Genomic DNA, 72,089 nt, shown 5'->3' on the forward strand with positions numbered 1-72,089 from the left:
ATGAGCTTTGTACTTCATTTTTGGAGGGTAAAAGGCAAAATTGCACCCATATTTTTAGACATGTGCCATGCAAAGCCTTTGTAAATGCATTTTGGAGAACATGAGCAGCTTTCTGTTGGTTACAGTGTCACAGCATGAGCCCTGTGCGCCCACCCTCAACCACAGTAGCTTCTCCAAGGCCAGGTTTCCCCTAGGCAAACATACATAGGACTGTTTCTGACCTCAGACCCTAAAGATCTTAAAAATTTATTTCACCTTTACAGATGAGGGCCACAGTCCCATACAGGTTCTGCAGCTGTGCCAAGAACCGATCTGACATCTTCAAAAGCTTTAGCCTGGTCATTCTTTTCCTCCACAGCTGCCTTCTTCATTTGCTTTCCACCTTGCTTTTCCCAGCCCTACCTTCAAATTTTGATGACCAATAATCTCATCCAGATTTTTGTTAAGGAGCTGTTGTCACTAAATACCAGAGGACTTTGTTTCCTCTGTTTTACTAGGTTCTGTTGTTATTTCAACAACAGAAAACAAGACCAGTGTCTTTTTTTTTCTTTTTAAAATTCTGTTTGTTTTTTAAAAAGCATGCCAGATTTTGTGTACCAAGTTCCAGTGATGAGCAAACACTTAGAGGAGTTGTAAAGACAGCTTGTTTCCAAAACATCTTTTGTGATGGGTGCAGTCCTACAGCTGCATTGAAAGCAGTCTGAATGCCACTGCCTTCTCTGCTTGTCCAACAATGTGCCAATTCTCTTCCTGGCTGAGCAGCCCATTTCACCTCACTGCTGGGTTTTACACCAACTTAAAATCACTATAACAGAATCACTCTTGACTTGCCACCTTTTTTTTCTTCTCAAGAAAGTAACTTGAATTGAAAATTGTCCATGAGAAATTCGGTTCCAAGGGTAAGGAAGGTGAGGTGATAAAGATTTCTGTAAAAGCTCAAATCCATCATACTCTGAAACTTTTGGAGTGTATGGTAGCTGTGCCCTTTGCTCTGGCAGAGTTAAGGAAGAGCACTCATTCATCACTCGCTGAGAGCAATTTCATGCTGGGAAATAGCCAGGGGAGTGGTGAATCAGCCAGAACACAAAAGTGTCACTCAGGCAACAAAGAGATGGAAAAAAAGGGCAGGTTTGAAAAATGAAGGAGGTTTTGTACATCACAAGTCTATGGTCATCACTGTTTTCAAGGAAAGACCAGAAATAAAATTGCTTCATGCATGTTTTCCAATTGGCAATGTTGTGTCTGAACTTGGGGGTCCCTTCAGAGTCAAGAGTAAGAAGAGGACACCAGTTAAGTGCAATTCACTTCCCTAATGTTAGAGGTGTTCTCCAGTTAGGTGTAACCCATACACAGAAATGCCTGTTTCTCTCCCTTGACTCTAGCTCATTTGTTGAATACCTATATCATATATATCTAAGGGCTAGTGAATAAATTGCAACAGGTTTTGCTGAAGAAGAACACCAACTACCAAGTCACGTAAGGTCTGTGCAGGTGTTACTTGGTGGCATCCTTTAAAGGCAGTGGTACCATCCCCTTCCTTTGAAACATGGGATAACAATGTATATGTATTTGAACATATAACAACTATGTTTTTTTAAAATTCATTTTGGTGAATGCACCACATGTCTCTCGTGACCCAATAAGCCACTGCTTTCTATTGAGTCGAGCATGCACGCAAGAAGAGGTGCTGGTGGGTTTGTCTCAACTATATACAAACATTCACTAGTTCAAGCTTCTTGTGTAATGAGGAGGCAGAAATATATCCCCCAGGCTGGGCCAGCAGTCATCAGCAAATAACACAGCTTACCTCTTAATAAAGAGACAACAGACACTTTGCCTGTATGTTTGCCCTTGTGTCTTTCCCAGCAGCATCCCTGCACCATGGCCCCTACCCACCTCCCACCAAAGGCAGATTTTGTCCCTGTCCACAGTGGGATTGAGCTCAGGCCCTGAGCAACCTGTGTTACTGCAAATGCTTGGTGGATTAATTTATGCCTGTGGCATAAATAGCTCCTTCTCTCCTCATGATACATAACACCTCTGGAATTCAGTGAGAGGAGATGCAGGCACAGGCGCAGGCAGACTCCGGCACAGCCAGGCACTCCTGTGCAGGTACACACGTGCTGCTGGCAAAAAAAAAAGGGGATTTGGTTAGAAAAAAAGAGAACGGTATAGGCTGCCAGATTGTGAATCTGCATGCTGTCAACATTAGTAGGGAACAATTGTCATTCCACGTGGGCAAAAGAGACTTCTGCAAGAAGGATGTCATGAGAGAAGTCAGAAGTCACTTTGACCAAATTGTGTTACACTTCATTTTTGTGCCTGTGTCTTCACTGTTTTGTTTCACACACCTGGCCTCTGTAGCCACTGAATCCATGGGAAACAGAGCATCCAAAAGAAAGCAGCAACAGGAAAAATAGATGCCAAATGTATGAGTGACCCAGAGGAAAACTGAGGATTTGGATATGCCATTGCCCAGAGAGGAATGATACAAAGGCTGTGTTGTCTGAGTGTAAACAAGTGGACTTGGAGGGTACCTGCCCTGGTGTGGAGAAAGCATAAATCCTGCCCTTCAACTTCTGCACAGCTGAGGGCTCCCAAAGCCCCTGCACCAGAAATGTACACTGAACACAGAAGTAAAAGGGCTCTATGAATTTTATGTAGGCAAAGTAAACTTCCTTGGGAGCTGACATGCCAAGTGGTGGCCCTCAGAATGGTCAGAACTGGCACAGGATTTCTTTTTGCTCTCCCTGCCCAGTGAACCTGATGCTGCAGGGATCCTGCTCTGGATCAATTCAGGAGGAGCAGGAAGGTGGTGCAGGTCCTGCCAGCAGTGCCAGTGCTGAGCTCTGCAGACCTGGCCCCTGGTCCTGCTGCCCAGGCAGCCAGTGGGAGCCGTGCCTCCAACCACCTTGGGTCTGCTGGGAAAGCTGAGCTCTTGGCAAGCCACCTTGCACGCCTAGCTGAAAATAGCGCTGTTTTTGCCAAAACATACACTCAGGGCTTGGATTCAACAATGCTGCATCAGCAGCTCGTAATCAAGTTGACACGGGATGATTGTTTATTGTAAGAGAAGAGAGAAATCATGATTTGACCGGATTCAGTAAAAACCAAATAAGCCAGAGGAGAGGAGCTGGATTTATTTACACATGACAGGAAACCTTTTCAGTGGACTTGTGGCAACTCAGACCTTGACCTGCTGCCTCTTCTGCATGCAGCCAGGATGGTGGGGTGGTCTGTGAACTTGGAAAGAACTGGCGTGAAGTCTGAGCAGGATGTGAGGGAGGAGCAGAGCACTTATTTGTGCAGCGCAAGGCGTGTGTATGAGCTGTCAGCAGAGAAGTGGGGAGAAAGAAAATACGGAGGGAGGAGAAGAGGAATGCTATAAAATATAATATGCAAACTGCCAATCATGGCTGTGGTAGTTTGTGCTTGTGATATATGGCTTTCATCTTTGTTCTTTATTTTATATTCATTTCTTTCCTCTTTGGCTCAAACAAAGTAATTTCCCCCAGGGTAGAACATATTGGCTTTCCTGCCTCCTCTGTTTACTGTCCTGGGTTCCTGGCTGAAGCCAAAGCAACGTTTTCTTATTTGCTTGTTTTCTTTTAGTTTGATTCTTGAGATCTGAACTTCTGCCTCCCAGACATTGATGCCCATTCATTCTCTTGCCCATGGCAGGATGCTCTGCAGGAGTCCCTCCACTCCTGAAGGGCAGATGCCAGCATTGGTGATGTGGGACCTGTTTTTTCAGAGCAGCTGAGCTATCAACCCTTCTTGGTCCTCAGCACTTGAGCACCATGACTGAAAATCTCATGGCCTGTGACATCTGAAGGGGACACAGGGGAAGGGCTGCTCCCCTCAAGCTTTCCACCCACAAGAATGTCCTATAGTAGATAAGACCTCCTGGAGAAGAGTAGCACTTACTCCGATAAGCAGTGGAAAGAGGCATCTGGTAATCTTTATGGAAGAAGGGTGGAAGAGGGGAGCTATATGCAGACCATGGCCCAAACCAGGAACCAAGACCAGCAGTCTGGGCTTCAGGGCAGGACCGGGAGGCATTCACAGCCTTCCCCAGAGCAAGGGTGCCTCAGTTTGTGGCAATGGCTCCCTCAGCAGTCCCAGCATGGTCCTGTGTTTTCTTCCCCCAAGATTTCTACAGCTGTTTGCTCCTAACATAAACATGAGGTTGCCCCAGGGCAGGGAGTGTCAGCAGAGCAGAGTCCAGACCCTGGGGATGCTGTACTCCATCTCAGTGTTGTGCCATTTCCAGCATGGGCTCTGTGACACCTAGCCGAAGGTGACTGAGGGCTTTTCATCTACCACAGTGGAATGTGTTCTTCACCTTATGGCTGAGCCTCAGGGGTTCCTCCCCTACCATAATTAGCTTAATAATGCATGCTGGCAGGCTGCATCTCAAAGTGCCTCCTGCATGATGTCACCCTTCACAGGTTGAACTTTGAGCCATGATAGACCCTGCCTCTTGCTAGAATGAGAGAGGCTGACCCTCCCAGAATGACAGCATCATGTGCAAGCAACCTCCCAGCTCCCACTCGAGAATGGGGCACAGGGGCTGTCATTGCAGGGCTGCCTCACTCCACAAGTGCACTGAGAAGCGACTGGTGGTGATTCACAGACCGAAGAACATTTCTATGTGGTGGCTTTCAGCTCCTCTTGTCTCACAGCAAAGGGGACAATGCACCTGGCTTCAGCCAGGAAAGCTTGATCAGACCCCTAAGGAAGGAATATTGCTTCTAAGCCATCTTTCAGCCTCTGTCTGTCCTCATGAGGGCAGAGAAAGGAGCAGGAACCTGCACAGGACTTGCCTTCAGCAGGCAAGACTGCCTTGAGGGTCACCATGTTGATACCAATCAAGCCAGTGGGTGTTTCTAGTGACAAGATCAGTGTGAATCAAAGATTATTCCTCCCACTGCCATGGCAATATGAATTAAGTCATGTAGCAGAGGTCTGAGACAACTTAAAACCTAAGCTGGTACCTATGTGACAGGCACCACTGAGCTGCAGTACTGAGGTCACAGCCAGCCACGCCACAAGCTCTCAGTGGCAGCTGGGTGGCAATGGTCCACCCCAAGAGCTGAGGCTCAACACCTGCAGTCTGAGGCACCACTGGATTTTGCTCAGATATGGATCTCCAGGAGCCTGAGCAGCCACCTGAGGAGGTGATAAACTGTTCACAAAATGGCAACATGCCATGTAGGTCTCAAACTTGTTATTCTTAGGTTCATCCCTGTTTTTCTCAGCTTAGTTTAAAAATTGGAAAAGCTCAAAACTGTTTGCAAATTCTGGGAGTAGCACAGTGTTGGTGCTGAGCTCCAGAAAGTGCTTTTTGGTTTGCTATTAATAGAACTTCTCCTCATTAAATTCATGCAAAATATCACTGAAAATGAAATAGCTTCATTTTCATCACATAATCCTGGGAGGGAAACCAGCTTAGGTGCTAATGGCATTCGACACCTCTTGTTTTATACAGCTACCAAAACACTGCAAAACAACCTTTCCCAAGGATATCACCTGGCACAGGCCTTCAAGGCCTTGGCATCTGGATCTCAGTTCTGAAATCAGACTCCCCTCTGTGATTTTTTGGGACACTTCTGCCACTGCCTTCCAGATGCCAGCTAAAGCCTGCATGCTGCAAAGAAGGAGATGAACCTTTCTGGAACTTTTGTCCAAGTCTGTCAACTTAGTCACTTCTGGATCTACCATTTTATGCCAGTGAGAAACATGCCTGTCCCTGGTAGGACCAACCCAAGCCCAATGATGCAGGCAGGCAGCACACAATCAAATAAAAGAGTACTTTGCACTTATAAAAGAGGATCAGATGTTTTAAGGTGTGATACCTACCCAAAAAGCCAGCTTTTGGAAGAGTTAGTGATCCAAAGGCCAAGTTAAACAGGATGCAATCAAAGCTGAGTGGCTGCCCAAGGACAGGCTGGGTTTATGAATGACACTGGAGGTGGAGCCTCCCTGAGTCACCAGCTTGTCTTGTTTAACTTGGCCACATCTATGGATAACCCCTTGTACCTTGGCTCTCTTCAGAAGTTTGACACCTTTAAACAACTGCCTTTCTTCCATTAACTCGTTCTCTTAACTTTGCTCCAGATTAAATGGTTTTGGTATGCTAAATTTTCTTTTCTTTCAATTTCAGTCAAACCCATACATTGACAAGACTTTACTCACCAGCTTTCTATCTTATGGTGATTAAAGCCAGTAAAGCATCCTGGCACAGTGCAAGTAGGAAACATGTTTGCACTGAGAGCAGACACCTCATCCACTATTGTACCTTTGCTTTACAGCATACATACCAGAATTTGCAGACATCTGGAAACCTCTGTTTTCCCAAATCGATTGCCAATAGGCCTCAGCACACCACAGGCATGTCCATTTTCATCTGCACCACTTATGAGTAAGTGAAATCTCACACATCCCTTGGAATGGCGAAGCACACCACTCGTCTTCCCCTTCACAGCTCCCTCTTAGCAGAAAGACAGCATGTGCAGCAGGGAAGTATAGGATGAATAATCGTTTCTGGGCGAGCAGATCTGCAGCAGTGCACAGAAAGAAAGCACATTCCTTACATCTACTGTGTCTGGAGCAGCCAGGCTGGCTAAGCCACCTCTCACCATAGGTACCTAGCTGAAACTCATCAGTTGCACAGCTGCTCTACACCTTGCCCACCTCCCAGTCCAGATGTCTGGGGCAATGGACACTTGGAGCATCCTATAATAATATGTGTTGCTGCTACACGGTCAGGATACAGCCCTCAAAAGCCTTTGGATGGAAGATGTTTTAGGAAAATGGATAGAAATGGCAAATAATTTTATTTGGTTGGTAGCCTTTGAGAATTTCTGAGAGGAACAAGATCTTGCTGTGCTAGGTGATGCACTTGAATAACAAACCAGGAATTTACATTTTGCCCTTTCTCAGGAATGACAATTAGAGCAGGTCTTCCACAGTGATTTCCCTGTCTTATTTGAAATACAGATATGCTGGTTTCTCTTTGCACTTAGCTTGGAAAATATTGTTTGTGTCTATTTTGATGATGATTTTGTCCATTTCTTCCTCTACTTAGTATTCAATATAGAAAGAGAAAAAAATCAATAATTCTTTCTACCTATCAGACTGACTGCACTAAGATAAAATGTTGCACAAGATATTAAAAATTATTTAACTTACTACAGGAAAATAATTGCAGAATTCAACTGAGATTAATGGAACAATATCCATTAGTTAGGAAAAATAAGCTTATCTGGGATTTCTTTTGCATTTTGTAGGAAAAGTAACTTATTATTTATGATATATGTGCTGTGATCTCAACAAACCATTTTCTGTGTATGGCGTCCCATTTTTTTTGCAGCTAAGCAGTGTGTTGCTTGGCATACTTGGCCAAGAACACCTCTGCAGACATGAATTGGAATGGCCTTTTTGTACAGCTTGATGGATGCTTCTGGTATTTTAATCAGAACAGTAAATACAGTAAATCATGTCAACAACACAGCCAGGATCCAAACCCCCAAATGAACTGAAACCCTAGGCCCAAATATTAATCACCCATTGAGAGTACTGCTGTGACCTTATTTTGCTTTAAAGAACCATGGGTGAGAAGAACTAGTTGATGGCGGGCATGGCCTAAGCATCAAAAGACTTAAAACACTCTGTCTTTTTTTACTGACAAAGAAATAGGAGAAATAAGGCTGTTGCACACAGTATTTCATGCAATTGATGTCAAAGCTCACTATTTTCTGTCTCTCTGTTTTTCTGCCTGAATCACCAAACCCACGGGCACACTTGAGCCCAGCTAGTCTCAGGTCACAGAGTTTTTAATTTCCTATGGTTTTTGTGGCATCAAGTGACTGTATGGAAAGGACTCAAAGTGCTGCCTGGCTAGGGGGTAAAGGCCACCAAATCAGGTGGACACTGATTTGCTCTTTGCTATTTGCAGCTGAAAGATTTAAAGGGCCACTCCTTACCCTTGAGAAGAGGAATTTAGATGGAAAGAGTATAACCTGTTAAACCACTGTATTTTTAAAGTGTCTGCCATATGGGAGGTGCAGAGAGTCAACGTGTGCTCTTGCATTGGAGAGAGTAGTATCAAGCTAGTCTCATTATTATACACTGCTCCTGTCAGATGCATTAACCCAGTATTTATGTGTAAGCACTGATTTGCACAGCAGAGTCACTACAATGCCTTTGCTGAAGCTGCTGCTCTGCTGCACCAAGTTATGCCCTCTCCAGGACATGCCAAAATGTTTCTCAAGTACCTTCCAGTCCTACCCCAGATACATGTCCAGTCACACTTCAGAGAATATGAGTCATATCTGCAGGATTTTCAATCCATAGTTCATGTTTCCTTTACTAAGTGTTAGAAGCAATATTTTAAAAGCACTGAATGGCCTCATGAAATGGAGGTCTGAGTTTTCAAGAAGACACTAGAGCTATCACAGCCTTAACTATAATTGTATTAATAGCAATTGGATGCTTAGATCTGCTGTAGTTCACTAATTGCAAACTTTGTTTCCCTTTTAAAGAAAGTTGTGGGATTTTAAGGCTTCCTGAAGGGCTGTCAGTTCAACTCAACATCTGCATTTATTTCCTTAATTCCAAAAAAGCAAGTTGACTTTACTAATATCTCAGCTGAGGGAACAGGGTGTTCATGCAGTGATGGGGGAACATGGGCTGTCTCAAATCTCTCTGAATCTCAGCAAGAGGCACAATGAGATGCAATGTTGCCTACTCCTTTGTCTTCTTCTTCCTTTCTTTTTCTCATTTGCTTGGTCCCTCCTGAAGCCAGCTGGCTCTCACAGGGATGCTGGGACACCCTCTGTATTCATATATAAATATCCATACATATATTTGTATACATATGTGTGTGTGTGTGTGCATATGCACATATCTCTTCCTGCCATAGTTCTGCTGCTGCAGTAGAACCAGAGTGTCAAACTCCCCCTTATTGTGAGGTGAGTGAAATTTACTGAAAACAATGGACATTGCATTAGAAATTTTTGTCTGCATGCTAAAAATTTTTTGTGCCCAATGTTGTAAAGTTGTACCCTCTTACTATCATCACCTATGACAATTCCCTTATTCCCCCCCCACCCTGCAACAAATCCCATGGAATGATGCTTCAGAGCATGAAGTTCATCTATACCAAGTATCTTCCTTCAAGAACCTCTCCCCAGAACTGTGTTTTTTAGGGTGCCCAGGATTACATTTCTGAGGTTTTCAGAAGAATTGCCCTCTAATGCAACAACGCAGATAAAAGGGAATAGTGGTGTGATACAGATCTTCCTTATTGAAGACAGATCCAGTCTTCAGATTCTTTAATGCATTTCAGCATTATTTACTCTAACATGACACAACCTGCCAAGGTAAGATAGTTTCAGTGAGCTGAGATATGCATTACCTCCAGAGGACTTTGCACCTCCCTGGAATTTATCTTTTCTGACATTTTAAAACATCCAGATAACATTATTTTTTTCATACCTTCACTTTTTGAGCTCTGGTTGGGGCTAGAACTACAATTCTGAAATGCATCAGAAAAATTCAGTCACTTTATTGATATGAGATTCACAGTCCATATTTTCAGACCAAAGGAGGGCATGTGTTTTCGCTACACTGTTTTCCTGAAGAAAATTAAATATCCATAGGGAGTCAGAATCAGTTTTGAGAGCAAAAATAAAAACAACAAAATATTAAGAAGTAGACAATAAGTCTCAGTGGGAGCTCGGGATCCACTTATTTTCTGAAACCTTCTGTACAAACTTCATAAAATGGCAGCTGTCCTGCAGCCAAGTCAGTCACCTTGAAAATTTCTAGGTTCAGCGCATAAGGATTGAACTGTTGTATTTGCTGTCAGCTCTCATAAACAACTGATGGTTTTCAGGTCCCCTAACAACAGGCCTGATCCTCAACTGATTAAAATTAAATTCTGGGCAGTGAAACCTAGTCAGTGTATAACATCTGAAGGTCTATCTCACTGCCCTCATGCCAGTTACTGCATAAATGTGCCTTCAATTAAGTAGAATGTTTTGTTAAATATATAACTGATGAGATAGAAATAAATTGCCAATATTTTAATACTAATATACTATTTTATTTCAGTAAATACTATTGGGGGAAATGAGGCTGCATTTGCTGAAGTGACTATCTTTGTATGAGACTTTTCTTTATTGCATCAGTAACACTGAACATTTCTTTGTAATCATGGAATCAAACAGTTTGATTAATGATGAACCAATTGCTTCAGTCAAAACCTATAATCTGGACATGGGTCTCAGCAGTTCTTGCAAGAGTTCTGCTGCTTAGTAGGTAGTAGCTCTACTGCTCCATTCAGCCTGTACTTGAAGACCAGTCCTACTGGCTAAATTATCTCCTTTTTGTCCAGATACAGAGGTTAAAAATGACCCCTTTGATTTCCTAAGGCTTCTTCTGATTTTTTTCTTCAAGGTTTTTTCTTTGTTTGAGAGGGAAGGAGGAAGAAAAAGGGAATAGAGAATAAAAAGCTGGAGGAATGCAGATATATAATATTGCAACCATTTTCTTGCTAGGAGGCTTTTTAAAATCTCCCTGACTCCTCCAAATGAGCAATTCATCTCTACTCCTGTTGGGAAGAGCAGCTGAATTTTGAATTCACAAAAACCAGGCATGGTTTGTCCAAGCTGTTTCTTCCCTATCTCAGTAGAAGAGGCACCAGCATCCTTGCGCCCAGAGAGGCTGTCCCTGCCACCAGGTGCCACCTGCCAGGCAACAGCTCTTTGTCCCCCTGCAACCATCTCACTGTGTGAGCTCAGAACACACATGCAAAGTTTCAATTTATGGATTTATAGGCTGGAGACAGAAGGTGCTGCCTATTGAGCCACTCTAAGCACCAGAGAGAGATTGAATTAAAAAAAAAAAAAAAAAAAAAAAGGGAAGAAAGAAATACACATTACATTCCTGCTTGCTTCAATCTCACCCCATACTGTGCTACTTTTGAATTAACCACTTCTCTGAGAGGCAACTGTCCTATTAGCATAACACATAGCATTAAAATATGGGGCTCTTCCCAGGGAATGCTTTACTGTGTGCATGCTTCATTTTTAATATTCATGGTCTGCTCTGTTTAGAACATCCTTTTGACAGAGGAGAGGCGCCGAGATAAGCCGTTGGGATAGTGGTTGTCCTGGAAACAGCAAGATCCACTTATTTTTAGCACTGAAGTCATCCAGTTAAACAAACTACATTATGGGGACATTGTGATTATGACACAAGAGTAAAAAGATGTGTGGTGTATTTACAGTCCCTGCGACGATGTGACGCCTCGCCTTCAGCTGCCGGTCCTGGCTGCCAGCAGCCTGGCCCCTGTGCTGGCAGAGCACATCGTGCCCTTTCCTTCTGGGCCATGGCAGAAGCCCAGGAACCACCCAAGTGGGGTGGAGGGGAAAGCACAGCGTGTGTCTCCCCTCTGCCAGGCTGCAGACACTGCTGCCCTGTGAGGAAGGAGGATCCTCCTCAAAAGTACAGCACAAAACAAATGAAGGTATGTCTACCTTTTCAGAGAGGTATGCTACCAGGAGTGAACAGATCAACTGGAGATAGGCCATGAAATATGGGCAAACCAGGGCAGAAACAGGGAGTTGGAGATTCTCTCTTCACCCTCACTAGTGCTGATGGTCTCCAGTTACTGGTGTGCACCACTTTAGCAACCCCAAAAGTCTAGGAGCTCCAACCAGAAGGTCACACCCAAGCCCAAAGGCTAAACCACAGGCACAAGAACTACACCAAAAATGTGTTTCTATCAAAAAGTTTCCTTCCCACCTTTGTTGGGGCAAGCCTGAATAGTAACAAGCAGCACCCTGCTGCTGATAGTTTGATCCTTATCCTTCAGGATACACAGCAAAACCACAGGTATATGAAACCAGAAAAAGCAATAAAAGTTAACAGCAGCTTTTCCAAAGCTAATTAGGAAAAACTCTTTGGGCCACAACAAAGCTTCAGTTTAAAAGCAGTTCTTGCTTTATCTAAGCCAGTTTCCATTTCTTAAAGCACATGACAAGAAGGCCTGACATGAGATGAGACCTCCTAGTTCCAGCAAAAGCAGTGGGATTTTTACTACCATAAAGATCTACTTGTCAGAGTTTGCAAACTATTCTGCCCAGTTAGGCAGTACTCTTTGAGTATTAAAGCACAGCTTTGACTTATTTTTACACACTGCTTCCAAAGTTTCAGGGGCTCCCCACTCCCTGCAGAGGTTTTGGTGACATTTAGCAAAGTCCAGAGGATGTAACAGAAACATAAGAGCAAACAGGGACAGCCACCTCCAAAGCTATCAGGTGGTAGTGGTCCACACCTCCAAGACAATAATCAACAAATCAAGCGTTGACTGAAACTTTGTGTGTGTCTCAGAAAGAGAAAGAAAATAGGAGGGGTAGAACAATAAAAAGTAAGGTTCAAAAAGCAAAGGGAAGAAAAAGAAATTAGGGTGCACCTTGAGACAAGTTTCTCCTTGAAATGGAGAAAAGCTGAGCTGAAGGAAATACATGGGAAAAGGCATAAAGACAGGAGAAGACCTGGAGCCACAGAGTGCACCTGTATGGGGGAATTTCCAGGTAGAAAAAAGGATTGCGAGAAGATTTTGATACATGGTCACTACGCTCTGTAGCATCCACAGCTCTGCAGGTTCCAACCCCTTGAAGCTGTCCAGTATCCCTACTCCTTGTAAAAGAAAAGGCTTTTTCTTAGACCAGGGTGAAATTTGGGTGTGAAGGTGTTGAGAGACACAAAACCTAAACACAGTGCTCTTCCAGATAACATCTCTTAGCCTTTCTTGTGCAGAATACAGAAAATTTTAAGTGAAACCACCCAAGGAAGATGGGCATAGCCACTCCCTGTGGGTAAACCTGGAGGGATTCAAAGCCTTGCTGTGGTTGTTATATCACAAAAAACTAAGTACATACCTGAAGTTCATCCTAACCTATTCATGGCTGTGGAAAAATGACTCACTGGAAGTTCAGTGTCTTCCTGGCACCAGTTAAAGTGACTATTATAAATTCATCCAGGCAGAGTTACTGTTCTTGGAGCAGCTATTCTAACACGAGCTTCTCTCTCTGCTTCCAAGTAACAGCTCACTCCCAAAATAATTTTGAAGAAAAATCTTTGCTTGCATCTTCAGCATGTGCCTGTCATTGTACTGTTGGTCCTTCACTGGTGGGAAATGAGGTGGCCTCCTGTAAGCAGAGACAGCTGGTGAGGAGGGGGAAAGAGACAAGGTTTTCTGATCACTGCATACAATTCCTGAGGGATTCTGACAACACCTCTTGACACACAGCACTGTCCTCTTTGGTATTGATGATGCCAGCAGGGATTAGATTTCACATTCATCATAGTGTTAATGCTGTAGAAAATGAGATCCTAATGCTTTAATTTATTTGGCTCTGGCTTTTGTGAGACGTTAGTGATGCAGTAATGAACTGACCATTGTGTAGCTCGGCTATCAGCAGGATGGGTTGCCAGTGGCTCGGTGGCGTGCTGTGACAGTGAGACTCAGCAGTAGCTCTTGGGTGGAAGGAGGTTATCTGTCATTCTGCCCGGAGGAGGTCACCAAATCCTCTCCATCCTCCAAGTGGATGCAGGCATTTAGCACTGCTTGATTATCTCCCAGGAGAGGGGTCGCAGACCTACCCCCCCATTCACGTGCAAATGACGCCTGAAAATGAGTGTTATATTATGACACTGCGTGAAGAAGGGCATCCCATGAGTTCCTGCGGTCTTGCTGAGTGCATGCCTGAAGCCCTTGGTGCAGGTATGAAAGACTCAGCACTGACAACTTCATGTGAATCCAGCAACTATTCCCTCACCAGCTCTGACTTCCTCAGGTACCTTCAAATGCCTCCAGGCCAAGAATTCCTCCTTGTCACCCCCAGGAATGTGCTTTCGGGCATAGAAGGTATTAAGCGAAGCCAAACCACAGCTCTGCTATCTCATTTTGTGGCTACAACTGTTTGATATGAGTGAGGTTTTTTTATTTTCTTTTTTTGCCCCATTAAAAATGTGTCTTATTTTAAAATAAGAAGTTCTGTGTAAATCTTCTCTCCCCAGTTTTTAGGTGCTTTCTCCAAATAAAAAAAAAATCTTATTTTCCATACGTTGTGCCTTCTTTTTCTCCTTGTGTCATTTACCTATTTTTTCACTCTGCCAGACAGAGCTGGGGAAATGAAAAAGAGGGAAATAAACACAAAAGTGAGGGGGAAAGAAAAACACCCCATCCAGTATTTTTATTTATTTAAACTCACCCAATATATTTAATTATTTTTCTTAATCAAACCCCTGGTATGATGCATTTAAAGCTGTTTCATTTTTAAAATATATTTCCCACATGCTACTCCCTTCCTATTTTCACTGCTTTAGCTCAAACAACTGACTGCCCTGGCAGAGATCTTTGCTGGGCTCTGCCTGTGGCTTATCAGTCAGGGGCAGCAGCTCTGAGCCCAGCAGGCTGCCCTGTGTTCAACACCATGCCCAGCTGCTGCCTGGTTCAGCAGGGCTTTTTCAGCTCCCAAAATTTATGTCAGAGGGTGGTAACTGCTGGCCATGAGTAGCCACAGCTGGAAGTTCAGTGCCTGACCTCTAAGTCACTGGTCAATCCATTAAGCCGTGCTTTCTTCCTACAATCATTTTTTTAAATATATCAGCTTTTGAGTCAAGATGACTGTGTTAGCACTAACATGCAAATAGAAGGATGAGCAAAGAGCTAAATTTACCTTTTTTGTGCACTTGGGCAAAGGGAGGGGACACCGTGGAGCGCAGTGGCCTCTGTTACCAGGTTACCCCTAACCCTAACCTAACCCCATTCACATAGAAACAAACAAGCAAACAGCACATGGAAATAAGGAAGGATTCTTTCCGATGGTATCTAGCATTTTCATGTGGTGAGTCAGAGATAAAATCATCTGGAGGGGAGCACACAAGTTCTTTCAACTTTTGAGGAGCTGTCTCCAGAAGCCTTGATTTTATTCTGGTATTTCCACCAGGAGTGCACAGTACAATCATGTCCTGCTTGCTTTGATAACTGGAGGTGAGGTGAGGTGAGGTGAGAAAGGTACACCACGTGCCCATATGGACCCTTTGATGCCTGTGATATTGCCACATTGCCTTGGGAAGGCAGCCTCCTTGCTGATGAGAATCTGCCCTGCTTCAAAGGACCTTTGCTGTTTTCCACTACCCAAGAGCACAGGCCAGCCAGATTAGGGTGAGGAGAAAAACCTGATATCCACAACTGCAAGAGCATCCCACTCAGGCACACACAATTTGCCAACCCAAGGCACAGAAACCTTGTGGGAAGCGAGGATGCCTGCCTTGCACCGTGCAAGCAGCCACTTGGATGCCCTTCCAATCTACAGTTTAGGTGGCAACAGGAGGGTTACTGGCACCAGCCACATGCTCCAGCCCCCAAGTAACAGTGCTGTGGTGAGCTGCCTTCAGGTGCAGGGCAATTTGCCATCCCACAAGAAAACAAACATAATGAATGTGAGCCACCATTTCAGCAGTCCTTGCACAATGGAGTTACCCCAACCATATGGAAGAAATTATTTTTTCCTGCCAAGAACAGTCCAAAAGACATGGATCTTTTAGTGGGTCGCAATGCAAACTTTTGTCTGATTTTTGTTATGTTTTAATAATAGACTTCAAAAAATGCAAGGCACTTCCCTCCTTGCTAATGTTTCCTTTACATTTAAGTAGAACTAAAGACTGCTGATGCTAAGTGTATGTAGGAAGAAAAATGTATCCTCCCTTCCCCAAAAACAGCTCCTATTCATTTTGTAGGCCAAAAACTCTACTCTGAAAAATTCAGGTTAACTTCCCTTAATCCTCACATTCCAGAGTGAGTTTCCAATTAGAGTAAGATGGGAGTAAAACAAATAAAAAAGCCAGCTAAAAGCTATCAAATACATACGTGTGCATATGTGAGGGTGTGTCTATAGCTATATAAATCTCTGTAAAAGATACCATTTTTCAGATTACCCAGAAACTGGTCAAATGCCTGGAAAATATTCTTTCCAAGTTTTCAGACTGGCCTCTGAAACTGCACAAACAAATTTTGTCCCATTGGAGTTGGTGGAATAATTTGTGTTTGGCTTGGAATCGGTCTGCTGTATACACATGGACTCGTACGTGCAGATACTTGTCTGGGTCTGTGAGCCAGGTAGATATCTGTGTACATTTCTTATTTGTGCAGCCCTGTCCAGCTGGCCCATAGCATTTGTGTAGGCTGTACAGGCAGACATAATTGCTGCATGTGCTTTTGCCTTTCCTGCCCCATTTAGCCAAAAAATTCACTCTTTCAGGCATGCTGGACTCTACTCCTCTCACAAGATTAAAGCATGCAGTCACATCATCTAAATTCTTCTCAGGAGGGTGACAGTGGCCAAGTGTTTGCCCCTAAGGGCCCAGTCCTATTCCAAATTATGCTTAGGGCTGGTTTCAGGGATAAACTCTCAGAGCAATTACATGGGGCCTTAGGACTTGCAGGGTCTCACTAGAATAAGGCAGGGAGCAGCCACACAGTCAAAATGAGGGCTAGCCAATGGCCTGGACACTGCCCGGGGTCACCCAAGACACTGTTTTCACCTTGTTGACCTCCCTATTAATTGCTCAGGGTCAAACAGCCTGCAATATCAGGCAGTGATTGAGGGAAGAACTTGACCTGCAAGTGGGTCTGGGGCTTTGTTGCCCCCCAAAGCTCAGGCGGGTACCAATACATCTCAGGAGGCTTCACTGTGTGACCTGGAGCATCTCCAGGGGCACCCACCTGCCAGAGCTACTTCAGGGGTGCTGCTGTTCGACTGCATGTTAAACAGCATGGAAATGGGAGGGTTTGCAGGGAAGAAAGAGATAATAAAATGTACAGGCATAAACAAAGTCCTTTCAGGGAAACTGTGAGGGCCGAGCTGCTGATAGGATAAAAGAGCATCAGGCAAACATTATCACATACTAAGCAGGGGAGGATATAAAGGAAGGAAACCCTGTAAAATTATAACACACTCAAAAGAGATGTTTTTTTTAACTTCCATTTTAAGTGGCTAATTTTTACCTACTGTCTCTTTCTGGCTTCTTGTTAACTCCTGTGACACCGATTGATGGAGACACAGAGGATTAACTTGGAGACAGCCCATTGCAAATTTCAGCCTTTCTGTAACCATTTAAGCAGATAACTGTTTTTATGTGGGGCAACTGGTGGGGAAAATGTGTCACCATTTTCTTTCCTGCTTCCTTTGAGTGGTAAAATGAGAAGCAAGAACACTTCAGACCCTGAGAGTTCAGTTCCCCTTCCCCCTGCACCAGCTTTTCCTGGGTCACCCCCACAAATGCCAAAAGCTCTTGCCAGGGAGCAGCAGGAAACCAGAGGCATCTTCCAGAGTCACAAAAGCTGATTCTTACCTGCCTCAGGGCAAAAAGAGAAGAGAAGAGAATTAAAGCAATTTGATCCCCTCTGCTGTCCAAAATAGGCAGCTGAGATTTATATAGTATGCATAGTGAGAAAATATGCTTGTCCCATTTGCTTTACTGGGCTTTGCCATGCTGTGATTGTGGCTACCTGGCAACAAGTAAATCTCCCCAGCTCCCTTACAAAATGAAACATAAGCTCTGGCATACAGTCTGGACCATGTTTGGAGAGCAGGGCAAAGATCAATGATCTTAAATCTAAAATGCAACTCAGCAACCTAGAAAGCTTTTCCCTGTGTCATCAGGGGCAAACTCACTTGCTCCTTTCACACTCCTGCAGGAAGCAGCAGATTGTCTTAACACAGATTTTGTCAGGAGCCTGGCTGTGCCACCAAGCATGGCAGCCAACAGAGCCTGGTCCCTGCACATGCAGGAGGACAGCCAGGGATGGGACATCCTTTCTGGCAGCTCAGAGCTCTGCAGCTCCCAGGCATGGCAGCCCTGAGGAGCTCAGGGCAGGCAGGGCACACACCAGAGAAAAGCTGGGCGTGCAGACACCGACAACAGCTCTTGGGCCACTCCAGCCTGGTAGTTCCCAACAGCTTCAGTGCTGCAGCAACCAAAGGAGTCAAAAGAGTCCCCTGAGAATTGTTTTGTCAGGGAGAGGGAGGGGTGGTTGTGGTTTCCCACACCCCATCTGGTGGCCAGAGCAGTTGTCACTAACCCTGCTTATATTCCCCATGCAATGGAGCAGGGTGAGAAGGTGAAAAGGTCCAGTTCAACTGATGTGAGAAGTCAGTCTGGAAAGGCAGCACAAAATTGCAACAAAAGGGGGTCAAAAACCTTATTGGAACCATCTCAACAGCCCTTTTTACATTTAAAGCAACAAAATGGAGCAACTTCACCCACCATGTGTCCAGCCTGCTGCCCTGTTGGCTCATGGTTTGGCAAATCTGGTCACACGGTAATCTGTTTGTCATGCATTCTTTTTTAACCAGGAACATAATTTAATTCCCTTTAAGGAGATCAAAACCAGGAAACATTTAAGTAGGACTTCCTGCTCAGTGTGAAATACAAATTCTTTTCATCATGGAAAGCAAACTGAGCTTAAACAATAGTAAATTAAGCTGGTTATGCAATGAAGTTGTAGGTAGATCAAAGCTGATTTTGGCTTTTAATTAAGATAACAAGGTACCTGGATTAAGGAAGCCAGTAGTAACCCACCTCCTAGCTACTTAAAGAAACACAAACACTTCCCCATTAATTTGGTGCATGTACACACACTCAAAAAAAAGAGGCAGCAGAAGAATTTGCCTGTACTTACAGTCAGGAACTGAAATTGAGGAAAATCCTCTTTCAATTTATTTATATCAGATACCATTTCTTCAAGAAGGAAGAGGATCTCATGAATTCTATTATTGTATTCTATTATCCCCCGCCCCTGCCATCGGTGTCTTCTGTTCACTTCTGCTACATAGCCCTTAAATACATGTCCTTAATGTATTGCTGGGTTGTCTGTCTACACAAAACTCTGCTGTTCCTTTTCCACTCCTAGGGCTGTCTAAAATCTCCAGTCCTGTAGGTAGTTCCAGTCAGGAAGAAAAGTCAGTGCGGGGCTCAGGTAGTTTATTGGGAGCAGCTTTGTTTATTTGCAAAGGAGAAACAAAGTCCTGTGTTACACAGTAGGAGTCAAGTCACAGGACTTGCTTTGGCCAAGCCCCTCACCCAAAGGTTCCCTCTCTCTGGGCTCTTCCCAGGGCCACACACTGTGCTTGCTCCTCCATCTGCCTGTGTCTGGTCCTGCTTCTCCTCCTGAGCTGCCTGGCTTCACAACCACATTCACCTCTTCCCAAAACAGATCCCCACCAGAGTTTCCCTTCCCAGAGCCTTTCCATGTTCCTGAGGAAGACAAACGAGCCCATGGCTTGGGCACAGACCTCTGTGCAGTGTGGAGGTTTTGTGATAGCCATTCTTTTGCTGCCTGTCTTCCCAAGCTGATTGCAGGGGCTTTTTAAAGGAAAAATCTGAGAATGGGGGTTAATCTGGGGTTTACCTTATTAGTAAAACCATAAAGCCTTTCAGGAAAACCCTACAGAGCAGGCTGGGGCTGAAGCCAGTAGGTTTCTGTAGAGGCTCAGAATATTTATAGGAACATGTCAGGAGTGAGTATTGGTGTGTGGTTGTTGGAGATGGAACATAGTTTAGCTTGGCTAACATCACAGGACTGCTGCAGGGTTTTATCTCCCCATGCAAAGCTGCATGCACCATCCATATATTTCAGTAGTAGATGTACCACTCCTAAGAGCCTTGAAGTGATGGTTCATTAAGCTGGCAGGAATGTTATCATTTTCCATAAAATTTGATAGGATTTTCCAGAACCTGTGATCCCTCAGTGTAATACATTCTTGGCTATCAGCAGGCATCTTGGGCCCCATGAGAATACTCTGCAGAAACTATGGAAAGGTTTTTAACATGCATTTTTATTTATGGCAATGTCAAGTTCCTCCCACAGTGTGATTGGGGTGGGGATTCAGGAAATATTTCTGGGCTTCATTCAATTTCCATGCTCTTTTTCCCAATTGCTTTTGAAATCATATTGTTTACTCAGTTTTAAGTGTAGTTTAGCCCATACTTATACTTCCACATGACACAGACTCACAGGGAGGGGACTGTTGTCAGAGAAAAACTGCTTCAGAGCTTGAATGTCTGTGTCTTCTTTTTGATTAAATAAGCTACATTATTAGTTGAAAAGTGAAGTTTGTCCCTCTTAAAGCAACTTGCAGCTATTTAATAGAAAGACAGGATTGTCACATCCCTACAGCTTGGTCTGCAACAGTACTCTAACCTCTGTCATTACATATAGGTACTCCTGTGTGTTTGCTTTGCCCATCCTTGGTGCAAATACAGAACCTTATTTTAGTGCAGGACTTTGCTGTGAAGGAATCCAGGCTGTCTGTTCCTGCCCTGTCCTGGGAAGAGCTCTTATCTCCCATCTTTCAAATTCCATTCGGTCTATTTGAGAGAACACGGTGCCTATTCACAGCTTGATTTGTAGTCTGCCTAAGTTAGTGAGAGCCTTGCAGTGAGCTTGGGATCTGGTACTTACAGACCCAACAGCAGCAACTGGTGTTTGAAGTCTCCTATTTGATCCCAGACAGTCAGCAGAGGCAGGCCAACCTTCCCTATGCTTCATTGTTCACCTGTGAACACCTCCTTTCACCTTGAGAAGACACATCACTCTACAAACTCTCTGGGACTTCAGCCCTTGTGCTGAGTCTCAGTAAAAAGTGGATACAGTTTATAAAATGTTGGTTTATAATCTCAAGTTAGGTATGGAGACCTCCTGTAATACCTTTCTCAGCCCTGTCTATCTCAAGATGCAGACCCTTTCCTCACATCCTGAAGGGAGTCTTTGGGAAGTTATCCAGTGCCATAGCTTAGAAACAGAAAGCAGTTTGATGCCCTTTCACTGAAAAGAACATTTTTCCCTCTGTTTATTGAGCTTGGCAATGAACCCATTTCCAGCACTACCAACAGGCAGGTCCACTCCAGCCTCTGCATTGGGTCATATGATATAATCACCTGCACCCAAAAGGGGCATGTGTCCCTTAGCTCATAGTCAGCAGGCACTGACTTTGAAACACTGGCCCAATCATCTAAGCATGTTTTTTCTGTCTCTTACTAATGAAGTTTCGCATTTTATTACTACAAAGCATTCATATTGAAAAAAAAAAATCCTCAAAATAAAGAGATCCAAGCTGAGAACATCACAGTCAAAAAAGAGAGGTGTTTTTAAACATCCCCAGAGCAACATCTTTGTGTTGGAGAATAACAGGACTTCCAGCAATGCGGGTGTTTTTGTGCAGAGCCTCGTGAATAACCAAATCATAGATCAATACAGGCCACAGTGTGCATTACTCATTAGCATGCTGGGAGCTCAGAGATGATATCAAACAGCAGCCCCCACATCCCCTGAACAGAGCCTACTGATAGGGCAGTGTGTGCTGCCAAGTGTGAGTCATTCATCACTGGGTCCTGGTTTCACAACAGCATGATTCAGTGTTTGTAAAGGAAAGTCCTGACTGCAAACATTGCCCTCATTCATCCCGTGTTAGCTTCCTTGCAACATACAGCATAGTTTGTGCTCCACTTGATATTTGCCAAGACAGTAAAGTAGCAGAGGCTGAGCATCCTCTGGTCATTCTGAGATATGTAGAAAACCAGAGTAATCCAGGGGGATTGTGCAGTAAAACCATTGCCCTTGGTCTGCTGGACGCTCATCCCCTCCACGCTGCCTCCAAGTCAGCCGCAGTAGAGAGCTACAGTTGAGTGCTGCGCTTACTAAAGCCTGGCATGAAACTGAAGCAAATGTTTTAAGCCATAAGATGAATTTTCTAACTGCCACTCCTACAGTTTCAGCCTATGGATAGGGAAGAAATTAGGCAATGCCATGCCCTTCCTGTCTTCAGTTTCCATCAGCTGCCACGCTGTGACTGCAGACTGACAGGTTTGCTGATAAGGCAGAAAACAGAGTGAACTCACCTTCCTTTTCCCTAACCATATTAGCTTCCTCTTGCCAGCAAGACCAAAAAACTAGTTTTTGTCAGTCAGTGCAATGCACTCAGAGTCTCTCAGAGTACAGATATGCTGATCAAAAAGAGACCTCTATAAGAGAGGAAGGTCAGCTCTACAGGATCAGCACAATTGGTGTGGCTAGGCTGTGCTTCAACTAACATGAGATGTAGGAAACCAAAAAGGGATAGGGAGATGAAGGCAGTCTTTCCCTCATGCATGGTTCATTAGGCTGAGGGAAAATTTAGCCCCTAATCAGTTTTCTGATCCTCAAGACCATCCACTGCTCTACTTACCGTTTCTGTAATTTTCCTGTTTGCTTTCCTACAGACACCAGTGTCGGGCAGCAAAGCAATTAAAGTAAGTATGGCATCATCTCATCCAGTCTTCTTCTCATCCAGGCTATGTCCAAATCCTAGATTTGGTTTGAACAGTAATTTGAAAATCCAAGTAAAATATTTTTAATAAGTCAGTATAATTAATGAAGGTACTTTATATTTTTCTTCTTTTCCCTTTTTTAAAATATTTTTTATTTCAAGCAAGTAAAAGTAATTAATGGCCTTCTGGTTTAGAGATATGTCCAAAGCACACATAAATCAGCAGAGTCCCACTGACATCTATGGTACTTTGTCAATCTACAAGCTACAGACAAAGCCTTTAATGTTTCCACAAAGCAGAGTTATCAGGCTGCTTGTGGGCTTGCATGAGTTAACACAGTGAGCTTTCTAGCAAAGTCATCCATCATTTGGCTATCTGCAATCACCAGAGTGCAGGTAAATCACCAGGGTTCTGCTACCAGATGTTAAAAAGGCAGTTGACCTTCTTGTATATTCTACACATGAAAAGAGCTCAGTAAATTATTTGACTTTTAAACAACAATATTCAACAATTTACTACACATCCCACTAACTGAATGAGGTGTTAACCTGGATATCCTGACCAAATTCCAGCTGGGTTAATTATACATTGCTTGAGTGTTCCACTCTGTTTCAATTGTGACAATATTTGATGTTATTTTTTGCTTTTCCCCTAAAGATTCCACTGGAATCCTGCTGTTGCTATGCTGAACATCAAAAGTGCATGTGCAACAATTTTAGATGAAGCACTCATAAAAGCACTCATAAATGCATTCTTTATGAGCATAGGAGCTCTAATGTGTGGATATGATTGGTTTTATTGCTTTTATTGATGTTGTTATTGTTCCTGTGTTTTTAAGCTACTATTTACTGCTACTGTTTTTTTCTTGTCAAGTCCAGAAATACAGATTTGGATTCGCATTAAAATCAAAACCTGGTCTTAATGCAGTAATATGGCATTCAAATTTTGGGTTCCAGTTCAGATTCATTTCAAGGCAAGACCACCAATGGTAATTCCATATTGAGATTACAGAGTGAACTTCCCAAAATCTTGTGGGCAGGAATTGCTGCCAGAGCTGTGAATAAGGCTCACTTCCAGTCACGATTAGATCAGAAGCAAATCAAAACAAAAACGGGGAAAGAAAAACAGTCTAACAACTACTGTACTGGAAAATCAAGTCCCCATTATTTGGGGACTTGTCATATAAGATGTAACCAGTAAAGTATTGAGTATTAATTCTACACATGGTTGTCTTAGCTGCCAACTTTTACGTATAGTTTCCTCGGACTACCTCCCCCATTTCTGTGTGTGTACCAAAGAGTTCCTATTCTTGGCCCAGGGTAAGAAACATCAAAAGGCAGAAGCAAAATGAGGAGCAAAGTTCCCTTTGCTATCAGCACATGCCATGGCTGCAAGGCTGGGCTCTGGGCAAGACTCATGAGGGAAGGAAATTCCAGCTCTGGTGAATTACCAAGTAAGCAAACTGTCTTGCCAAGGAGAAATGCCCGTGATCTCTCAATCGTACTTCTAGGCTGATTCAAGGGACCAAAACTGTTGAAGACTTTTCACCCATTTTAAAGCACATTCTGTATGTTTCAGTGCAAAGACAGTGCATTTGAAAGAACAAGAAGAGCTAAAGTTTTTATCAAAATCAGTAATCTATGGTAAGTTTGCAAAGAGGAATAATAAGGAGCACAGGTGAAACTTCTGCCTTGCAGAGTGAAGTATAGACATCCTGAGAATACTCTGCTGGCATTTACCAGGACTATCCTACTTATCAATACAAGCTTTTCAAGGTTGGTTTTTACCTCAGAGCATCTACCTAAAAAATTAAATGCATATAACTTGGCTAATTATACATAGCTACTCACTACCTGTCAACATGGATAGTTAGCCAAAAAATGGCATTAGTTTATTAGATATTCTCCACTTCCAGACCTAGTCTGATCCAGAGAGGGATAAAGTGGTGCTGGATGACTACTGACGCCTGTTAGGTCTTTGCCAAACTTGTGATGCACTGCAATCCCTGCTGGCAGGGGGCAGCAGGACAATTTGCCCCAGATTTTTCCCCTGAGAGGGCACACAGGGCTTTGGTTCCTTATGATACACTTAATTTGCCATAGGACTAAATTCTGTATTAGGATTTTTTTTGTAAATCAGTTTTAAGTCAGGTGCAGGAGAGGCTGAATGCCAGATACCTGTCCCATTCCAAGGGGATGCAAGTCATCATTTTTTCTACATAAGCCACAGCCAGCCATCAGCCTGAACATCCTTCAAGGTGTGTGAGACTAAACAAGAATATTTGTTGGCACAGAACTCATGGGGTTTTTTTTGCTTGCACCTCACCAGAAAGCCCTGTTCCCATAACTCTAACAATGATTCAGACCACTAGAGCCACTAGTGAGGTGGCTAGTACCAGCCATCAATCACCATTCTTTGTCCTCTCTCCAGCTCAGTTTATTTCCTAAACTCTAATAAGAGGCCAGCTGTTTCAAAGTGTACATGGCACATACCTGGCAGAAAAGGGTCTACATTCTTCTCTGTGTGCACCACAAAAAGCTGTCTCAGCACTTTAAAGAAGCTTGTAGTTATGAAGATAAATTTTTCATTGCTGTTGTTCCCTGAGTTGCTTATGTTGGTCGTGACATTGAATGTGTCCTTTGCTACAGTGAAAGCGAGTTTGTACTCAGCTGCTAGTTCTGTTGTACCTTCACTTTTATTTAATTATAGCCTATAAATTGCATTATTTGTCACAAATTTGCATAATCTCCCCAATTCTCTCTCTTCCTCTATGTACAGCAGCCCCAGCTGCTCTGTCATTTGGTCACACAGGCCCCAGTTTGATAATCTAGTTTCATGGTCTGATAGACCTGGACAGTGATCAGTTTGCTTCCAAGGCATTTGTGCAAGAGGAAAGAGAGCTTTGATCCCTATTGGCAATTCAAGCTAATAGGATTGCTCTTCTTAAACCTCAACTAGATTGTCACAGTATCCTCATGTGATAGTCTGCAGATAATCTCATTCCCAGAAATTTAAGCCTGTGGCCTGAAGATCCAAGCCATTAACTTTGTGACAATTAATTGGTTGACAACAAAGTCCCTGTCCATGCAAAATTCAAAACAAATGAAGGATGAGAAGAAATAACCTCACTCTGCAACTAGCAGACCCTTTATGTAAGTACCCTGAACTGGCTGAGCTCTGAGGAGAGGGAACATCTGAAAGACCTGCTGCAAAGAGACAGATTTGGGGTGTTTTATCTAAATGCTCTATTCTCAATCCATAGGATACAAGATGAAGGGTCACTGAGAGAGGAGGGGAGCAGGGACTGGGGCAAGACCATGATTTAAAAGCCCCCATTTCAAAATTTTCTGTCTTGCCTGAAGGGAACAGAAGTATCCTAAAAAGGCCAGCTCCACCATTCCCTTGGTGGCCTGAGGGAGGTCTCTGACAGCTCCATGTCTGTCCTGCCAGCAAAATTCCCTTTCTTCTGTCCCATGGGCTTCTTTCTCCCTGTGCTCTACTAACAGCAAGGGTTGCTGCACAATGAATTGCAGGGCCCTTTAGAGATCATGTGAAGGAAAGGACACAGAACATCTCATTGCTCAGCAGCACTAAGCCACTCAAAGCAGACTATTGCATGGGACATAATGGAGGCAGGCTGGGAGGGACTTCAGTAAAGAGACTTAAAAAGCCATGTGTCCTGTCCCCTGGACATTTTGCCAGGCAACTCTAGGTGGACATCACAGCCTCTTGGAAAAGTGTGGCACCCAAAGTCCAAATGAGAACTTCGTCTACACCACATTATTTGTCCGGCTCCTGACAGTCCTCCATCCTGTGTGTCAGGCTTTGACAAAGATTGGTCTTCCTGAGCCACACAAAAGAAAGTGTATTTTCATGTCAGCCTGTTCCTCTAAACATTCAATTACCCTGTCAAATACCAAACACTTCTTCTTTATGGGAAATTCCTCCTGCCAAGTGCTCTTTGCTTTGTCCTTTTAAAGTAGGGCTAAAGGCAACTGTTTCTGCCCTTACTTGTTAGTGAAGGCAATTATGACCACCTTCTGCGAGTAATTACCCGTTTCTATCTGGTTTCTACAAAAAACTAAATTTTATACAATTGCAGGCTACCTGGCAAATCTCATGCTGCTGGGATGCACAGCAGAGCACTCAACATGAGCCATGTTTAAGCCAGTTAAGTGCTGTGTGCATTACTTTTGTTGTCTCTCAGACAAGTGGTGTGATCCACAGCGTATAGCAATAGCTTAAGGGCTCCAAGGGCTGCCTTTATCCTCCCCTCCCTCCCTCCAACGCTCTCAGGAAGGTGACACCACGTTCCCCAGCAGGAGGTATGGCTACACCAGTGCAGACCTGCACCTGGACCAGAACACTCCTGTAGCAAAGCAAGGTACAACAAACTGGGAGACCCCTGGGGCACCCTGCTCATGGGACCCTGACTGCTGTACTGCACTGTGCTGTGCACATGGACTAGCTAGCCTTTCTCTAAGTCCCCCTGTGTTACATAACTGGGGTGCATCCTAAATCCAGCTCAGTTCTCCCTTTTCAGGCAAGAAATAAGTATTCATATGTAGATTTTGCAGTGGAAGCAACTAAAATATCCTGTCTTTAAGCTTGCATGTTCAACCTCTTTGCAATTTCCAAGAAGCAGCAGAGTCCTAGTGAGCTGTGACTTCTCAAGTACCTGCCTACCAAGGCCTCCAAGTTGGTTGTTCACTTAACTCAGTTATGCACATATCCCAGTGAGACTAATGATCCTGAAGCACTTCTAGGAATACCCACTGTGCCCTTACCCAAGACAGCAACAAATAACTCGGTGACTGAGTTCCAACAGATAGCTGATCAAAGGTTTTGGATACTCAATGCACATTTCTTGTTCTTGGTATGTGTGTGCCTTGTGATGCCTCCTGTATGTGTGTGCTTTGTGTGATGCCTCCTGTAAAACAGCAATCATGTACTTAGTAAAGATATCAGATTTCTGATTTCTGCCTGCCATGACCTGTTATTTGCATCTACCTATGGTGAACACAAAATGCTCCCTACTCAGAAAGTTAAGGTCTCCTCCCTACTTTGTGTGTAGGCAACAACCACTGACCTGAGGCAAGAGTCCACACACTCAGTGGAATTTATACATGGTTTCTACTGAGATGAGTTTAAAGTGAATGCTCTAAATACTGTACCTGAGTTCCTAGTGTAAAAATTGGATAATTTTACTGAATTGATGTATTATAGAGGGGAAACGTCTTTAAAACCAGAATTAAACTGTACAACAAAAGGGCACTTGAACAGGTGAAGTAACTGTAATTGAAATTACCAGTGAGCTGAAATGGTGTCCCATTCATTCCACACACCTGCCCTCTATATCAGGTCTTTGTGATTAAATACAATGCTGCAAAGAGCAAAGATTATGGCGCTCATATGAATTCCCTTTAGGTATAAAGAGTTATATACATTTCAGGAAACAAATCACCCTGTACAGGAAACATTTTTGCGAGTTGTGTTATCCAGAAAACAAAGCAAGTCACTCTGAGCAGTGACATAATCCAGTTTCCCACAGGTTAATGCCTTGTGGCCATACTTTTTCACTGCAGCAACCCCTCTTCAACCTTTCTTTGATCTCTCCCACATCCAAAATGCTTTGACTTCCTCCTCCACACTCATGCACCTGAGCTCAAGCTCCTGTGCAGCATCTTGTGTGTACACTAACTACTGAGAGGCGCTGGGGCAATGGGGCCCTGCTCAATCCCACCCTGGGTGTGGGCCAGGTGCACCCTGACCACAGTCAGTCAGCAGGCAGAGCTGCACAGGTAGCACTGAAATCACACTGCAAATTTTTCTTCACCATAGGCACTGATTGGAAGTATGCCATAGGACACCCTCTGCCTTCTGAGCAAACATCATTTTCCATTAAAATGATGGGAATGTAATTGATCTCTACCCTGTGTAAACTTTGGACACTTTAGGCAGTGGACTCAAAGTTTCTTGTGGGAAGGGAACAAGTCTGCGAGACAAATGCATGGAAAGAAATGCAACCACATAAGCCTTGCTTTTCAATTTAGATATTTAGTTGCATCTTTAGCTGATACCACCTAAAATATGAGGACATTCATTGTCAGGGGGTTTGAGCCAGTAGGATTAGTTGCAATGTGTCATGAAAATCTCTATCAGAACACAAAAAGGATCAGAAATTGGCCTGCTCTCTTTTTGGCTCTGGAAACTAAAGCCCTCCAGATTTTGACCAGATGCATTGTACAAAGCTATAAAATGACAATTTTGCAGTGCCTCTCATTCCCAGAGATTTGCTGAATACTTAGGGAAAGACAACCTCCCAAATTACCTGTCTGGTCACTCAGCGCCATGCTTGAAAGGCAATTCCTCCCTGTTCCCTGCTGGGTCTTGCTTTCCTCTCTGAGTTTTTGTTACTGACTGTCTCATTTGTTGCACTGCTGTCCTTGAAAAAAACATCTCTCTGCAAGAGCCTCCCGCAGCCCTGAATTCCAAGGGTTACAATGACACTGCTGCCTGAAGCAGTATTTCCTTTTCCACGTTCTGCATTCACCAGCTGTTAACTTCATCAAGATCCTCTATTGTGAGACTCTTAAAAAAGGGGGCAGCTCAGTTTTCTCCATAGCCTTTGTGTGAAGGCTGCCAGGTCAGATTTGACCCTGGAAACCAATTAATTCAATGGAGTGCCTTGACATGGCACACAGGGCAGAGAAGAATTCAGCTGTAATTTTGAAAAACTGTTCCCAGTTCAGGAAAAATTCCCAGTTGCCTCTGGCTTTTTAATGCAACCTTTCCTGATAAACAGAGGGTGTAGGTATCACCTCCTCTTTTCTGAAATAATGATCATTTGTCTTAAATATCAACAGCACTGAAAAAGCTGCATCGGGTGAGGTTACTGGCCTGGATTTCACTGCTCTTCCGAGACAATAGTGGATCTATGGGACACCCTGTGCCTGTGGGATGACTCAACTCACAACTATCCCTCCTACCCAGTCACAGAAGTGATAGCTTTGACCTTTTGCTCATGGAAGAAATGACAGGCAAGGAAGGTACTCCACATCTTTAGTACAAACTACAGTGTCATTTTACCAGGGGATAGCAAGGCTCTGGAACAATTTGGGATAGGAAGTGAGGAGGGCCTGTGCATTGACTGAGATGGCAGGTGACATTTCAAAAAGGCAGGACAGGATTAAGCAAACTGGAAGAGGGACAGGATGCAGGCATGAAGTGATCTTTAATGTCAAACACACACTTAGAACATTTTGTTTGCAGCATATCATAAAACTGGAGCATCCGTCTTATGTCCCCTTCCTGGAGCGGTGGCTATCTCGGGAGCACCCCAAGTCCTCTGCTGTTTCCTAGGTTTCTCCTGTCTGTGTGTGCTCCAAAACTGACTTTGCTTCATGTAGGCAACCAGATAGAACCTGTGCAGCTGTAGATATTGCATGAGTTGCATTGGAATCCAAGATCCACTGCATTTCCCCATCATACCTGCTAAAGGCTTTCAGGAGGTAGATAAGTTCTCGGAAGGCTTTTGCTCTGCTTGAAAGTGCCAGTACAACTCCTGACTACCCTTGGTGAGAGCACAGTTAGGGCAAGGCTGAGCACTTTTGAAAATCCTGCCCCAAAACCATGAAAGGATCTTAATTTAATTAACAAGCCTAGTGTCATTTTGTTGTTGCTAATCCTTTTCCTGGGAGCACAGCCAGCACACAGCAATTGCTCAGAGCTGTCAGGGTCGCCAAGCTACCCCTATTACACAGTCTCCCAAACTGGGGGATCCACAAGTACTGGTTCCACCCCTGTGCATTCCTAGCTCTCCTGATTTTGGTGTGGATCACATGAGCCCATACAGGAGTGATTCTATTGAATTAACCAGAGAACACATTGAGTATTTATGTCTAGGTGCACTGTGTGTAGGTTTATTGCCTGCCATTCTGCCTTCCACTCCAATTCCCAGTGACTGCTTTGTGGGAATCCTGTAGGCAGCTCCTCAAAGAGAGCATCTCTTTGTTTTTCAGCATCTGCAACCACTCCAGAAAAAAAATCAGCAAAAGTATGGTGTGACACTAGGATATTATTTTGGCAGTACAAGGGGTTACATGCCTCCATGTATCACCATTTTCTGGAGGGCTTTTTCCAGGCTGTGGTCCTGTGAGAGGCAGTGCACATGCCTTCAAAAGGAACAAGATTTCCTGATTACCAGAGGCCACATACATGGAGATGGAGCCCAGGTGGAACCAGAGGCAGCAGGTACATTGGCCACATGGCTAGCTGTCCTTTCTGCTGATGCAGGTGTGAGGGTGTAAGGTCCATGGAGCACCCACATGCCTGTAGAAACAACACAGTGCTGGCAAGGAGCCATCTCCAAAGTGTCTTTTGTAACACTTTTTCAGTGGTCTGGTAAGTTCGAAGAGCCATTGGTCTCCACAAATCTTGCCTGAGCAAAGCTGTGTAGATAAGCCAGAGAGGCCTTGGTTCTCAGCCTGTGTCTGTAGCACTGATATCTCTAACTCTGACGGGGATGGCAGAAACCACTATGAGAAAGAGGAGAACAGATCACCTACCTCCAGCACCTTTCCTGAAGGGAGCAACAGTGAAATTATCTGTTCACAGAAAAGCAGATATGTGGAGTAACACACTGATTCCCAAAAATTCTTGGGTTTATTTGGAACAGAACTTGATTCTGCAGAATAAAGTCTCATCTTTAAGTCTATCTAAGTACAGATTTTTCAACCATCTGGGCTTTTTTATTGTTTAACTGGACAATGGCAAGGTTTTACCAGCCTTTATTTAGGCTATTTCAGACAATGTTCAATCATATAAGTTTTTCTCATAAAAACACGCCTAACAATCACACAAAACAATTGGAGTCACACAAAGACACGTGTAAAAAAAAAAAAAGTATTTAGCTTTTCTCTTCCTTGTCTATTTTTTCTCTCAATTCTTACCTATCTTCTGTTCACACAACAGTGGGGAAATATTCCTATCCCCTCATTCAGTCAGCAGGTTCCAGATCATGTAGCAGCACCTTCAAGGGAGAGGTAAAATCAGAACTGCAGATGCCTAATTCTGAATTCCCCTGCATTTTGTTGTTGCCAGTTGCTGTCTGAGCACCATAATGTGCTGCTCCTTTACACTTCTGCTGCCCACAGGGGAAAGCCCTCAGCAGGAGGATGTCAGATCCTGTCAGTACATGAGAGAGGGCTGCAGGGATGAACTGTGTGGGATGGCAGTTGCATAACCTCCACATCTTCACAGTGAGCAGGAACTGGAGAGCAGAGGAGGAAGGATGGCTAGGGGGACATAGTGAGGCATTAAATAGCACTTGCTGGATCTCTGCTTGGCAGGGATTCACATGTCCCTCTTTCTAAGTCGTCTGTTCCTGGGGAAGGCTAGAAATGAGGAAGCAGGAGGAAGCACAGATGAACTGGTGGGTGCAAAATATGCCACACCTACCACAGGCTCCTGTGCCTCATGCAGATGAGGGATTCTACAGAGCTCCCAGCAGGAAGGAAAACTGGGTGTCAGCACCTGGTCCAAATTCCTAGAAGACATGCATGCAATGATGGCATAAATATCCTGTCCAGGATGCCACCTACAACATTTGGGACCAGCTATACTGAACAACCCCACCAATCCCTTGGCACAGGGCAGCCCTCTCCCCTTGCCCAAGAGTGCTTTGCTTCTACCTTGCTTTCCTCTAAGCAGTGGGAGAAAGATTTCCATCACCCTGCACTTCTCATCTTCTTAATGAATAAGGGAAGAAGCAAAAATGCATGGTGCAAGAGAGCACTCACTTGAAGTCCTTATGCCAGGATTGTTGCTAGAGCAAAGAGTAATTCCTTTTGCTGGGAATTACTGGCTGAAATGCTGTGGTCTGCATTATACCAGGAGCCATGCCGGACAGCAAAGTTGGAATTCGAAAGGTCCCAAGACAAGCTCAGTCTACCACAACCACAAGAAGATGGTTGGGTCTGACTGGTCTCCAGAGCACCCACCCTGCATCCTGTGGCCACAAAAGGCTCCCCAGGGCTCTGTAACAAGCTCGAGACCAACAGCAGAGAACAAAAGCCACAGCTTTTGTGTGCCACAGGAAGAGAGCAGCAGCAATCACTGAGGCCCAGCCTCCTCAGTGCCTGCTGTAAAACTCCCAGATGAGCTTTGGAAATTGGCCAGGCCTCACATTACAAAGAGTAAAGGGAAAAACCCAGTGTTCAGTGGTACCTCTCCATTTGACCTAAAGGGGCAATTGCAGAGGTCAGCTTGACCCCAGGAGCATAAACAAGATGCACAAGACAGGACAATGTAAAGACCATCCTGCCATTTCTCCTTTGCTTTAGCCACCGTTCGGACTTCTGCTGCTGAGGAAAGGAGACCTGGGGGACAAATTGTCCTGTAAGTTAGGGGAAAAAAACTTTTCCTTTGCCTTTCTTTCTGGCCTTAGAAAGAGTACATGTCTGACAGGGGCCTGTTTATTTGCCAAGGAATTAGGGAGTTTTGTGCCTCCCTTAATTCTTATGAAAAGATAATGACCTTCTGGTGGGAAGATCCAAGCAGTGCCAAGAAATATGTTTTGGAAGCTTTTCAGAGTCAATGTGTTAGAGGCAAACAGATTCCCTGGAGAATAAAAGGGATGGAGCTATACAACACCGGACTTAAGTTTAGGCTTGACAAATTATTTGGATCTATGAATCTGTGAGGTAATCAAGGGAATTTACCTCCTGTTTTACCCCAGAGGAGAAATTAGTAGCATGGGCACTGCAGCACCCAGCCATGTAGTGGGGTGTGTCCAAAAGGCATCACTGTATTTTGTACACACATCCTCAGGTGGAGTTGTTGCCTTGTTCCCAACCTGGAAATGAAACTCAAGATAATTTTTGTAAGGAGATAATATAAAAAGAGATCTTTATTTGAAGGCCTTCAGAGGCAGTTATGGAAAGATGTCCACAAAAGCCCACCACTCCCAGGGGTGAGTTCATTTTTATAGGATTTAGGAAATTAGCATAATTGATAAAAAGCACTGATTAGGAAGACAAGTGGTGATGCAATTCCCCATCAGGTCAAGCCCCTTCTCTGGATCCCCCACTTAAGCACAAGCTGTACTTTGTCCATGACATGCATCTCCAAGAGTTCTTCTCGGCCTTGGTTCCCAGGAAGAGCCAAGATAGTACAGGGAGGCCTTGTACTTCCCAAGCTTGGAGCTCTGGGATTTGTTTTGTTTTTCTGCTTATGGAAAGGCCATGGAAAAGTACTGGGAAAACTAGCTACTATTACAATAGGTGAGAGAGTTACAAATATATGTGTGAAGAATACAGAGAACATATAAAAGAAAAAAAAGGCCAAACCCAAATGTCATCAGAGTGAAATTAGGTAGGTCAGGAATTCCCATACCTGGCAACAAGGCTCCAAGCCAGCTGCAAAACCCATGCAGAAGTTCATTGGTGCTTGGCTATCACTGAACTCTGCCTTGCTGTGACTCCCAGGAAGTTCAAACACAGCTGTGGGCACACCTTTCCACTGTTGCACAGGCACAGCTTGCCAGCACTATACAGTCAGTCATCCTGGACTGGGAAGTTCACAGAGTGCCTAACCCTGAGACTGGCTGTGCTTTCTGCTGCTCCTCTCCATCCTCAGGAGGTCCCACTCAGATCCTAGTTCAAGGTCCGTCTCTGGATGCAAGTGTTGCTGAGAGATTCATTGTTCTCCCATAGGGACCATGAACTTATATTTAAATGGCTAGAGGCATCTGTTTCCCCATCAGCACTCATGGTTGACATTTTCACCCCTGCCAGTTTCCAAAGTGCAGCTGAGAGCGTAGGTAATCACAATGGACAATGGTTCTCTCTTTAACAGACCATGACCTGGGCCACTTCCTGGAGAGGCACATGGCGCAGCACGCTTTTGCTTCCAGGGATCCCCAGAGATCGCAGAGAGCTGCTGGAAATGTCAGTCATTCTCTGAAATTCAGCCTGCAGGCTTCACCACAGGAAGTGAAGTGATTTTGCTCAGCCCTGCAGCTCCTCATGCATCTTTATCCAGCAATTTCATATGGAAGTACAGGACAGTTGGCGATGGATTTACCCCCTGCCTTCGGTCAAAGAACAAAGGCCAAGCAAATAATACCAGGTTACTGCAGTGAGTGACACATAATCAACTGTAAAGAGGTGTAGGGATTATATCCTGAGAGACCTGGATTGCCTCAGCTCTTCACCAATTTCTTTCACTCACAGCCCATTTTAAAAGCTTTACAAGCTCTCAGCAGTCACAGATCAGTTAGCTAAACTCTGTTTTCTGAACTTTTCCTGTTATCTTTGGACACCTGGGTCTGTGAAATTGACTATTAACAGAGCGATTTAGCTAATCTCAGAAGAGTACATGTGAATCTAATGGTCAGATATTATGCCTTGACAGATCAATAAGGCACATTCCAACTCCACAGAGTCTAGACTTCCTGGAGCTGGGTGGAGGGATTTTTATAGTTGCCAAAAAGTTCTGCCTGTGTTTGTGAAAGAGGGAAAGGAGAGAAGCAGAGAAAGGGTGATGTATTCAGCCACAAAATATTTTGAAAAGCCTGAAGAAGTTTTGAGTTGGATTGAGACATCCTAGAGGGCCCACTGTAATTGCTTCTCCTCTCTAATTTCAGAGGAACTATACTTCTGTGGAGCCAAAAGGCTTTCTAGATCCAGGCTGAGTGGGTACAGGAATCTGCACGTGCATGTGCATAAACCTGTGTTGCAAGCACCTAGGCATGCATGCCACACTGTGGGGGGCTCGCTGCATGCACGTGTAACAACATTTGGACTCACTGGGACAAAAGGGGTTTGTGTGATTCTGAGCACAGCATGCAGAGGTACCTGGCGATTCAGAGAGGAGTGATGGACACCTGCACCACCCGTGTGAACTTCAGCAGGGAGGAGAGGCTGTAGTACACCGACTGGCACATCCTCTGTCACTCTGCTGCCTGTCCCAGCAATGTGACTGCTCTCAAAGATCATGCCCATTTCTGTAAATAAACTCTGACAAGGGCCTAGCCCACAGCTGGTGTAACAGAAGACCATGCAGCGGTGCTAATTTGCAGCAGCTGAGAATTCGCCTCAGTGTCTCCCAGCCCAAAACAAAACTCTATTAAAAGATGGTTTCTCAAGTTCAAGTGCAGTGCAAAAAGCCCTGTTCCTATGAGAGGTGACTAACTGGGTGACTTGCAGCAGTAATACTCCTGCTAATGTGCCCAAGAGATGGTATCAGGCCTACACTCCAGCCTTCTCCCCCCTCTCTTCTCCCACAGTCCAGGTGCAGCTGACCATGACATGCTGATGGTAATTCTGGCAGCATTTTGACCCAACGGATTTGCTCTGGCCGACCCTAAAAAAAATGAGTCTGAGAAATTCTCTGCGTACACAGAAAGCTCTCCCTGCAGATATCTGAAAGCTTTGTCTTCCTTGTAATATCTTCTGTTTTCCTCTCCTCCCTCTGTTGTTCCCGTCATATTTGCCCAGAGGTTAGCCACAATGTACATCAGAAGATGATATGCCACTTTGTGGCAGAAAATGCTGGCAGCTCCACTGCCTATAGAAAGCTTGGTTTGGTCTGTCTCTGCCTTGGCACAAATCACTTATTTGCTCTGCTTCTGCAGACCCTGCAAAACTTTGTGTTTTACCCTCCAAGTCACTCAGTGTACACTTAGCAGCAGGGATGAAAGAGGCTTCAGGAAATAGCATGCTGAGAAGTGAGGCCTCCCAGGACTCCAATCAACTCCCCCAAAGGGGAAAAGCCTAGGGCTAGAGAACAAATTCTAATTATAACAACAGACCTGCAGTCATTCCCAATTATGTCAAGCTCTTCAATGAGAATTAAACAAGTTATAAAATGTGTGCACTGTCTTATTCTTCCCTCTAGCATTAGTAGTGGTATGTTGTAAAAAAATGGCCATATCTAAACAACACATGAAGGGACCATTAACATGGCATATGACTGACAGAAGAAAACAATATTAGTGTGATAGACACATCCTTTCTTGCTCCACAGGCATGATTTACTACAGAATTAGAAGTAGGTTTAGGCTACAATAACACCTCAGACTGAAGTGGGGATAATTCTTACGTGAAGCCAACAAAAGCCTGACAAAATCTGATTACCAGAATCTGGAAAACTGCAAACATCACAATGTGAAGTAAAAGAAGAATTTGTGCTAAAGAGCAAGAATCACTGATTATGTTACCAGCAAGCAAGTAGGTCAGTTTGCATCTTTGATTCAAGGCTGAGGAACTTTCCAGGATGCAGAACTTGAATGTGTACCTCAAACATAATTTTCATGCTCAGAATCAAAACTGCTGGGAAAAAAATATGACTGTTAAATTATAATAAAATCATAGTTGTCCATTGCAGGCTGAGAATTCATTAAACCAGTAAAGAATTAGTACCACAGACGTGGAATGGGACAGGTCATAATTGCATGAGCACGGACTGAGTCCTGCAGTCTCAACAACTTTCTCCAGAAGCCTTTGCTAGCACAGCACATCTGCACATCTCAGTATGAAGGTCTTTAGGTTAACTATACAGGGGTGATACCTCCCTCCCGGTAGCCTGATTCCTTCACTGCCTTCCCCATTATATGCAGTAATTTCCACCCATGCAAAGTGGGTGGTATTTTATACTTACTTAACTTTCTCTTCAGCCAGGTGTAAATGACTGCAAGAGGTGCAAAACAGAGTAGAGCTGGGTGATGACTAAGAAAAAAGGGCTGTGAGATGATTACATCTCTCCATGAAATCTGCATCTTGCCTCTAGCATTGTAGTTGGAATATGGATGAAAAAGTGAATATCCCTAGAATTCTGTAAGACTATCTCTAGTAGTTCAATATGCTTTCGTACAGTATCTAGCACAGTAGAATGATAATAAACAATATTTGTAACACTGTACCCAGAAGAATCTCTGGATTTGGTATGTAAAGTTGATACTAAAGAGATTGAAAAAGGCATAGAATTCAGGCTGAGGAAAATGTTTCACATGGGAGCAAAAAACAGAGCATGTGATTACAATGGGAAAAAATTGCAGTACTTTGACTGCAGTAGCAACAGCAAGCTGCGAAGGATGGAGCACTTTGCTTAACATACATAAAATCTTTTTGCAATTAACCTCTTTTACCAAGATTGGAGGAATTTGTCACCTCTGCTCACATATTCATTTTGCATAATCTTCCCTCTCAGGCACTTTTTACCACACAAAATACTTCACAGAGCTGTGCAACTGACAACATACAAGTTTGCAGTGAAACTTTTTTCTTTTATGACAACTTAGAACGTCTCAAAAGGCTAGTAAAGCATTTCTTTTTAGTCTCTCAAGTGGGAGCAGACAGGCCTTGACAACACACTATGTGTTGTAGCAACAGGAAGGACACTGGGCATTATTTTACCTGCAAGCCTGAGTGACTGTGATATCCAGGGGGCTGCATGGGCATATTGTGCCTTCTGCAGCTTCCTCCAGACCACAGAATGCCTGAGTCAGAATGTGGCCCACTGGGTCTTTACTGTCTTTCACCATCATCTGCTCTCCCCCTGCCTGGTTCTGGATGCATGCGTGGGAGTCATTGTTCCTTCTCCTTTTTCTATCGTCAAATGAAATGTCTAATGGATGTCCACAGGCATCAAGGTGTTTGAGATGTTTTGGGTTTGATATTGGGGCAGATTCTTATGCTGCAGAGAAACTTGTAGGGTGTTTTTAAAACATTTATTATCCAGACAAGATGTTGCAATGAACAAGGAGATACTTGAGGGTGAAAGAGTCTGCTAAGATAGCTTAATCAAACAGAAACCTGTACCTAGCTGTCTTTCCTTCCCAGGAGACCCACAGGGATTAATGGGGTGGATATTCAATGTTTTATCCATGAATTACTCCCTGAAGACAGTTTAGGGCAGCTTCTATGTAGAGTCAGGCCTCCTGTGCCTGCAGGAGCTCGACCCCTGCCCGTGGGCTGTGTGTGTGATGGGTCACACTGAGCAGGGTGCCTCGGCACACACCTTCCTGCCTCCAGGGCTCACCCAGCCCTCCAGGAGCACCACGTGCCCCTGCTGCCTTTATTTGCACAGGAAATAAAAAAGAAAAAATATAAATATGTTTCTATTTTTATAAACCACTACAAGACCAGATTTTTCTCTCAGGTTTGCATGACCTACAGATTAAGGCCAGAAGAGGCTATCATACAGACCATTCGGTCTGGCACCTTGTGTGTGTATCACAGGTCATTTCATTTTAACCACTTTTCCCTGCACTGAACCCAAGAGCTTGTGTATTTAAAAGACAGTTTAGCCTTGATCAGGAGCCACCAAAACATGGAGAATCCATCACATCCATCAGTAACCCTCTCTGTTAAAAATATGTGCCTTCTGTCAGATGCATTGCTCTGGCTTTGATTCCCAGCCATTTCTTCTCATTTTGTTTTGAACTGCCAGGATAAGTAAGCCTTTAGAGTCTGACACTTTAGCCCTGTGAACTTACTTATAAATTTAAATTCAGGCACTATTCCATCTCTTTTCTGACAAGCTAACCTCTGAGTTTCTTCCTGCAAGGCCTTTCCTCCAACCTGTGAAACAGTTTCTAGCTGCTTTTTCCACACTCCAATTTTTAAAACATGGACACTAAAAGTATACAGTTTTCTGTTTGAGTTTCCCACATGTTAAGAGGTATGAATTACAGTCCCCTGCTTCCTCTGGTCTTATCACCTAAGTCACATATCAGCTTTTCCAGTCTTTCACTCCAGCCAAATGTCAGGCTAAGCAGCAACTGAGAAACACAACTCATCCATTCCTCTTTTTGGGGCTACTGGCATAAAGGTAGGCTTTGCCTCATTTCACAGGGGACTTCCAGGTACTGGAAATTGGTCAGCATTGATACTGATGGGCCCTGTGACCTCTTCAGCTAGGTCCTTTACAGTCTTGGCCTGTACCTTCCCTGAAGGTATGAATATATATTTTTTTTTTCTCTCTTAAAAGTTTTTCAACAGTCTCTCTGCTCACTAATGGAAACTATTTTCTCACTTAAAACAAGGATGTAAATTACTTGTTTCCAACTGCAAAGCAGAAGTGTTTATCCAACACATACATCTTTTCCCATCACTGATGTTTTCTTCATCCCACCAAATAACATCCCATCACAAGAGGCTGTCTTCTTTCCCTAAGAGCAAACTGTCTTGGTTTTAGTGATCTTCTTTTTTCCTGATATCTTTCACTATCATAAGCAATTTCCTAAATTTCATGCCTCTCAGTTACTATTTAGTGAAATGTCTCTCCTTTTTTTTCCACTTGCTGTAAACCAGAGAGAAGAGAATACTTCTACACATGGCTTTCACCTCACCTGTGACCCAGCATTTGAGGTCTTTTCAAATCTTCTGAGTTTAAAATCTTCACAGATAATCATGAGTAAAAAGAATAATATTATGTTCAGAGGATATAAATCATAATCAGACTGATTATTAACATTCAATTATTTCTGTTATTTAGTTACAATATTGCTCACTCATTTTTAATCACTTGATGTTGAATAATTTTATAGTGCAGCTCAGTATTTCCATTTTTCTTCTCAATACTTTCATTTTTCTCAGCACTTTCATTTTTCTCACCTGAACCTTGACTTTCTGATATAGTTAATTCTAGTTCCAAGCACCAGTCTGTCAATTTTAGTCACACCCCCTGCTAATGCCCAATTACCCATGGGCTAGAATAAACCTGTCACCCTTATTGAAGGGAATAAAACCCTCAGTCAGTGAAACAAGGCTGTCAGTGGCACACCTGTGCAGCGAGGCAATGCGAATGAGAGGGTGTTTTCCTCTTAGGGCTCTGAGGATGCTGTGAAGCCAGGGGAGCTCCCCATGGGTTCCATTAGGAGAGAGCTTGGCACGCTGGGCATGGACAGGAGCAGGGCAGCCAGACACACCCGGGCAGCCCCAGCCATGGGCATGGGCACCTCCCAGGGCCCATGGCCAGGGAGAGCAGGGCTGTGGGCAACTGGAGCCCAGCATTGCTGGCAGCATTGCTGGGGCTGAGACGGGTTCCTGGGATGTGGGCAAGTTGGGGCACATAGCCTGCCTGGCAGACAATTTTAGTATTTTATACCAACAGCTGATTACAGCAATTAACAGAGCATTGCTTCTCCACAGGCTGGATCACTGAGTGGCACATCACGGCAGTGATGCCAGTGGTGCCATGGCAAGCTGCACCAGCCTGGGCTGGGAGAGCTTCACAGATCCTCCTTGGCAACATCCAAACATCAACTTGCTTAATTTTCACTGGACTGAGTTAAAAATGGTTCGGCAGATTCCTGGTAGACAAGAGTGTTTATTTTTAAGCTTGCATGACCAAGCCTCAATGGTCAAGATGCCTTAGCCAATGTTTCTGAAATAGCAGGGAATTTCAGGCTTGAGGGTTTTGCTTAGAGTCATCTCTGATGCTCCCTATTTTCAGAAATTTCTGCTCAGTCACCCCTGTGAGGAAAGGCTGGGGCAGCCAAGTGCTTTTTTAGGAACAAACCAGCCATTACCACAACACATGACAGGCAAGCCCTGAGGCCACAGGGCTTTGTTATGAAATCAGCACATTTTAGATTAAATTAAAAAGCTAAACAAAACACATGTACAAACCCCAAATTTCCACATCAGTAAATTATTCATTCCTTACTTATAAAAGAAGCATTTCTGAAGACTCATGGAGATGATTCTGTTTCAGCATAATTTTGTTTAATCAGGCTTTGAATTAATTAACATAATTAGTCACTATGGGGGGATAACTCTGATTTTATGGAGCCTTTTGTTGTGCTGGTTCAGGTGTTACAGCTTGATTTAAACATGACTGGAGTGGCTTATTAACATGAGTGATTAATGCTGCATAAAATTGATTACAAACTAATTTTAGCTGCAAAACCACATTTCTACAAACTTGCATCATGGGTAACTATGATGACTTTGGACTAAAACCAGTTTGTCTGAGGTTGAACAGCAGCAGTGGCAGTGGTGGCCCACAGGCCTCACCACCAGGAATGGCAGAATCCACCCTGGCTCACGCTGCTAAAAAGCCTTGAGCCAAGCTGGCATCACTGTGAGGGAACATCTTCCCTGCAGATGGAAACAGAAAAATCCAGCAAAACCTCTTTAGTGACTGAGAAATCAGTGTGTAGTTTTTATCATGGAATCATAGAATGGCTAGGGTTGATAGGGACCCTAAAGATCACCTGGTTCCCATCCCTGCTGCCATGGGGACATGGACACCTTCCACTAGACCAGGTTGCTCAGAGCTCCATCCAACCTGGCCTTGAGCACTTCCACATACGAAGGATCCACAGCTTCTCTGGACAACCTGTTTTATTCAGTTGACTTTTCTACTTAAGCATCTGTTCATTGCTCATGTTCCTTCTGCTACAGCACTAAACACAGCAAAGGCCTAGCTTTGAAAATTCCCACTCTTAAGTTTCCTTATAAATAAAGTCAAAATAAATTCAAACATTGTCAGGCTGCTGAGCTGTCATGGGAATGTAAGCGTATGCAGAATGCATTTATATATGTGTGCAATGGTTGGAAAGAGTGTGACAGATCCTACCACAATAAGTAGTACCTGAGCCTACAAAAGGTCCCTGCCAATGGGCATATTTCAGAAATAAGCAACTATGCAAAGTGTCTGGCACTCTGCATTGCTCTTTTAGATTATTTATATTTTTCTATTAATAATAATACCACCAAAATACAATAAAAATCTAATTTGGGTAGTGTGGCCCTGGGTACTGTTAAATAAAGCATATTCTAAACAAGATATCCTTGAGGTTTGTCTTTGAAAAGAAGGAAGATGTTTCACACAGCTAATGACATCTAATTTTTTCTAAGGCTTAGCTCGACAGTTTCAAGAAGCACAGTTCTTTCAGATGAAAGGCTGCACAAAAATAAATGTCATGTGGAAAGGAAAAGTTTGGATTTGTTTGGGGTTTATTTTCATAAAAAGGAAAAAAGCCAGGATGGTGGAAGGAAACAAAAAAAATCAAACTTAAAAATTAGGAAATATATAACATGCCTTCATAATGTCTGGCATAAAATTACCCCAAAAATGTATTCATTCATGTCCCCGAAATCAGCTCCTCCAGCAAATAAAATACTCCTCATTTTCCAATAAATGATTTGTAAGTCTGCAACCTTCCTGTCTAGTAAAAGAGGGTGGGCTGTTGGTTGGTTTTTTTTTTTCTTCCATTTATACTACTTCAAGATAATGGGCCTTGCTGCCACATAATTCAAGTGCAAAGTAGCAGGAAAGGTGCTGGCATTCTGCCCTGGTAGAGCTTCTGCCTGACACCCAAAACTGTCCACACACAAAGTAAGCGAGCAGTGGGCGAGAGGTTTGGGAGCCAGCAGGCTCACTTGGGTAGCCCAGCCCAGCGTGCTGAGAGCTGGACATCAGCCTCTGGCTGTGGGAACGGGTATGCTTGTGTGGGGGGCACTCACGTGGTACCAACAGGCAGCTCTACATCTATTTGTACCGGGGGAGAAGGAGGCAGAGCTGAAAGGATCAGCTCCCCAAGCACTTGCCAAGCCATCCACAAGTGCCATGTGCTGTCTGCCTTTCTCATTAAATTGATTAAAACCAGGGCCGGATGAATATTATTTGCCAAATACATTATTTAGCAAATGTTGATCTTCCTTACTGAATATGTTATCTGACTGATCATTTCTGCAGTAGTCTATCAGTTCTAGCACCATTCAAATACTATTAGTTGAATAATTTATGAGATGAGCAAAGACAAAATGCATTGAATAATTTATTCAAAGAAAAATTACTTCCAGTATTTGGTTAGCTCTCATTAGATCCTCTTTTTGGCTAGATTACACACATATATGCACTTGTTTAGGCAGACATACACACAGGCACATGCTCACAGACTCAAGAGAGCCAGATTTGGGAAGCACAGCAGATTAGCACCACTTTACTTCACTGATTTTATTGTTTGAGGCCCAGTGGCACAGTGCAGATCAGAACAAAGCCTCATAAACAGACTGAAACAGTGAGTCCAAGTCAGAAGTTCTGCATGCAAAACTGAATTCTCCCTGCAAAATGCAAGGTGATATGCAATGGGTCAGGGAAAAAAGGAGCTGATGATTCATCTAGCAGATGGTTTTAGGGTAATTTCAGAAGCAAGAACAAAAAAAATTCTGCCTCAAGTGGATTACAAGTCTCCCATCTTTGACAGAATGCATGTAAAGAAAGAGGCTGTTGAATGTGTTGATTGGCAAACACAAACTTTCCTATTTCACAGTGAAGTGTGGACAGAGAGGGAGATCAGAAGGGAGAGATGGCAGGTATTTCATGGCAACAGGAAAAATGACCATTGTACCATGATTTCAGGACCGATGGAGCAGCAGGCAGCCCCCAACCATCAAGAGGTCCAGACCATGTTCATAAGCTGCAGAATGGCTTTTCCCCATCACCTTCCTGAAGTACTTCTAGACATTCCTTTGCAATTTCAGTTTTTCTTATTTTTAGGACATGTTACACCTGAATTCCCAGGGCAAGGAGAAGCTTCACTGACCACAGTGAGCTGCTAGACAAAGACATACTGGCATCTTCTGCTGGTTACCTGATTTTTCACAGCTAATTTAGAGGCAGGTATTTAAGGTAAAGTGTCAGCTTTAATTCACAGCCCCTTCAAAGCAACTTTCATATGACGCCATGTAACCTCTCAGAATCTGGTACCTCCAGGTCAGGGCTGTGGGCAGCAGAAAGGTTTTACTGACAGTGCAGCTGTTTGCACCATAACTAACCACATGGATAAACAAAGGGCCATAATTTAGCTAAGATAACCTTTGCGATAACCTTACAAAAGCTGACATAAACCATATGCACTGCCCAAACCAGACAGACAAAGACAAACCTTACATAAACTCACAAACTTAATAAAATTTATATGATGGCATATCCAGGAGAATTAATAACAGAGAAGGATCTCACATTCAGGCCTAGATTTTAAACCCCCTGTAGCACAGAGAATAGAAGGTCATCCCCAATAACATGAGATGTGTATTAAATGAGAAAAGTAGCCAAAGCAGACTTGAAAGCATTGTGTACCTCAAAGAAAAAAAGCTTTCCTGTTTGTTGTCTGCATCTGCTGTTTAGATATCTGGACAAGATAAATGCAAGCAAATCAAAATGCAAAGATAAAATGGAAACCTTTAGTTGGCTGCCTTGAAGGACAAAGCTGCATCTTCTATTGTTAATTTGCTCCCTTTTTTTTTTTTCTCCTGGTTCTATTTTTGTAGAGCTCCCATAGCTGCTCTAATGGTAAAGAGTAACAGAGATAATTTGGAACATCCTGAATAACCTAATTCCAGAGTCCTTATGGTATGACAAGACACCTATGGGATGTGTCCAGGACAATGTCAGCCATCATGAAAGGCTGCGGCAGAGGCATTAGAGCGAGGTGACTCTGTTTAAAAGCTTGTTGGGACTTTCAGTTAATAAAAGTCACTTGGGAAGTATTTTCTTTTATGTCTGACAGGTTTCTCTTTTTGTCCTTTATGTATGATGTGTAACCGTGAGTGCAGTTCATCCACTGATTAATCATCCTGTCCATTCTTTTCATAGCATATGGATAGCATAATTTTGTACATAGGACTTAAAGACCTGGGTGTCAGAGACTATCAGTGTCCAGAGGCAAGGCTCAGGAGTGGAAAGATGACACCATAGTTAGGCATCTTGCTTAGGAGTTGGCATGTGAGGCTTCTGCTCCTCCTCCAGCACAGGTAACCACAAAGGTATGTGAACACAGCAGGAGCATACAACTGAGTGCAGTCATAGCCTGGGGATGCCAGCCGGAGCAGCTCACATCAAAGAGCATGGAGAGTGATATGGTCAGCCACAGGGGAGTGGGCTGTGGGCATCCTGTCGTTGTCATCTGTTGTGTACCCTGTGCCACTTCGTCCCAGTGCCTCCCTTGGAGAGGAACAAGATTCCATTTTGCTGGGTGCTTTCTGAAGAGACACACTGACACAGTATGTCCACTGTGCCTGGATCCACTTCAATAGGGGAACATACCAGTTAATAACAGCAATCTGAGATGAGGAATGGTCAGCCCAGGCTGTCCTCAAAACACAGTCCTAACTAACTCATCAGGGTGCTCAGTTCTGAAAAGCAGCACCAATAAATTAAAGGAAATAGTATTAGTTTTAAATTACTGACCTGAAAAGTAAATATTAAAGCCACAGGCTGCTCCATCAGTACCTGCAGGAACTGGCCATAACAAACATGTTCAGAGAATATAGGAGCAGTAAAGGCTATTTCTTCCAGTACTTACTGAACCTTCTGGCCAGTGTGCTCTTGCAGCACTGAGCAAGGACAATGCTGTGTCAGCTTCAGGGGAAGATACTCCCTTTTGTCACAGTTCTCTGACCTTGCTAGAGTACAGCATGTTGCCTGGACCTCTTTTTTAATAAATGTGTTCAGTTCTACAGATGAGTACGTGTACTTCAGTGCGTCACTGTGTGGAGTGCCAAGTCAGCTTGATATTTGAATATTTTGTCATAAAGCAAAAGCACTAAAACTTTACTAATAATAGTTATACAAGCCTAAAATTTTAGTGCTTTTGCTTTATCCAAGCCTAAATTAGTTATCCAAGCCTATTTTTAGTTATCCAAGCCTAAATTACTTTTTTAAGGAATTTATTTAAAAGAGCATCCAAATGAAAGTGACAGCAGTGGCATCAAGTAAATTACTGCTGCCTAATTGGACCCAAAGAGAACTCGGGGCCTGAAATGTCTATTCACGTAGATTGGCAGAGAAACAAAAAGTGTACTAGACACATGCACATTGACTTTATGAGTCTTTAAATTTCTTGGGTTTCAGCTAGTCCCTGAAGAACAAAAAGTATTATATATTTTTTGTACTTCTGTTCCCTTGTTCACAAGTTCTTAAGTTTTGCAGTGAGAGACCTTTATTCACCATTAAACTGGAAAACAAACTTGACAGGACACTTTGTTGAGCTTGTTGAGTTCCTGTTCTGTCCCCCATCCAGGAATGATGGAGCCAGCCCAGTAATTCTGCTACTCTGTGTCTCCTGGACGATTCTCTTCAATGCTGACCAACTCCTTGTAAAAAGAGCTGCAAAAATGTCAAGTACCAGCTGCTGCACTTACAAGTGTACCTTGTTCCTTCACACTGAAAGCAGAACATTTTATGCGGGATCTTGTATATCCTCACAGAAGTGGCCTTCAACTGTCCAGTACAGCCCTTTGGAAACACGCTTTTGGCATCAAAATCAACAAAATAAAAATCCTTTAATTATTTCACTAGAAGCAAAACTATCTTTAGCTGGGAGGTAGAGAGAGATTCACCAGAAAATTGTTTGCTCTGGGCTATTAAAAATCTAAATTTCCATGTCTTTGAGAAGGTGATCCATAACATTTTAATCGAATAATGGCTTGATAATGAACTTCCTTAAGTTAAAGGCTGAGGGTTCCATATGTCTTAACAGATTTGGTTCTGATTTCATCTCCTTTGTGTTTTTTAAGAGGTAAATGGAGATGATTCCTCAAAAACCCTCAATGTATGAAGGTCTGGGGCTGTCCCATAAGCAGAGTGTGTGCTCAGGAGCTGGAAGGGAGGAGCAACAAGCTGACTGCAATGGCCCAGCTAGATCAGCCCCAGGCAGGGAGTCAGAGCCCCATGGGCAGGGACCCTCACTCTGTCAGGTCCTGGCCTCACTGTGGGGCCAAAGTGAACAAGAGCACTCATATGAATGTCCCCCACCCTCTTTATCCATTCTTGCTTAAAGAAAGCATCTAATTTTCACCCCAAAAAAACCACACTTCATAATAAAAGGTGTGCATTTAAAATTCTTGGAAGAAAAAAAACAAATCCAGCCTCTATATTGGAAAAGAATATGAGACCAAAAAGCATGAGGCTATAGTGGCAGGAAAATTTATCTTACAAGAGTCAAAATAGAGAAAGTCCCTGTCAGGCTCCTATGTTTAAAAAAGCTGTGTGACTGAATTACATTAAAAAATATTCAATCACAGTAGAAAGCTGGGTTAGTTTAACAAAGAAGCTGTCACTTTTAAAGATGTAGAGAGTTGAAAGGTCAGATTTGTCATCAGAAGCCAAACTGGTGAAACTTACCTTCCTCACTAGCAAAACAGAATACTAAACATCATTCAAAAGAGAAGCTTTAGAAAATGCATAATCCTCTTTTTATGGAGTTTTATTTCAGAAAAGGACAATCCTGCACATAATATATCTTTTACAGTGAATAAATTTGTTGAGTCCTGTATGGTCCCGTAGTCAGATAGCATGATATGCACTTGTGAGATATGTTAGTATGGAGTAAAGATACAGCACAACTACATCCAGTCTTTTCAGAAGGGTTGCAAATCCAGTAGGAATGGTAAACTTCAGTCTTTTCTTAACTCAGCTTTGGTTACTGATTTCTCTGGCATTTTACGGAAGGGGTATTGTATGATAGAAAGCTCATTCATTCAAAATTGAATTTAACCCCAAAATCCTATTGATGTCGGTGAGTTTGGAGTACAGCTCAAATGGAAGAAATTCCGAGCACCCACGAAATCAGGCTTTGGGGTGAAGACTGTAGAGCTGAAAAAAGCAAGACAATATTTGTACTTACTCACTGGAACCTATGATCTGGCATAACAGCTACAATATTTGGGTTCTTTTTCACCACAAGTTTTGCAGGGTATAGGGACTCCTGTGTCTGTTTAAACAGAAATCTGTGACCTGTTCCTGACCTAGCCTCACATTACCCTCAGCATGCATAGAGAGCAAGTGACCTTCTCTGCTGCTCCAATGCAAATTGTTAAAGATTATTGTTGTCTCTCGGGAAGTCTTCATGCATGCTTTGCTATTCCTAGTGAAATATGCTGTGGCTTTACCATTGATCACCAGAGGGCAAAGAGGAAAATTTCATCCCTCTGGAAAGAACTGCTCTCCTGTAATTTTCTTTTTTATTTATTGGTGTGTGTTCTTTCATCTAATTTACTGAAATCATTCTGGTTTTCTTTGTGAAATACTCTTATTCAATAAAATGTAGTCCTCCTCCAGCCCCTTTTTTGTATGCTTGGGCTTGATTTTATTGCTGTGCTGGCTGGCAGGCAGCAAGGTCTGGACTCCCCGTGCAGTCTCTGGTGCAGTGAAACACTCAAACATACACTTGAGGTATTGTGGCATAATGCTTCTTGAGCTTGACAGGGACCTCCTGTGCCAAGCTGAGAGGCTGGATCAGTACCTGCTGGATTTAGCAAGGTTACTTGGCCAAAAGCATTACAGGCAAAGGAGGCATCTCCTAGCTGAGCTAAGCTAGGAGAGAAAATAAGCTCTGAAGATTATGGAAATGGCTTTACACACCAGCTCATGCCCTGCAGAGCAGAGAAGTCCTGGGCCAATGCAGAGGCACAGCCAGCCCCATATCCTGGCCGTGAGCTGTCTGGGTGCAGGCACCTTGGGGACACGTGAAGGATGCACTCAATCCATGCAGGCAACATCTCCAGACTACAGCTACAGTGGCTGTGGGATTTATTGAGCTGGTGCTTACATCCAAGTCTTTGTGCATCCAGGCCAGCTGTTGCATCTGTCGGAGACCACCCTAGGTTGCGGGGCGGCTTTGTGTGGTGGAAAAGCTTCTCCTCCAACCCGTGCTTCCAAAGAAAAACTCAGCAGTCTCTTGTTGTTCGGTCTCAAGGTTGTTTATGGCAAGTTATCTAAAAGATTGTCCTCTCAGGCTGCTGCAGTTTGCTCAGCAGCTCAGGCAGAGGCACACACACCCCGACATCCTCTCTGTCACGTCTTCCTCTTCTCTCCCCCTGCCCAGGGCTGGTGCTATCTTTTATATGATACATTACGTATTACATGTTTATAGTTTTCCCCAATACCTACTACCTATATTAAATGGTGTTTTTCTACTCTAAACCAATCTGTGAGTACCAACATCACCAAAAATATGGAGGTAAGGAAGAAGAAACAGGAGAAATAAGACCAGCCTACATTCCTCCATCTTAAAACTTCTGACCCCCATGTACAAAGTAAAAACCCCACTGTACAGGTGTGAAAACCCCCTTGTACAGCACTAAAACATTCTTCTCTCTACTTTGTAACTACTTCTACTATAATATTTAAACTTTTGTGACTTCTTGTTCTTCCTGCAAGGTTGGTAATTCACTCCATGCCTCAAATCCAAAATCACAGCTGTTTCCAGCTACCTGCCAGGGTCTCAAATGCTTCTGACCAGGGCCTGGAACCTCCAAAAATGTCTGAGGGACATTTTGAGTTCCCACAGCATCCAGGTCAACATTCTCCCAGAGAAACTGGATGCTTATGGCATCTTGAAAGGGTGCACACGTTGCTAGGTAGAAAATTGGCTGGATGGCTGGGCCCAGAGACTGGTGGTGAATTTAATTCCACCTAGGGGCTGGTCACCAGTGGTGTCCCCAGGGCTCAGTATTGGAGCCAAGCCTGGTTTTTATCTTGCAGGATTCAAAGCAGTGAAAGTCCATGTCAGGCTCCTGTGTTCAAAAAAGCCTTGTGACTGAATTACATGAAAAAAATATTCAATCACAGTAGAAAGTTGAGTTAGTTTAACAGAGAATCTGTCAGTTTTAAAGATATAGAGAGCTGCAAGATCGGATTTGGCATCAGAAGCCAAACTAGGAAGCGCTAGCCAAAGGGGAGTGGCTGAGGGAGCCATAGGTGTTTAGCCTGGAAAAAGGAGAATCATAGTGGTCCTTAATACTGTCTACAGCTCCTGAAAGGAGAGTGTAGCTGGAGGGGTTTGTTCTCTTCTCCAAAGTCACAAATGGTAGGACAAGAGGAAATAGCCTCAAGTTGCATCAGGGAGGTTTAACCTGGGTATTAGGAAAAATTCCTTCACTGAAAGCATGGTCAAGAATTGGAACAAACTGCCCAGGGAAGCAGTGGAATCACCATCCCTGAAACTGTTCCAAAAGCATGTGGATGTATTTTAATGGCAAACATACATAATGGCTGTGCTAGATAATATTGAATATCTATTCCAGCCTAAATGATTCCACAATTCTCTGCTTAATAAGCACAGCCTGAACATTAATCATGCTGCCCTGTTTCAGTCAGGATGCTACATGTGGCCCTCTCATAGTTAATCTTCTTGTGCTGATATAGGAAAGGGAACACGTGCTTGACACCAACAGTGCAGCTCTTGGGTGCAATTAAACATCAGGAACTACTCAAACATTTGTAAGGTTTCCTTTTTATGCACATCTGTTTGCTGACCTTTGGGAGCGAGACCCTTTCATGCCCAGTTTTCAGTGATAAGAAGCTGCTATCACAAAAAGCCACTGTCACAGCTGGCACAACACCAAAGACAGAGCAGGGAGACTGAATTGTTGCTGGAAGAGGTTTGTCCCAGCCTGCATGGGGCAATGGGAGAAGTTTGCTCTCCCATCACCCTTGTTTTAGCTGTTCAGTGGGCAAATAAAGGGACGCAGTCTTTGCAGCTGCAAGCTCAGCAGCTTTCTCCACCACACATCATTCACTCAAAGATAAAAACAATTGTGGAGAGTCCCAGATCTCTGGTGCAAGCTGTTATTTAATTTATTTATTGGCACTAGATTCTAAAACACTGTAAGTGCTTTTCTGTAGATAGGAAGAGACACAATTCCCAGGCTTTGAAGGGCTGACAGGAAAGATGCAGCAACCATAAAGTACACTGATACAGAAACAGAGAGACAGAAAGAAAACTTACAGCATTAGATTAAGTGATTGTTTATGGTTGTTGCACAAGTTTTGGTTGTTTAGACACAGAGTCGCAAAGGCACACAAATTCCTTATTCATGTACCAATTTACTGAATATCTCATTCATATAAACAATGAAATCAAGAGTCACAGATTTATCCAAGGGAAATTAGGAAAAAATCCAGCATTTCCTGGCCAAGGTACCAGATGTAATGCTCAAAATACTATAAAGGGCTGCAGTGCAGTTTCTGTAGAAAGTATTTGGGTTGCAAGGGACTGAACAGGCAATGCCCTAAATAACAAAAATGTCTTCCACTCTCCCATGAACAGTGTCTGCATGTGAAAGAGCAGATCACTGCTCAGGAAGCAGACTCATGTGCAGGGAAGGTGTGCAACAGTTGACTGCAGTCACTCCTTGATGAGTTACTTCTGATGAGGCTTCTGCTCTGTAGACAGTCCCTTTTTGCGGCAGTGACTTTATCATGACTGGTTCACCTGCATGATCTCAACCAGCTCCTCTACTAAGTCCAGTTATGACTTGGTGAATTGGCTGTCTGATTTTAATCCCTGCCCAGCATTGCAATAGCAATCCTTCTTCCTCTCTCCCTGGAAGGAGTTGCCATGGTAGATGTGAACTTTTTCTGATGCTAGAGTATTTTGGCAAGGGTTTCTTCTGAACTTTACATTGTGTTGTTACATTTTCAAGAATCCAGAAGAGAGTATGTGCTTTTTAATTTTAAAAAAGTCAAGAAATTAATATAATAATATTATAGAAAGAGATGTAAAAAATTCAATGGGTAGCCTGTTTCTCATCAAAGTGGACCAGTGGCGTCAAAGACATGTTTGAGATAATTTCTTAAGGGTCATGACACCAGCTGCAATCACTGAGAAGGCAGTCTGAGTTACAGGCTATTATTTAAGACTTTGGACCATGTAATTGTTCCCTTTCTTCCTGAGATTAAAGATAGACGAGCAATACTGTCTTTTTAGACAGGACGAATCGACATTCAAAGCCTTTTCTGACACTTGGGCAGAAAAGCCAGACTTTTAATGACTAGATGCTGTAAGTGGGTGAGAAGAGATGCTGTTCTGCCCTGTCAAAATGCCACAGTCATGGCACTGCTGACTGTTTGCAGTATACGGACTAAGTGACTGAACATGAGCTAACAATGTCAAATCCTAAGGTAAGAGCACAGCCATACAAATTTTTCTGAGCCATTTTTGTGGTTTGTTCAAGTGAAAGCCCTAGAGATGGCTCTGGGGTTTGTGGCTTTTTCCTGAGAGCAAATGCACATTCGTCACTTTGACTTAATATTTAAGTTGTCTTTGCTCCTTCACTCCCACTGCCCTTTCCTTCCCTGGAGGCTGAGGTCACACAGCAAGCAGTGACTCCCAGTGCCTGACACCAGAGAGCACCTTGCACTGACTCAGCCAGGAGCAGCTCCAACTGGAACTCCAGGGCAGAGGGGAAAAAGCAGGGAGTGTGAGAGACACTCCTCTGGCACTATTCAGCACTTCCACCTTTCCTCAGCCAAGCACTCTGCTTCCTCCCCTTGCAGTAAACTCTTAGGTGCCAGTGAAGACAGAGGGAGCTGTGCCTGTGGCCTCAGCAGGGAACAGGATTTGGCCTGAAGCTGCCATACTTCCACCTGAAATTTTAACCAAAGGTGAATATACCCAGCTCTCCAGTAGCATAGTTTCACACTAACTTCTGACATCTTCTTTCTGAAGTGACAGCCTGGCCACCACTGGACCCCTGAACCTCCTCCTCACCACCTTCCCTCCTAGCCCTCCTGCAAACAGCAGAAGTTGCACTGCCTGCCAGACTCACAGCTCAGGGACAGCTGTGGGGCTCAGCCCTTGTGATAGCACACATGCTTGCTTTCCAGACCATTTCAAGGATTTAACCTTTCCCTTCTTCTCTCATCCCCAGAGTTTTCTCCAGGACTTTGTCATTTGGAGTCTGGGTTACCTCTGCACCCCTGTTTCCCAGAAGGTGTAGACTTTCCTGCTGCAAGTTCTCATAGCAGTTTCTTGTCCTGCCTTACCCTGCTTTGGATGTCACACCACTGTGTCCCCAAAGGCTGGCAATGACATGGCTGTGTGTTTGTTCTTTGGTATGACTGACCTCCATCCTTGTTGCACAAATGGCCAAGTACGGCTTTCTTCACATTCAAAATTTTATTTATTTTCTGGTCTCTTTTTCAGAGAAAGAGAAATTTAGACAGAGCAGTGCCCATAACAAGGTGGCCTTGCCCTTCTGTAGTGTTCCCTGTCCTGGAGGTCCTACCTGCTGGATATGGGAAGGCATGAGGTGAGCAGTGTTCCATGCTCTCTGTGCAAAGCTCAGTTTGCCCCACTCCTTCATCTTTACCCATACAAGCATCTGTATGATCTCTCTTTACAGCACATCCCAGTGTGGTTTTGCAGGGACTGTATTTTTTTTCCCAGCCCACATTCATCACACCCTGTGGAATGCACACTCTGGACCTCGTGTTGCTGGGGCAGCTCTACAGCAGCACAGCCCTTTTTCCCTTAGCTACACTGGCTGCTGTGCCCACCTCTGGACCTGGCACAGTATCACAGAGACTCTCAATCACTTCTGACTCCTCTCAGCACCGTTTCTCTCATGGCACTGTCACTAGCTCTGCAAGAAAATCACTACAGCACGTTCCCAGCATGAGTTCAGGTGCCCAAGGAGTGTGGTTCTTCTGAACTCATTTCCCTCTTATATTTTACCTTGCTGCCTCATGTTCTTTTTATCCATCATCCATTTCTGCACTTGGCCCTTACTACCTCAGCTCCTTCAGCCCTCTCCATCTATCCTGATCATGTGATGGGTGTATAATAACATTACTGAAGGGTCAGTTTCCTTTTGCAGATAACCTGTCCATACTTCAGCCGAGTCAAATTTAGGCCTGACTTGGTGAAAGCCTGGAGAAAAAGACCTGGAGAGAGGAAAAACAGGTCATGATCAACAGTCTACTGTCAGTCCTCAGACATTTCTGTGAACTTCAATGGAGGGTAAATGCCATATGCAGATATGCCTTTCTATAGAGGTTTCTTACAGTAAAATATTTTTAAATTTAAAAAGAAAAATACTGCCTTGAAGAAAATAACCCTTCATGTGGCACAAAATAAAATTCTGGGCAACCACCAGGTCTGCATACATTTGGTTCTTTTGCACAATGTCTTATGTCACCTTCCTCCATCTCTAGAAAATGAATAATGAAATACAAGCAAGTACGTATTTTTTATTTTTGTTGTGAAACACCTCGGCTTGTGAAAGATAGGAAGCCCAGAGAGTATTTCAGGCTGCCTTTTATAGTTCCTGTAGCTATAAGTAAATGTGTTTTCAACATAAATCAGAGTCATATAACTATTTACACATCTTATACAGTGCCTTTTTGTTCCTCTTATGCAAAATTCTTACAGGATGCAATAGGAAATTAGGAAATTACTCTTTTACATTCAGCTTCAAAGGCTACATTCTCAATTATAACAAACATTCTCGTTTCTTAAAAAAATCATATTTATATTTATATTTATATTTATATTTATATTTATATTTATATTTATATAGGGTATTTGGGAGTTTTCCTTCTGTTCAACACACCCATTTTGATGAGGCTATGAAACCATTCCATTACAGGATACCAACAGAAGTGCATGTTCCAGATTTACCCAGCTGGGTTGCTGGAAGACAGGGTGCAAATCCCCAGGTTAAGCTGCAGAGGCTTTGACATGTGGCCAATGAACCCTGCTCCCATCACTGTGATGGGAGAAAGGGTTGGTGACTCAGGTGCTGCAGGGAAAGAGAAGCAGATGTCATTGAAGGGTCTCTCAGATCAGCTTTCTGCATTATCCTACCCAGGCACCCTGTTCCTCCAGCACGTTGTGAAAAAGGTGGCTGTGACAGTACAAATATCTGGCTGCTCCTTCCCCTGCAGGGGTGAAGCCTCCCTGCAGGCACACACAGCCACTGTGAGAAAGGGGAGAGTAGGGGCCACACAACCTGGGCTGGAGGCAGAGGAGCTGGCTCCTGTAGCAGGGACTGTCCCACGAAGGTGAGGCACAGCACTGCCTGGAAATGCACGGCCACAAGGTGAACTGAGAAGAGTTGTCAGCAGCAAGAATGGCAAGAGGAGGTGGGGCTCTTTGGCTTGGCTCTGGGATACTGGCAAAGAGAAGGAAATGCCAGAAAATGTAAAAATGTCACTCTTGTAACAGTAATGGACATTGCTGCTTCTTCTTTCATCAGAAATCCCAAACACTTGGAGAAATGATAGGAAGAACATTGTTTAACCCACTAGGAGCAGATGGATATGGTAAAACAACAACATGGGAAGCCTGGGCACAGAAACACTTTGGATATCAGTGCAGAGCCCACAAGGAAACACTAGAAACACCCATCTCACCTTCATTTTCAAAAACCAGCAGCAGGAGAGCTTGAGACATGCAAAAAGGCAGAATACAATTTTGGGTCTAGCCCAAAAGAATCTCTTCAGAGAAAAAGGATCAGGAATTTTATTATTGGTTTCTGAGAGGCAATGAGAACATAACCTTCTCCAAGCCATCCATATTTAATGTGGAATGGTATTTTGCTGTCCCTAGTTGATGAAATTCATATCAGCAGAACAACAATCAGTAAAAGTTTTGTTTTCTTGCTTTTTAGAACTTATTGATCCTTTTCCCAAAATCATATTCTCAGGCTTGACTGCTGCACATGGTGAAAGCTACAGCATGGAAATGGCAGAAATGTCTCTGTGCAAGACCTGTTCTGAAATGATGCCCAGGCACCACTTTAGCAGCAAGTGCCACTCACGCCCACCGAGCTGCCAGGACACCTGGGGGTGCTGAGAACCTGCTGCTCCAGCTGGAGCTCGCTTGAAGGGGCTCTGGGGCAGTGACAGTGGCACTGACAGGGCAGCGTGCCATGGCACAGCTGCTCCCTGTCCCCTAGCCTGCAGCACATTCTGCATTTGGCTGCAGTCTGTATGGAAGCAAAAGCTTTCTGTGCACCCTCAGTTTGCTGTACCCAGAAGGGAGGACTCCCTGGATTGTGGATGCTCAGCACATCTGAAAAACAAATGCACAGCCAGGAAAGTACCTACATTGTTTTTCAAGTGGTTTTTCCCCTCAGACAGGGCCTATGGATGTTTCAGGTCCAGTAGATGTGACATTTTGTGACAGGACCAGAACTGAGAGGTACAGCTAGCATGCACCTGTTAGAGATAGCCATACTTCTGGCCATGTGTAAGTGCTAATATTCAGAGCTATTATTCTGGCAGTGAGCACAGAGGCAGCTTGCATCTCTAAGAGATATTCTTAGACAGCAAGGAGTTTATACTGTTTACACTTGAAAGGATTTTCTTTGCAACCTCCACAAATACAAGCCTGCATATGTATGAAGGGTTGAGAAGTAGCTGTATGAATCTTCAATAAAAAAGACATTAGGCCAACATGCTCTGAAGTTTGCCAGCCAAACTCAGTCAGGCCTTTTTCTTCCTTTGTTTCTGCCCCCCACATATCTTGCACTGCATGATTTATTTATTAAGAATATTATGTTTCATTCAGTATATACACAGAGAGAGCTGAAAAAGGGGAAGGCTGCTCCCCCCCGTTGTGTCTGCAGCTTGCTCTTAGGACAAATGCATGTAAGCAGAAAATCTGTGTGAACAAAATGTCAAACAATAAAGTTCTGTTAGAGCAAAAGCAATGCCACTGTGCACATTGAAATCAATGTTAATAGCTTCCTTGGAAAGAGCCTGCAAGGTAAATGTTCCTGAGAAGTGTCTAGCAGACATCCTGACTCACAGGAGCAGGCTGTATTCTTTATGACTCCCAGGTACTTACTGATAATACTTGGATGAGACAAGAAAAAGTTTATTGTTTACTGAGCTAGAGAAAAAATAATTCCAAAGTTTTCAGTGCTCATAATTTAGTTCTGAATCTTATAATATTCATTTTTTTCCTCTTTACTTAAAATCCATTCACTTGAAGTCCTGTGAATGTATCAGTCAGAGCTTTGCTTTCTTGAAAGGAGGAAGTTTGCAGTTCTCATGTGTTATGGGGGAAATCTTTAAAAGACAACACTTAAGTTAAAAACCCCCAACCAAATAAAACCCAAACAAGTGCACAAAACAAATCAAGTAAAATCCAATAATCACCTTTTTTTCACAAGACTGAAGCTGCATACACACACCTTTTTACCTGTATGAAGCAACTGATGGAGCTCTAATCTGCACATCACAATCACTCTGGTTCAGAATAGCAAAAAATATTTGAATTTGTTAAAAAGATGACTCCAAACCTTTGTCTTGCCTCAGCCCATTTTGCCATTGAACATCTAGGTGCAATTTGCGGTTTTGTCTCTTCACCTCCTCTCCAACCTGCTGTTTCCCTGGTGCTGACCTGCAGCAGCCTGGTTCTCCTCCTTGCTGTTCTGGTACTGCTCCTGCTGCTGTCTCCCAGCTGGATCTATTGGCAGCCATGCCCAGGGATGATCCTTTCCAGGAGAGGGAAAGCTGAAAGAGGAGTGCCAAGCCTGGCAGAGCAACAAACGAGGACAAAATGCCATGGGACCCAGATTCACTCCTCTAGAGCTCTGATTGATGTCTTTAAAAATGTCCTGCACTATTGAACTCCCGGTAACCAAAGCATCTGATGGAGGGACATGAAGGATGTCACCACCATGTGCCTTTTAACTTCTTCAAGGTTCCCTAAAACATGATAGAAACATCCCTCTAAGTGCAGCAGCAAAGTTTTCTTTGATCATACTGTAGGAGTAAAGAGACTCCAGACTTCACAAATTTATTATCTTATTTTCACGCACTGTTAAATTTGTGTAGAATAAATGTGCTGTAAAAAAGTACAAAAGCACTACTACATATTCTGGAAATATGGTTTTGTGTGCTAGGAGTGGGCTTAGTACAGCAACAGTCTCTGGTGCCCTGTGATCATGGCTCCTGGTACTCTGGAAATTTGGATATACTAAAAACTGGTGATTTTGACATGCTGGTCTGCACAGTCTAATCAAAAAACTTATTCTCTGCCTAGGTGTTTCGTGTCAAAGGAGGCTATGTTTTCCTCAAGGACCCAGAGCTGGGAATGGGCCCAGCTCTGTCTCCTAGGGCTCATGACAGTTCAATTATCAAGAATATTTGATTATTCTTCTCTGGTGGCATCATATCCCACTGCTTGGAAAACTATTATTTAAGGCAGTTAGAGCTCTAGGAGCAGAGAGCTGTGCTCTGTCACTTTGCAGCACCAGCAGAATTTTGTGTTGTGGGTTAGAACCGTGTCTGCATTCAAGGACTAAGGAATTGTCTTAAGGACAATACATTAATACCTGAAAAATTCTGGCGTCTGCACATTATTCAGGTCCTAGAGGCCTTAGTCTCCTCAGCAGAGTTAGGTTTGCCAAAACACATCATCTGCTGCTGGTAGACAGACAGCAATGGCAAAAAGCAGTGCAGTCCCACTCCAGCTGTTGGACTCAAAAGTTTAGGAGCAAGAATTGTAGTAACACCATTTAGCCAATACCTGTTGGACTAATGCCTGATGCTAATGATTGTCATCCAGAAAGAAGAAAAAAAAAAAACAAAACAGAAACATAGCAGTGTATTACTCAGCTGGTGTTAATGAGCCTTGAATAATCAAAATTTTCAAGTTAATTAGGCTGTCTCCATTTCTGGGCTGGTACCATAACATCCTGCTTCTACAGAACTGAAATACAGTCTTGTCCTGTGTTATCCATAGGTTTCCCAGTTTATTTTGTAAAGACATCAATAGTGGGGCAGGAGAGAAAACTTTGTGACTCCTGTTTAGACAGTGCTGTGTTCCTAAATTATGATCATCAGGTCCATATACAGATTAGCAAACAAAGAGATCAAGGACTACTCTCTGGCACTGAGGACAAGGGCCCAATGCAGCCCATGTTTGCCTGGCCAGACTCCTCTTTCTAGGGCAGCAGAAGAGCTGCCCCAAATTTCCTATTGGAAATGACCTGGGACACACAGGATTTAATTATGCCTCCCTTTTTCTAACAAACCTCTTGGATCTAAATCTCCTTTCATAATGGTGTAAACTGATACCACAGAGCATGAACAAAGGAAACAATGAATAAAGCCTTGTTCTCCTGTAACACAAGCAAGTTTGTCTTCTTCAGGAAAAGATTTTTATTTCATTTTGATTTCTTCTCCTTTTTTTTCAGTTTTGCAATTAGCAAAAATCATTAGCATTATTAAAATGCAATGCCCAGAATGCTTTCAAATGAGTGATGACTGGTTGTATATGAATCCACCCTAACATCTTGCCCTTGCTTTCTGTTATATGACAGCATAAATCAGAAAAATCACTATATAAAACCAGTGTGAGATCAGAATCGAGTCTGTGCGTGGTGAACATTATTAAAGGGGGAAGAATTAAAAAAAAATCTTCCTTCCCATCATATCACACAACATCATTTGCCAAACAACATGCCATGCTGCCTTCAGGCATATGATTAATGCCAATGCAGTTGCAATAAAGCTTACAAAGCACAGCCCGGGTCTCCCTGGAGACTTAACAACAGCAACAAGCAAAGCCTAAATGATGCTGTTCTTCATTTTTCTGTCACCAGAGACTTCCAGCCTTTTCCTCATTTCTGAACATTAATCTTTATTTCTTTTCCAAAGTAATGATATTTCTCAGCAGTGCATAATCTTATCAGCTGGCTACATCCACAAGACATGGAGTGTTGATATCAGCTGTCTTGTTGAGAGGATTTTGCCTTGAAGTGCCACTTCCATTTCCCTTTTTTCAATTTGCTTATTCTTTTATTTGCATACTGTTGTACAGTTTGTTGTGGTCTGGGTTTTCTCTGCTCTTTTGCTGGGACTAGGGGCTTTGTTTCAAAGTTATCTAAGGTGCTCTGTGTGTCTTTTATGCACAGCACTAGGTGTATCCCAGCATTTTGTGACTAGGATAGTAACTAATCAGGGTTAGAACCTGCTGGAACCTGTATTAGTTTCAATACAGAGAGGAGCAACAGTGAGCCTAAATGTATATTGAAATATGGGTTAGATTTAAATACTTTAACAACAGCAGAACTCCCATGGCCCAAATTCTCAGTGCAGTTGTTGGATGTGGATATAACTGTAGTGTCTCTGAAGTCTGAAGGACAAGAAGTAAAAAAAGTCTTTTCCCCCTGAGTCTTTGGGGGGTGTGTTGGGGCATTATTAGAATGCTTCCTTTTAGTCAACAAAATACGTTTCATTAACCATTGACTAAATCATGTGTGGCTTTTCTTGTTTTTCACCCATTTTTCAGCATGCTTATGAGAAAACTCTTATGACCTTGCAAGAAGTGATTCTTACAAAGGCTGCTAATAAAAATCTCCTAGCTGCTGTTTCCTGGGGAGCCCTGCATATGCACTGGAGACCAGTAGGGAACCAGGCACTTAAATCTTTGGTGGCACAGCTCCATGGAAATTAATACAAATTCAGTATGTTTTGTGCTGTCAGCAAGATCTGACTTGGTGCAAGATGCTAGAAGTGTAGTGAAGCTTAATGCATCAGGGCATTAATTGAGCATGTGCAGGTGGTGAGACAAATATCCTTGTTTCACAGGATACATGAATTTTAAAAGAGCAAGTGAACTGCTGTTTTTTACAGCACTATACACTGTCCATCCCTGGAGGCAGGAAACAAGATGTGATGAGCCAAAAGTCTGATCTGGGGTGACAGATCCATCTTTACCATGGAAAAAACAGACACTTCACTATGAAATTACATCATCTTTAATAGCGTGGGATCTGTCACCAGCAGTTGTAAACAGAAACTGATTTACAAGTCAAACAGCCTCCTTAGCCAGCAGGACTTGATTCAAATTTGCAATCCTAGACCATTTTAGAAGAGATCTTATAGTACCCTGACTTTTTGTCCCTCCTTTATTTAAGATACCCAGCAAAGAACTTCTGCAGAGTCAGCATGTATGTCCTCACCAGGAGATTTCTGTTGGAATCCTGGATGCTGAAAATTTTAGACTTTCTGCACTGAAATGCACAGACCCACAAGAGAACACTGCATTTGACCTGAGGCTATGGAGAAGACTTTAAAAATTGATTGATAGCACTGGGATTACTTGGTATGTAGTTGATTAAAAGTGTGTAATATCACAGGGTGGAAAACTTAGAGTTTGGGGTTTTAGAATATAGAAATAAATATGAAGAAAGATGGAGGTTTTAGGGTGGAGACAGGTTGTTCATCTTTACCTTCTTCCTTCTTCATGGGTTTGGGTGTTTAGTGATTGGACAGAAAAGTCCGCATTGCGGGCTTCGAGGGATCAGTTATTGGGTTAAAAGGGAAAATAATCTAGATTTCCTTTCTTAATTGGATAGTTTAGTCTTAAAAGACCTTGTAACAAGAATTAGTTAGCCATTTTGTACTTTGCTAATGAAAAAGCGGTAGTGAGACTGTAACACAGATAAGAAATAATAAATACCTGAGTCCGAACATGAAATACCATCTCTAGTGCCTTCAATCCTGACCTCAAAAAAATTATAATTTCTACTCTAAAATAAGTTACTCAAGAAAATTTCCCTGATGCTGGGGTTTTTATAATTAAGGGTCACAAGGTGGGGGCCTATCCTTCAGCACATAAGGCTCCTTCTCATTGCAAACTATGCCATAAGTAGGACCCTAGCCTGACCCTGTAACACGTGGTGACAAATTCTGAACCCTGAGCACACACAGGCTTGAGTTCCAGCAGCTGAAGTCTGCACTGTGGACTCCAGCCTCACACCTCCCTGGGGCTGGGAACACAGCTTGTACATGCAGTGTCCCAGTGGCAGCCTGTCTCCTGCTGCAGGGCTCTGCTGGCAAGCTGTGCTGATGTGCTCTGCCAGCCCCTGGTGTCCCTCCTGTGTTGGAACTCAAAATGTCCCTCAGACATTTTTGGAGGTTCCAGGCCCTGGTCAGAAGCATTTGAGACCCTGGCAGGCAGCTGGAAACAGCTGTGATTTTGAGTTTGAGCCATGGAATGATTTACCAACTTTGAAGGTGGAACAAGGAGCCACAAAAGTTTAGATATTATAGTAGAAGTAGTTACAAAGTAGATGGAAGAATTTTTTAGTGCTGTACAGGGGGGTTTTCACACCTGTACAGGGGGGGTTTTACTTTGTACATGGGGGTCAGAAGTTTTAAGATGGAGGAATGTAGGCTGGTCCTGTTTCTCCTCTTTCTTCTTCCTTACCTCCATGTTCTTGATGATGTTGGCACTTATGGATTGGTTTGGAGTAAAAAAGCACCATTTAATATAGGTAGTAGGTATTGGGGAAAACTATAAACATGTAACACGTAATGTACCATATAAAAAATAGCAGCAGCCCCAGGCAGGGGGGAGAAGAGGAAGATGAGACAGAGGATGTCAGGGGTGTGTGTGCCTCTGCCTGAGCTGCTGAGCAAACCGCAGCAGCCTGAGAGAACAATCTTTTAGATAACTTGCAATAAACTGCCTTGAGACTGAGCAACAGGAGACTGCTGAGTTTTTCTTTGGAAGCAGGGGTTGGAGGAGAAGCTTTACCACCACATGGAACCCCTGAACCAGGCTGGGGTTCCAACACTCCTGAACAGTCACAAAGGGAGAGGCCAAGAAATGTTGCCTTGCTGCCCCATAAATTACCCTACGAGTCATCCTGAAAATCACCCTACAAGCCAGCCTGTCCCCACGGGGCCACCAAGGGCTATTGGCCCTTTGAAGCGGAGCTGTCTGATTGTCTCCTGCTGCTGTCTCACAGAGACCGACGGGGATTGTGACAGCCTGGCCAGAGAGCTGCTGCCACAGGTGATGCTCAAGACAAATGTGCTACAGCATCTCTCGGAGAACGTGTTAGTGCGCAGAGATGACAAAATTGTTGTCATAAGACAAGTTGCCAATTATATAATGTTTTATTGTACTGGAGCCTTCCAACTGAGCAATCATAGTGCTGTAGGAGCGGCTTTATTTGTCTTAGATTAAGTTCCTCTAAATTTGACATGAGAAAAAACGGCACGGGCCTTCTCATATTAAAATAGCTTATATCACTAGATTGCCATAAACTTACATCTGAAATGATAGCAAATATATTTATATTAAAAAAATAAACCAAAATCATATATTTTTAGAGACTATTACCACAAAGAGGCTTATTAAATAAACCCTAAGGCAAACCAGAAGGCAGATGAACCTTTACGGAAGATTGTTACTGATGATCTCTACCGGGTAGGAGGATACAAGTGGAGAGCTTGAGCAGTGTTGGTGCTGCAATGAATTTTGAAATACTGCCACCTAATGTCAGTTTAGCAAGAAGGTAAAGCCTAGGCCAGCTTCCCAGCGCTTTTCCCCCTGCTGTTTGCCTGGCAGTATACAGCAGAGCAGCCTCACTACCAGGGGCACTGTTGTCCACATTATTGCTGTTATTTTTTAATTGAAAATTAACTTTATATTCTTAACACTTGGAGCAACGTCTGTTTATGCTCACTTTAGGAAGTATAATTCTCTCCTCACCTTGTATAGTCACTTGCTTGGTTCACTTTTCAGGCTCTCTGAGACAGCCTGGCACCTGTGATCCTACAATGTGACGTGCAAGGAGCACAGTGAGTTTTGAAGTGCCCCTGTGGCTCCTGTGAGTAGTCAGTGGGGACAACTCCTTTGCCTGGCTGGCTCATTCCCTGCCCTGGGGACTGCAGCCATGCCCGAGGGCCAGCCAGTTGTACATAACCAGCAAGGGGCTCCTGAGATACAGGAACAGAGAAATCCATCCAGAGAAAAATGGGCTAAATGTCGGTAAATAAAACCTGCAGGAGCCATGAGATGGCTCTGGGGAACTGCACAGCACACAGAAAAGTCATCAGATTAGGATGCAATTAAAAAAAACAACCTCAGGCTCTGTCTCAGCTAGGCAACAAATCCAGAATAAAAGTGTACATAAACAGCCTCAGAAGTTTTGTCAACAGCCTGAAGGTGGGCATTAAGGAGAAAGCAGCATTCTAATGCTGAACAGAGAAGTGTTTAAAATCTGCCTTAAATTAGGGAGATGATTACATTAGTCTCAGATCAGGTGTTGGATAGCCTCATCTACTAGAAGGCTGCATTTTCCAGTCACCACACGTTTTTCAGAGGGTCCCCATGGATGGAACTCTCTCATTCTCACACTGATGGAGACCCCTGCATGGAACAGTAAGTGTGGTTGAAGGTGATTCTCTGCTGTCTTTTCAACAGTAGATTGTCAGAAAAAGCAGAACAAGGACAAAAACCTAACTTCCAGAATGGCAGCTTGCAGATACTCATATTTGAAAACCTATGGCTGCATATATATTTAAGTGCAGTTAATACCTTGCCTGGACAAACAGGTTTCCCTGCTGCAAGGAGACAGGCCTTCTGTGCAGGTGTGCAGAAGTTCCTTTTGCACAGTGGAAACATCTGGTAGTAGGTGTATTAATCAAGCCAGAAACTGAGCTGGGAGGAGAGGAAGGAGACAAGGATAGGAAGGAAGTAAAGCCAGCAATTAAGCCCAGAGAGCTGTTGCTGTGCAAACTGAAGTGGGAGGAGAGGGGATGAAACTGTTTGTTTGGATTGTCACAAAGAAAAGAAAATAGAAAAAGAATGGCAGGGGGGGAAAGACAGTACATACAGATGAGTTCAAGTAGTCCATGTAAGAGTTTTGAAATGGAAAAAGCCCACATCAGACCATAACTTCTCTATTAACTCATTGTGGTGCCATCCTATTTTCAAAGACAGGAGAAAAGTGATAATCCCAGCTTCAAGGCGAGCCCTGGTGCTGTGTTGGTTATGCATACACATGCATGCGCACCACGCACACACGAGGACACAACAAGCATACACAGGCACACCCTGTGATGGGAAAATCCTCAGAATTGCATCCAGCACCTCAAGGAACCAAGATATTAAGACTCGACTGTGGAAATAAACCACACTGCTATTGAAAATCTATACCCACCAGCCACTTGGTAGCCACCAGCCCTTGCCACTTCATACCAAGTAGAAGTGCCGTATATTTACCTCTTCAATTGCAATTCTGCTCACCTTTGCTGTGTACCTACTATTGCATATGTCCTCTCCACCTTAGTGTGTAACAGTTCATTTTGGGCAACATTTCCTAAAAATTCTGTAAAATATCTTTCTCTTTCCTATTACAAAACATTTGCAAATTTCTTATGTTTCTAGATCAAAGCTGTTGGAGTGAGTCCAGGAAAAGTGTGTCTTTTTTTAAGTCGGTGTATGTATATAAATCAGCAGGTTACCAAAAGTTTCTGAATGAAATGTTATTGCTGCTTGGGAGGACATCCATAAGTTATCTAACATTTCAGCACAAGAAGAAGGAAGTTAAGAGTGACTCAAATCCAACCAGGATTTCTTGATTTTAGTAATAGACAACCAAATTTCTCCACAACTTTGCCAAAACCTGTGATTGAAGGCACATGGAAACACATCATAACTTAATGTAAGCTGTCCCTGAAGTCCATGAAGACATCCTTGTCACTATAAGACATGTGAAAGCACAACTGCTATTTGTGCTATTGTGAAAGCGAGCCACTGCTATTTGCAAGGTAAAGAAGAAGGATGTTTATTCTCTGACTCCAACTTTTATACTTTTCCAAAGGTGACAGTGGATTGGAGAGTGAATGGGCCACTTCTCCAAACACATTGGACAAGCTACTAGTACATCAAGTTTCTCCACCCCTATGAAGGAATGCAAAACAACATGTTGTTTATAGAAAATTGTGTGAGAAAGTTTTCTAACAGAACATAAACTCAGAAGGCTTTAGAAAATCTTAAGAATCAGGGCAACACATCCTAGTAAGGTGTTTGTGGTCTTTGGCTTGGACATAAAACCCATACAAAGTACTGATTGGAAAAAAGGCTGTGCAGAACTCAGTGAAAGCCTACCAGGATGGGATAATAGGTCAATCAAGCTAAATTGCATGCAAAGTTCTCCAAAATGTAGGTTGAAGGGAAGTTTTTATTCTTTGAGAAAAATACTCTGAAAACTTTGATAGGTTTTTGGATAGGTTCAACTTACCTCAACATTTGTGAGACATTTGCATTGAGGATTCTGTCTCACATTCATCCTAATCAAAAGTGAGGGAAGTACCTAGAGAAAGAGTCCTTTCAGTAGTCTAGTCAGTAGTGCTGAGCCCAAGTTAAAGTAAACTGCAAATTTGAACCAGATAACACATTTTGTGTTCAAGCTTGAAATTAAATTTCTCCCATGCTAAGTTTTGGCATCCATATCTTCCAAGTGTGAAATAAACTACCTTAACTGAGCCAAGATATTCAAAAGAAGATACCCTTCTCATGCCAGGCTGGTACTGATGATATAAGAAACTGGTTGCACAGGACATTGCTTTATACTCTGTCCAACTAATAGAATAAAGGCCTAGGTATAGCAGCATTTGAGATAACAACAGAAGTGAAATTCCCAAAGCTGTAGTTGAAGAATGTCTTTCTCTTTTTGTGCTAGGACTAAGTTAGCCTTTATAGAAACCAAGCTAGAACTTGTTGGAAGCTTCATCTATGACCCGAACCAAAATGCTTTTCCCCCACCCAGTTCATAGGAGTTCAGACAAGGATCTCCTATTTCTGTCTTTAAGCCTAGAGCTGTCTGCTGTCAGTCTCATTAAATGTGCAACATGCTCAAGAACTTGTCCAGGGCAGAATGTTGCCATAGAGTAAAATCTGAGTATCAGAGCTCAAAACATCCAGGGCAGAGGAAAGCAGGCTTTGCGGTGAGGCAATCCTTGAAAGCAATAATAAAAAGGTAATCTTCCTTCCTTCCTTTCTTCCTTCCCATAAAATAAAGCAACAAATGGTATCTGCAGTGCTGACAGAACTTGCTGTTTGCTGAGGCTGAGATATAGGCATTGGCTGTTTATCTAATCCAGATAAATAAGCAGATATCAGAGTAAAGGTCAATGAAGTATTTGTCTTCTCCCTAAATTACACAAGAGTGTGTCCTCCTGCAGATCAACGTACTTACCCTGGCTTGTATCTTAGCTCATTCCTTTCATCCCAGAAGTGAACATTCCTGTTTTTGACACGTAGGATAGTGAACAAAGTTCAAGTGGAGCTGCACAGAGGGAGAGCTCCCTAATGCTGTCATGGGAAAAGGGCTGCTGGCCAAAACAATGGTGTCAGGAGCATGTGTGCATATTCAAAAAGTACATTTTACACTTCCATGGGTTTATATTCAGAGAATGTCAGAAAGCAAACACAGAAAACCCTTCCATAGAGTTCACTCTAATATGCGGCCCCGCATACTCCAGGAGGAGGGAGAAAACTGGGAGGGAGGAGATTCATGTGACTGAAAGAGCTTTTTCTTCCAGTGTGTGGCCATACTAAATACAAAAATAATGAGTAAGAGGCATGGGAGAATATGAAGAAATCCCTTTGGAGCAGTTAGAGGTCAAACCCTGTGTCCTTGGATACGAATCCAAATTCAGGGTGCACACTAGTGAACATGTATGTAGATGTGGTCCACTGGCTCTGCATCGGCCAGGACAAATGTGGCTGGACACAAATGCCAATGTGTCACTCACACCTCTTTCAGAGAGTCTTCCTGGGCCACACAGTGCATTGTTCTGCTTCTTCCTCACATCACAGGGAAGTTTTCCATGGAAATCTCTACATTGAACACGACATGGAAAAAATTATTCTTAGTTTTTGTCTGACAAGTCCCATTGTGCCCTGAGGCCTGACTTGCAACTGGAGCTCTGCCATGCAAAGCATCACACCACGTGGAACAAATACCCATTCTGGCTTTTGGTGTCACTCTCTACCTCTGAGGAAGAGTCCCTCCTAGACTCTCATGCTCCCCCTGCTCAAGATGAGAATCCTCAGGAAGGCTCAGGACTCCAGCACAAGCTCTGCCCCAGGACATGTGTTTGTGACTCCACATTCTGGCTTTGCTTCTTCTCTGTTCAGCATCTATGACTTCCCAGGCCCTCATCAAAAAAGGTAGCTGCTTCTTGCATCTCTGACTTTACACAGTGGATTTCCTCCTTCAGATGGCTCCATTCCATGTATTACGTCACTAGAAGGTGGGATAATACAAGGGCAGTCTATCTTCATATGGTACAAAGACATTTGGAATGGTAATGTTTTCCAAACAACCTTCACTCATGTTTAGGAGCTCCAAGCCTTGGAGAGCCAGAAGCTCAGGCATATAATTCAGGCACAAGGCTGGTGCAGTGAATTAAAATCAGTGCAGGAAAGAATCCTGACTCTCATTGCAATGAATGAGAGAAAGCTGAACACTGTGGCTCAAATTCTCAAGCATTTGTGCTCTGATATAACTGAAACCTCACAGGAGATCCTGGGTCAAAATAGAAGAAATGGATAATTTATGGCATTCCTAACATGTCCACGTCCTCCCCCAGCACATACCTGTCATTTACATTTGTTCTGGACTTTACTCAGACTTATTTTTCCTTGCAAGATACTATGATGATTTCTGTTTCTTTGCATGAGAAATAAGAATGCAGACAACAACAGAAATGTCAGATAGGAGGGAATAGAAACAAAAATAGACTTGGTTAAAAATTCTTATGTGCTCACAGCAAGAAGATATTGCAGACCAGTAACTTCAGCTAGGGTGAAAAATGGTAAAGCAGTTACATGGTGTCAGCTTGAAGAGATGTAGCTGTTCTAAGAACCAAAATCTGCAAGACACACCAGAGCAGTTACAATAACACCTTCTAACAACCAATGTTCTTCACTCCTAAGAAAGAAGATGAGAAATCACTTGCTACTTTTTTCTGTAGAAGGTCCTGCTACAGAAACACCCACATTCCAGTGGTGTGCTGGTGGCCTCAAGCCAGCAGGATCTGCAGGTGTCAGGGGATGTCTGTGTGGTGGATGCACTAAGGCACTGTGTTCTTCCAGCTGGTAGGATGCTCAGCATGTGCTGTGGTCAAGAAAACACGACTTCCACCAGAAAACAACTTTGTAAAGTGAGAAGCTTGTCTTTTCTGCCTATCTGACTTCAGAGCAGTTATCTGTCAAAAGCTACAGTGCTTCTTCCCCTGCTTTGCTGTAAATGACCCATCCCTTGACCCAAGTATCTGCTTGGATTATTCAGATCCCTCACAGTGCCCAAGAGTGCCCAGCATCCCAAAGCTGGCCCCCTGCAATATCTCTTGCAGGCTCATGTGAGAGCAAGTCCTCACTCAGTTCCCAAAGAGGAAAGCTGTGATCCTGAGCTGTCAAGAACACATCTGTCATACAGCAGAGTAGAAAATAACCCACTAGAAAATCACAGCCTTTTGTTTTACCAATTAACACTTCCCACTACAGCTGATTCAAGACAATTGCAGAGTTATCTGTGGAAGGTATTTTTTATGTCCTGCACTGTGGCAGCTGGTGCTTCTTTTCTTTTTCCGAGTCTGATTTCTGGTCACCATTCATCAGCTGGCCAGTGAAGGAGTGGGGAGACCCTAGAGGTTTAAATTCTTTCCCACAGCCTCACTTCTGAGGAATTACTAACATTGACCAAATACAAACACTATGTGGGTTTCACAGGTACACATGCTGTATATGCTTTCACAAAGGCTACAAAAATTTACTACTAGGAATTTCACAACTTTCTCTTAATTAGTTAAATTGCATGAAAGAAGAGGTAGATTGTAGTTCAAGGTTTATCTCCATTTGCACATGAAGGAGTTATTTATTTGGTAAAATCAAAAAATATCTTTACATTTCTTAAGTTCCCATAAACCATTCAGAAAGCAAGACCCAGCAGCTTTGTGAAGGACGTTCTGTTTAGGATGCTTATATTTAATAAGAGATTGAGGTAGCAGAATTTTTGTCCTTAGTAAATGAAATTTTTCAGTTCATTAGGATGCTAACGAGGGATTACTAAGTTGATAATAAACTTATAATTTTTCTACTTGAAAATGAAGTGTAATTAGAAGAGATATATAATTATATACATCCACACAGGGATTTCTGTGTGGTTTGTACATAGACAAGGCAAACCTGACCTTTAAAAGCAGCTTCTAGTCATAGCTGAGGCATTGTTGGAACAAAAGTTTGGGAGCATTTTTAGAGGTATTTGAGGAACTTTAGGGGTAATAACAATAACAGTAATGATTCCTGATTCCAACTATAGGGGCCAGATGTTTGAAACTACTGAAAGACCAGTGTAAATTATTTGTTTTCTATGAACCCTATTTTTCAGAAGGATGAATCAAAATAATCATATTATTGAAACAGCAGCAAGGAAACCAATGACTGCAAGCACAGGGTATTGGTCCAGGGAGAGTGAGATAATTAATTGCAGTTGCTATAATCTGACTTGAGCACACCTGCTAAACCCAAGAAGCCAAAGCAATATTTATTTTTACCCATTTTTGTGGGAGAATGCTTGGAAAGCTAAGGATTTGTAACATTACCAGTCTATGTAGTTTGAAGTATGAAATGTCCACAAATGATTGAATTTCACTGAGTTGTTAATACATGAGATGTACATGTATCCAATTAGGGCTATTAAAAGCAAGCATTATGGATGCAGTTCCCAGTGTTAATTAATTGAAATAGTATCATTTGGAGAATGCCCCTCTCAGAAGCTTCCTCAGCCAACCCAGCCCCTATACACTATGATTTATAGCCACTTGGACTGGAGGTGTAGAAATTTTGAAGAGTGAATTACTGCTGCAAACCTATTCCTTAGCAGTGAAATTAGACTATAATTCCATACAATTTCTTAGGAATTAAATAAATAAATAACTTTCTTTTAATAATTATGTTGGTTTAGAATGTTGTAAGGAGTTGCACGTTGAAGCCCTAAGGATTTCTGTGATGATTACTTGAAGCAATCAGTAGGTAGTCTAAGTTTATTTAATTTCATTGAATTAGAATAGCTTGGGTTGGAAGGGACTTCTGAATATCATCTAGTCCAACTGCCTTGCTCAGTGGTTGCTGGGAAGATCAAAGTCACCAAGGGGGGAAAAAAAGAGAATCTAGACTTTGGAATGTACATGTTCGTCATGAGCTGGGGCAAGGGAGGGGCTTCCTACATTTTGCCAAATACAAAGAACATGTATTAAGAGCCTACACATTGTGAAATACTTGAAAGAGCCCGAAACAGGAAAAAGAGCCTCATTACTGGAAAACCTGAGGGACAGGTTTTCTTTTAACCCTACAAAAGGTTTGAGGCAAAACCACCAAGACATCCAGTAGGTGCTCTTTGAACAAAACTCTCATTTTAGATTGGTTTAGAGTTATACAATCCACTTATTTTAAAATATTTTTAGATAGGATCACCTGTTATATAAATTTCTGTTTAAGAAGAACCTTTCCTGAAAACTATTCTGCAAAGTTTTATGTGTAAAATAATCAGACACAAAAGACAAACTTGTAATGGATTCAGTTTATAATACACCATCTGAATAATGAAAGAGGATTAGAATAATTATTCAGCCAAATATAAATGGTCAGGGAAATAAATCCTTTATTTAGTCAATAATAGCTAAAATAATATAATATAGGATGAAAGATCGCTTTCTAGTTTTATTACTTATTTAAATAATTTAAAATACAATTACACTTACACAGTTTTATTATCTGCCATGTTGTAGCTCATAATTTAAGAATTATTTGCAATTTGACAACCCTTCTACTTTATACAAACATGATTCTTGCTGTTGGGACAAGAAGATTCCATCTGTGACATTCTGGAGTTTCTACCTGTTCATGAGATGCTAATATTTTTGCATAATCATTCATTCATAGTCATTTTGAAACCAGCATATTTAAGAACAAAGACTAATTCAATGCCTCTCTTTTAAGTGAATAGCAGGAAGATACAAGCATTACTATCCAGCTGAATTTTGCTCTCTGAATTTTATATAAATGTACTGGATTTAGAGTGGAAACTGAAAGACAAGCTGTGCAAACCAATAATAAGAATATTTAATGAGAA

Source organism: Lonchura striata, chromosome 3, assembly GCF_050655825.1.
Source record: "Lonchura striata isolate lonStrDom1 chromosome 3, ASM5065582v1, whole genome shotgun sequence".
NCBI classification, from domain to species: Eukaryota; Metazoa; Chordata; class Aves; order Passeriformes; family Estrildidae; genus Lonchura; species Lonchura striata.